Here is a 71,928-nt window from a genome sequence, read left to right as displayed (position 1 = left end):
CAGTTTTTGTTTTTTTTTACTCTGTCCGCTGCTGACAATAGTGTTGCCATCTGCAATCTTTGCAGTCAACGCATAAGTCGCGGGAAACCCAACACTCACCTAGGGACGACTGCCTTAAGAAGGCACATGAGCAGCCATCACCGAGCCCAGTGGGAGCAACGGAACACACAAAGCCACACTCCAGGCTCTCACCGTCCAGCCTCATCTTCTACTTCTCCTTCTCCTCTCTCCTCACAATTGTCCTCCACTCCACCTTCCATCACGCCAAGCTCACGTTTTTCTGCAAAAAGGCAGGCTTCCGTGGGCCAAATGTTCGAGCGTAAAAAAATGATGACGCCGGATAACCCTATTGCCCAACGGTTGACGGCTGGCTTGTCAGAACGGATAGCCCGCCAACTACTGCCATATAAACTGGTGGCCCCGGAGGCCTTTCCAAAATTTGTGGCCATTGGAACACCACAATGGAAGGTCCCAGGAAGGAAGTATTTCTCACAGAAGGGCATCCCAGAGCTATATGGCCATGTTCAGTGGCAAGTAAATATATCTCTGGCATGGACACGTCTTAAACTTGCATATAAGAAACAAAGTGTCGTGCTAAAGAAATAATACAATAAATGAAACATAAATGTGTGCGAACCCAAATAGCATGTGTGAATATACAATTAACAAGACACCATATAAATTATGTTCATACTATTTGCATGTGCATATATACATAGAGACCTATACGAAATATGTATATAAGAGTCCTTTGAAGAATAATAATATAGTCCTTCAAAAAAAGCCAATCAGAGGTCCCCTTCAGTGAATGAAAAAGTGATAGGATGAAGATATCCTCAAATCTTCAATGTATAAAATATGTACACCCTTGTGTCGACACCACCACCTGAAATGAATGGAGGCTTACCGGACGTCTTTGACCCCAACGGACATACGCCCAAAGGGTCAAGATAGGCTTTACTCGGAGGCGGCTGTGGAGCTCTCTGGCCAATAGACAATGGAACTTGAAGCTGGATGATGAGAATCTCATACAAGGACGAATCCCACGGAACTGGTATACACCAATCGGAAAACAGGTCAAGCTCACCAGAAAGGACATACGGGATAGAAAAATGTGGCCAAATAGCGTAATTCCGTAAGAAAATCAATTTATTAAAAAAGATTATCGAACTTACATTTAAGCAGTTGATAAAGCGCTTTCACATAAAAAATGGCAGCAGTGGAGTCCTCCCACGTCTTAAACTTGGTCGTGCAGCGATTCGCTGTCCAATACCCTGGGGTCCAGGACATCTTGCGGCAGGCAAGGAAAATCTCGGCCCATTTCAGAAGATCTTACACGGACATGGCTCGCCTTGCTGACATTCAGCGGCGACACAATCTGCTGGTCAGACGTCTTATTTGCAATTGCCTGACGTGATGGAACTCAACCTTCTATATGCTTGATAGGCTGCTCCAACAGAAACGTGCATTTAACGACTACCTGTACGAACTCTGCGGCAGAACAGGTTCTGGGGAGCTTGGATTTTTTCCCTGCGCCAGTGGCTGCTCATGCGCAATGCATGCAGACTTCTGCGGCCATTTGATGAGGTCACCAAACTGGTCAGTCGCAGCCATGGTGCCATCAGTGATATGGTACCTTATGCCTTCTTTATTGAGCATGCATTGCGTTGTGTCATTGATCAAGCCGCCAGGAGCAGGAAGATGGGGAAGTCGCAATGCTGGATGAATTCCCAGGGGGGGGCTACTCTATCTGAGACAAGTCAACAACAGGGGTCTGAAGAGGAGTCAGAGGAGGATGGTGCCGGGGCGTATGAGGAGGAGCAAGAAGAGCATGCTTTAAACCTTTCTGGGATCCCTGTTGTTGTGCGTGGATGAGGAGAGGAGAACAAGGAGGACGAAATTATCCTGGATGATGAGCAGGAGCCAGGCCACCACACCGCTTCAACTTTAGTGCAAATGGGGGCCTTTTAACAGGGACCCCCGTATAAAAAGCATAAAGGTCAAGGACCAGTACTGGGTGGCAACGTACTTAGACCCCCGGTACAAACACAAAATGGTGGAAATGTTACCACCGTCACAGAGGGCAGTCAGAATGGAGCACTTCCAGGCCTTGCTTCAAGAAATGCTGCATTCTGCTTTTGCATGCGCTGGCAGAGGAGGAATTCCCACTCCCAGAGAAAGAGTTGCGGGTACCAATCCAACAGCGCCTGCAAGAAGAGGGCGGTTTGAAGATGTGTTGGTGACTTCTGATATGAGGTCATTCTTTCAGCCAACCCATCGACAGGTCTCATCCGGATCCAGCATCAGGGAACGCCTAGACCGACAGGTGTCCGACTACATCGGGTAAACGGCCGATGTGGACGCTCTGAGGAGTGATGAACCCCTGGACTACTGGGTGGGCAGGCTTGACCTCTGGCCACAGCTTGCCCATATTTTAATGGAACTGTTGGCTTGCCCCTTGTCCAGTGTCCTGTCCGAAAGGACGTTCAGCGCAGCAGGGGGGATCTTGACCGATAAGCGCACTCGCCTAGCTCACGACAGTGTTGACTACCTCACATTTATAAAAATGAATGAGGCATGGATTTCGGAGTAATTAAACACATGTGACCAGTAGACCATGTATATGCATAACTCTATAAACAATTTATTTAATCAAACACAGACCTTTTTTCTACCTTTGACTCACTTCCTTGTACAAAAAAAGCACACCGTACTATATGCCCATACCCTCCTGTTTGAAGAGTTTGAGCGGTGTCATATTTTTTGGTCCCGCAGCGAGTTGCTGGTATCAGTGCTGCTGTCAGTGCTCTCTATCTCTGTGCTGGTGTCAGTGCTCTCTCTCTATCTTGGTGCTGGTGTGGTCTCAGTGCTCTCTATCTCGGTGCTGATGTGGTCTCAGTGCTCTCTAACTGGGTGCTGGTGTGGTCTCAGTGCTCTCTATCACGGTGCTGGTGTCAGTGCTCTCTATCACGGTGCTGGTGTCAGTGCTTTCTCTCTATCTTGGTGCTGGTGTGGTGTCAGTGCTCTCTATCTCGGTGCTGGTGTCAGTGCTCTCTATCTCGGTGCTGGTGTCAGTGCTCTCTATCTCGGTGCTGGTGTCAGTGCTTTCTCTCTATCTTGGTGCTGGTGTGGTCTCAGTGCTCTCTATCTCGGTGCTGATGTGGTCTCAGTGCTCTCTATTTCAGTGCTGGTGTAGTCTCAGTGCTCTCTAACTCGGTGCTGGTGTGGTCTCAGTGCTCTCTATCATGGTGCTGGTGTCAGTGCTCTCTATCACGGGGCTGGTGTCAGTGCTTTCTCTCTATCTTGGTGCTGGTGTGGTGTCAGTGCTCTCTATCTCGGTGCTGGTGTCAGTGCTCTCTATCTCGGTGCTGGTGTCAGTGCTCTCTATCACGGTGCTGATGTCAGTGCTCTCTATCTCAGTGCTGGTGTCAGTGCTCTCTCTCTATCTTGGTGCTGGTGTGGTCTCAGTGCTCTCTATCTCGGTGCTGGTGTGGTCTCAGTGCTCTCTAGTTCAGTGCTGGTGTAGTCTCAGTGCTCTCTATCTCGCTGCTGGTGTCAGTGCTCTCTCTCTCTATCTTGGTGCTGGTGTGGTGTCAGTGCTCTATATCTTGGTGCTGGTGTCAGTGCTCTCTATCTTGGTGCTGGTGTCAGTTCTCTCTCTCTCTATCTCGGTGCTGGTGTCAGTGCTCTCTATCACGGTGCTGGTGTCAGTGCTCTCTATCTCGGTGCTGGCGTCAGTGCTCTCTATCTTGGTGCTAGTGTCAGTGCTCTCTATCACGGTGCTGGTGTCAGTGCTCTCTATCACGGTGCTGGTGTCAGTGCACTCTATCACGGTGATGGTGTCAGTGCTCTATATCACGGTGCTGGTGTCAGTGCACTCTATCACGGTGATGGTGTCAGTGCTCTGTATCACGGTGCTGGTGTCAGTGCACTCTATCTCGGTGCTGGTGTCAGTGCTCAGTCTCTATCACGGTGCTGGTGTCAGTGCTCAGTCTCTATCATGGTGGTGGTTTCAGACAGTGAGGGAGATAGCAGCAGAGAAGCCAATCAGCAGGCAGTGCCAGCACCATGGCTGAGGATCAGCACTGGTCTTGCACCTCCGGACCACCGCAGTGGAGCCCTGCATAGGTGGGGGTAAGGGCCGGGCAGAGGCAGGGGCTCAAGCACAGGTTGGCACACTGGGACACTGGCACAGGACTGCCCTGCCCTGACTGTGGCACTGATCATCTCCTGCACCCCCTTCATAGCCTGGCCTGACCTTGCCTCTCCTCCATGGCCTTCATGCGCTCCTGAATTGTCAAAATTTCACAGATAAAAAAAGAATGCTTGTCGTTGTCGATCCCAGATTCACTTAATACTTTTGTTATGTCAGTGTCCACGTTGTGGGGCTATGTGTGCACAGCTAGTAAGTATTTTGTGGCTGAAAATATGACCTGGAGGTTTTTAAGATTCGCCTGCCATTAAAGTCAATGGGGTCTGCCGCAAACTTTGCGGTTCGCAAACTTTTGGTCGCGTTTGCGAAACGTCCCATCGGAAGTTCGTCCATCACTAGATGGGACTGAAGGAGGATGTGGGATGGAGGAGATGGGACTGGAGGAGGAGGATGTGAGATAGAGGAGATGGGACTGGAGGAGGAGGATGTGAGATGGAGGAGATGGGACTGGAGAAGGATGACATGATGGAGGAGATGGGACTGGAGGAGGAGGAGAAGCACATGTGATCAGGGAGATGAGACTGAAAGAGGAGAACATGTGATGGGACTGCCAGTGGGCGGGCCCTGGGGAATATTGATGGTCAGGTCTGGGGATGGGGGGTGGAGGCCCAGGGGGCCCCCAAAATTTCTGATGGTGACCCTGATTGTGTGTTCTTGCCACCACACCATGCTGCACCCCACCTACACACTGCTTTACAATATTCCTGTTCTCCTGGTGATCCCAGCAGCCTGGTGATGGAAGTGTATTCCTGCATGCCCGTAAGCCCAGTAATGCACAAAACCCCTGGCATTCCTGTGAGTCCTGTATTCCATGCTTTGTCTCTATTGCTTTCCTCTACTTAGTCACCTGTATCCTGCATGGGTGTACACCTCTATCAAGCATCCAGACTGCGGAGAGGGTTCATGATTCCAAACATTTAGAATATCCCTATGCATGACAAACAGGTCAGCAGGAAAGTTGTATATCTGTAAAATCTTGGACAGTGTGATAAGCAGACTTCTCCACTCCCTCTTGTTCTACACAGAGCTATATCCCTCCGACTCCCTCCCTCCGACTCCCTCCCTCTGACTCCCTCCCTTTGACTCCCTCCCTCCGTCTCCCTCCCTCTGACACTGATCTACTTAGTTTCGTTTCTCTCTTCTGCAGTCAGCGATGGCGTTCTCCGATGCGAGGAAGGAGCTGGACTGTTCCATCTGTCTGAACATTTATACTAATCCCGTGACTCTGAAATGTGGGCACAACTTCTGCCAGGACTGTATAGAAGGTGTTCTGGATACACAGGAGGAGTCTGAAGTTTATAGCTGTCCTGAATGCAGAGATGAGTTTGAGGAGCGACCTGAACTTAGCAGGAACACAACACTGCGCAATATAGTGGAGAGCGTCCGATCTACCGAGCCAGAGAAGACGGAGGAGAAGAAACAAAAACAGATCTGTACGTACTGCATTCACTCTCCTGTACCTGCTGTTAAATCTTGTCTGCACTGTGAAGCTTCTCTGTGTGATGACCATCTGAGAGTCCACAACAAGTCACCCCAACATGTCCTATCTGACCTCACCACTCCCCAGAAGAACAGGAAATGCTCCGTCCATGAGAAGATCCTGGAGTATTACTGCACCGAGGACTCGGCCTGTCTCTGCGGGTCCTGTAGGCTGCATGGAGACCATCAGGAACATCAGGTGGAGGCACTGGAGGAGGCTTCTGAGAAGAGGAAGGAGAACCTGACAGATGCTCTGCAGAAGTTGGTGAAAAAGAGAGAGGAGATGGAGGAAAGCATCAAGAGTCTGCAGAAATACAAGAGAAAAGTACAAGACGGTGCAGACGGTGTAACCAAGAGAATCACCGCCATGTTCAGAGACATCAGAAGACAACTGGACATCCTGGAAAGAGGAGTTCATCTTGAGATAGCCAGGAAGGCAGATATTGTTTCATTACCCATCTCGGGTTTAATCGAGGATCTGGAGATGAAGAAGAACGAGCTGTCTAGGAAGATACGTCACATCGAGGAGATATGTAAGATGACGGATCCACTAAGTGTTTTACAGGAATCAGACACAGGTGACTTGTGTGATACTGAGGATGGAGATGAGGAGGACAAAGAGAGACGTGATAAACTCCTTCATGGTGGGGGGGATCTGATTGCGACTGAGATCTTGCCCCTATTACATAAAGGATTATTTGATATAATAACAGGGGTAAATAAAGGGATAAATATACCTGAACCTGCACATATAACACTGGATAAGGACACGGCTCATAATTATCTATATATTTCAGATGATAGGAAGACCGCACACAATGTGTTTGAAAACCTAAATCGTTCTCAATCATCAGAGCGATTCGTGGGATCGTCCGCATGTCAGGTGTTGAGCATTCAGAGTTTCGACTCAGGGAGACATTACTGGGATGTGGATGTTGGGGGATCATCAGACTGTAGAGTTGGGATATGTTACTCCAGTATAGACAGGACATCAAGGAATGCGGGGATTGGAGATAATTCCATGTCCTGGTGTCTGGAGATTGAGTCTAACGAATTATCAGTAAGACATAACTACAGATCCAGAAATTTAGCTTGTAATTCTTTAATAACCAAAGTCAGAATAAATCTGGATTACGAGGCTGGGAAAATCTCATTTTATGAGTTGGGTATCCCAATCCGACACCTCCACACCTTCACCTGTGTCTTCACTGACTCCCTCCATGCTGCAATATATATAAAGAAAGGCTGTATAAAGATATGTAAAGAAAATCAGAAGGTGTGACACATTTAACCCCAAGACTTGCGGCATCGCTGGCATTCTGATTGGTGGACCTAGGACCATATATAATGCATATATAATCCATACATTTGTAAAGCGTCTCCTCTCAGCAGGTGCTGTGCTCACCGATAGGGTTGCATCAATGAATTTTAATTTTTTTTTACCAATGCAATTTGAGCCCCTACAAAAAAAATCACATGCAATTTAAACAGAAATGTCCAAATCGCATGTGGTTCGACCACACCACTCCTATGTGAACCCACTAAAGCAGGGTTATGCAATTAGCGGACCTCCAGCTGTTGCAAAACTACAAGTCCCATCATGCCTCTGGGTGTCATGCTTGTGGCTGTCAGTGTCTTGCTATGCCTCATAGGATTTGAAGTTTGGCAACAGCTGGAGATCCGCTAATTGCCTATCCCTGCACTAAAGAAAGACAGGGAAGCACCATCTATGTGCAGCAATTTGCAAACAGTTTATTAAACATTTTTTATAACAACTCGCATGTTAAAAGTACATATCTGTAATATGTCAAATCCAAATCTGCATGGTGATACCCTGTTTCCCCGAAAATAAGACCTAGCGCGATTGTTGGTGATGGCTGCAATATAAGCCCTACCCCCAAATAAGCCCTAGTTAAAGTCTTATTTTCAGGGTAGGGATTTTTTGGGGGGTAGGGCTTATATTGCAGGCATCACCGACAATCACGCTAGGTCTTATTTTCCCAGGAAACAGGGTATGGCTTTTTTGGGGGAGTAGGGTTTATATTGCAGCCATCACTAACAATCACGCTAGGTCTTATTTTTGGGGAAATAGGGTAGTATCCTGTGCGCTGATGATGGGAAAACCATGGATGCTTGTTGTGCTCACAGGGCTGGAAGAGATGCATAGGCGGTCCTCCCCCCCCCCCCCCCCCCACGCTGATGCCACTACTGCCCTATATTCACGTGTGCACTCCAAGCTGGTTTCCAGGGGTCCCGTGAACTTCCTACATCTCCTCCAGCACTGTGAGCACCGTAATCGGCCGTGGTTTTCCATTATTGGTGAACGCTATAACCATACATCATTGTTATAACTAGATGTTTCCACTATCGAAAAACGTGGTGTTGGTTGCCAACGTCCCGGTGTAAGTAGAGAAAGAAAGGAATCCCCCTAAGGAAATTGGACTTTTAAGAGGCAACTCAACCACCAATAATCTATATAAAAAAAATTATTTATTGATACCATTTATTGATACTATATCAATAAATGTTTTTTTTTTTTTATATACTAATTATTGGTGGTTGAGTTGCCTCTTAAAGTCCCATTTCCTTAGGGGGATTCCTTTCTTTCTCATGTATTGTTGTTATGTAAACTATTCTGTTACAATATATCATTATTATGAACAATTACTGCTCTGATAATCTATCACTATTAATAAGGAAATGTATTCAAATGCATCACTTTTATTCATCGCTAATCGAATGTATCTCTATTAATATGTAAATTGTCTTCCAATGTATCACTATTATTATCAATAATCTAATATATATGAACGAGTAGAGAAATTTCAGTGAAATTTAGGATTTTGAGTTTACAAAATGCTTTGATAAATTAGCCCGTAATTTCTCTATATTTTCATTTAAGCTACTGTTAGCTTCAGGAAATATATACTGTATGTGCATGTTGTAATGTAAAGTGGTATTAAAAAAAAATGAGTGTAAAGTAATAGTGAACTGTAGTAGACTTAAAATCTGTTTACTGCATCAGATCAGGCAGAAAATGCAATTGGTTGCCAGAGGTTACAGCATTTCATTACTCCTTACTGACCGGTTGCTAGAGGTTACAGTAGACATTACGGCTCACTGATTAGTTGCTAGAGGTTACAGTACACATTACGGCTCACTGATTAGTTACTAGAGGTTACAGCACATGATTTCTGCTTGTTAATTGGTTGCTAGAGATTACTGTACAGTATTACTGCTCACTGATTGGTTGCTAGAGGTTACAGCACATCATCTCCTCACTGCAGGGGGGCATGATCTATATGAATGCAGCCTTCATTTACATATTAATACCGCCATCCGTAGCTATTTACTTGTGAATGCCGATTATTTACATGTAATCACAGGGTCTACAGGTGAGTTGTCTGTACACAACAATAAGGCAGAGTTGGGCAGTATTAGTAGCAGCACTTCTCACTGAGATATTGGGACACAACACTGAAGTAAAACTTCAAAGGACAAGGGGATTTAAACCAGGATAGTTGGCAAGTATGAGGCAGCTGCTTTGGGCCCCACAACAATGACAGGGCCCAGGGCAGCTGCCCCTTTTGCCCTGACTTAAAGGTGGCCCTAGCTGTATCAGGCAGTGTAGGGTGGGGGTGTGTAGTATTGGATTGTAGTACAGTGCTGTATCAATCAGTTTAGGGTGGGGGGGATGTAGTATTGGATTGTAGTACGGTACTGTTTTAGGTAGTGTAGGGTGGCAGTGTGTCATGTTGGATTGTAGTACAGTGCTGTATCGAGCAGTTAAGGGTGGGGGTGTGTAGTATTGGATTGTAGTAGAGTGCTGTGTAAGGGGGAGGGGAGGTAGTAGTATTGGATTGTAGTACAGTACTGTATAAGGTAGTGTAGCGTGGGGGGTGTGTTGTATTGGAATTGTAGTACAGTGCTGTATCATGCAGTTTAGGGTGGGGTATTAGTATTGGATTGTAATACAGTGCTGTATCAGGCAGTGTAGGGTGGGGTGTGTAGTACTGGATTGGTAGTACAGTACAGTGCTGTGTCAGGCAGTGTAGGGTGGGGGTGTGTAGGATTGGGTGGGTGGGGGGGTGTGTAGGATTGGATTGGTAGTACAGTACAGTGCTGTGTCAGGCAGTGTAGGGGGTGTGTAGTATTGGATTGTAGTACAGTGCTGTATCAGGCTGTTTAGGGTGGGGGTGTGTAGGATTGGGTGGGTGGGGGGGGGGTGTAGGATTGGATTGTAGTACAGTACAATGCTGTGTCAGGCAGTGTAGGGTGAGGTGTGTAGTATTAGGTTTAGGGATGAGTGAACGGTTGAGCCCTAGCATGAGTTCAGGCCAAAAGCTTTTGGCCAATCAGGGAGCAGTGTAAGCTGGTTGTTAAGGATGCGGTGCCCGGCTTCCTGGTCCCCTCCCTAACAACCGACGAGTCATCAGCTTTCAATTGCTTTCCCTGCTGACAGCTGAGTAAAAAAAATAAAGAAAAAAACGGCATCCCCCCCCCCCCAAATCCATACCAGACCCTTATCCGAGCATGCAGCGAGGCAGATAAGGGGACAAAACCCCCCAACAACCATACCAGGCTACATGCCCTCAATATGGGGGGGGGTGGTTGCTTTGGGGCAGAGAGGGCTCTGCCCCCCCTGCCCCAAAGCACTTTGTCCCCATATTGATGGGGACAAATGCCTCTTCCCGACAAGCCTGGGCTGTGGTTGTGGGGGGCTTATCGGAATCTGGAAGCCAGGGGCCTCCCAGAACCCAGCCCTTCCCTATGTGATCATCATCATACCCGTACCCATTCACCAAAAAAAAAAAAAAAGTATCAAAAGGTAAGAACCACAGGAAAGAGTTATTGGCAAATCCTTTATTAAAGAATAAAAAAATAAAAAAGCGTCCCTCGATGGAAGCCCCCATCAATCATTCCGCCCGACGGACCTGAAGTTGCCAAGAGAGGTGAGGTGTTGAGCGATTAAACACAGTGTTGTTGGTCATCTGAAGCTAATTTTTAAAAGACCCCCACCTCCAATCCAACATGCACATAGGGTGTGTACACATACAAAAACAATTATTCCACCACACATACTAGGTACCGTGACTGTTAGTGCCAAACTTGTTGGCTATAATGGCTTTAAAAGCGCCACCTATGGACAATATTGAGTACTGTAGTTTTTCACCATTTGGTTGGATGCCTTATGGTTTGGCCCCAGCAACAAAAGGATTAAAGTTAGACAAAAGGTAAAGTTGCACCTAGGTGTGGTGTGGCAATACACAAAACAGTGCAAAACGGGTCCCCAGCACATGTTTAACCTAGCTAGCAAAACAAAAAAAAGGGGTGCTGGGAACCCCCCATTTTTTACTGTTCTGTATATTGCCCTTCCCATGTGCACCTTTCCCTTTTTGGTACATTTTGAGCAGATCAGAGCAGATGCCATATTTGCTTTTTGTGGTGCAGACACACATACTGAAAGTCTTAAGCTGATCGCTGTACCTTTTTAAAGAGGATGGGGCTGCCTCCAGGTTTGCATTCTGTTTGTGTATTAGGTACACCTGTACAATTGCTTGGTAACAAAATTGCTAATCAGCCAATCACATGGCAGCAACTCAATGCATTTAAGCATCTAGACGTGGTGAAGATGTCTTGCTGAAGTTCAAACCGAGCATCAGAATGTGGAAAGAAAGATGATTTTAGTGACTTTCAACGTGGCATGGTTGTTGGTGCCAGACGGGCTGGTCTGAGTATTTCAAAAACTGCTGACCTACTGGGATTTTCACACACAACCATCTCTTGGGTTTATAGAGAATGGTCTGAAAAAGAGAAAATATCCAGTGAGCGGCAGTTGCTTGGAGGGAAATACCCTGTTGATGTCAAAGGAGAATAGGCAGACTGGTTTGAGATGATATAAAGGCAACAGTAACTCAAATAACCACTACACCCAAGGTATGCAGAGTACCATTTCTGAACACACAACACATCGAACCTTGAAGCAGTTGGGTTACGGCAGCAGAAGACACACCGGGGCGACTCCTGTCAGCTAAGAACAAGAAGCTGAGGCTACGATTTGCACAGGCTCACCAAAATTGGACAATAGAAGATTGGAAAAAGTGTTGCCTGGTCTGGTGAGTCTCAATTTCAGCTGTGACATTCAGATGGTGGGGTCAGAATTTGGCATAAACTAAATAAAAGCATGGATCCATCCTGCCTTGTATCAATGGTTTAGGCTGGTGGTGTAATAGTGTGGGGGGATATTTTCTTGGCACCTTTTGGGCCCCTTAGTACCAATTGATCATCATTTGAACACCACGGCCTACCTGAGTGTTGTTGCTGACCATGTCCATCCCTTTATGACTACAGTGTCCCCATCTTTTGATGGCTCCTTCCAGCAGGATAATGCACCATGTCACAAAGCTCCAATCATCTCACCACTGGTTTCTTGAACAGGACAATGAGGTCATATTTGCTTTTTTGTCATGTAATACTCACTTGCATTATCAGTATAATGGCATCTCCACGCTTTGGCTGTAAGCCCAGTATATATATATATATATATATATATATATATATATATATACATATAAACCCCTAAGACCGGGGCGAGGCAACCTCAGCTCTCCATCCATTGTGGAACCATAAACCCCACCACGAGGCATTGCAAGGCTGACAACTACAGGCGTGACTCCCAGAGGTAGAGGCGTGAAGGGATTTGCATCTTCAATAAACATGGAATGCTGAGATGCCTCGCCCTGCCTTAGAGGTTTGTATAAACTGGGCTTCCAGCCAAAACACGCAGTTGCAATTAGACTGAGAACAGAAGTGAGTATTACATTACAAAAAAAAAAACACACAATACAGCAGCCACTCTGATATGGTTAAAACCAGAAAAAAGAAAAGGATGCTAAGACACCCACTATGGTTCAGGAAGGGGAGGGGTGGGCACTTATTGCCCTTCCTTTCCTGGCCAATCAGACTGCCTGTGTGTACCTGAGTATTGTGTGTACCTGAGTATTGTGTGTACCTAAGTATTGTGAGTACCTGAGTAGTGTGTGTACCTGTGTATTGTGAGTACCTGAGTAGTGTGTGCATCTGAGTATTGTGAGTACCTGAGTAGTGTGTGTACCTGAGTATTGTGAGTACCTGAGTATTGTGTGTACCTTAGTAGTGTGTGTACCTGAGTATTGTGTGCACCTGAGTATTGTGAGTACCTGAGTAGTGTGTGTACCTTAGTAGTGTGTGTACCTGAGTATTGTGTGCACCTGAGTATTGTGTGCACCTGAGTATTGTGTGCACCTGAGTATTGTGTGCACCTGAGTATTGTGAGCACCTGAGTATTGTGAGTACCTGAGTAGTGTGTAGACCTGAGTATTGTGAGTACCTGAGTAGTGTGTGCACCTGAGTATTGTGAGCACCTGAGTATTGTGAGCACCTGAGTATTGTGAGTTCCTGAGTAGTGTGTGCACCTGAGTATTGTGAGTTCCTGAGTAGTGTGAGTACCTGAGTAGTGTGTGCACCTGAGTATTGTGAGTTCCTGAGTATTGTGTGCACCTGAGTATTGTGAGTACCTGAGTAGTGTGTGTACCTGAGTATTGTGAGTACCTGAGTATTGTGTGTACCTTAGTAGTGTGTGTACCTGAGTATTGTGTGCACCTGAGTATTGTGTGCACCTGAGTATTGTGTGTGCACCTGAGTATTGTGTGTGCACCTGAGTAGTGTGTTTACCTGAGTAGTGTGAGTACCTGAGTAGTGTGTTTACCTGACTATTGTGTGTACCTGAGTAGTGTGTTTACCTGACTATTGTGTGTACCTAAATATTGTGTATACATGAGTAGTGTGAGTACCTGAATATTGTGAGTACCTAAATATTGTGTATACATGAGTAGTGTGTGTACCTGAGTATTGTGTGTACCTAAATATTGTGAGTACATGAGCATTGTGTGTACCTGAGTAGTGTGAATACCTGAGTAGTGAGTGTACCTGAATAGTGTGAGTACCTGAGTAGTGTGAGTACCTGAGTAGTGTGTGTACCTGAGTAGTGTGTTTACCTGACTATTGTGAGTACCTAAATATTGTGTGTACCTGAGTATTGTGAGTACCTAAATATTGTGTGTACCTGAGTATTGTGTGTACCTGAGTATTGTGTGTACCTGAGTATTGTGAGTACCTGAGTAGTGTGTGTACCTGAGTAGTGTGTGTACCTGAGTAGTGTGTGCACCTGAGTAGTGTGTTTACCTGCGTATTGTGTGTACCTGTGGAAAAAGAGGGAAGCTGATTACTAGATTTTTTTTAAAGGGACATTGGTCCCAACATTGCTGACCAGTGCTGCTAAACGGTGCCCATCAGTACGGCTATTCAGTACCCACCAGTGCCACCTATCAGTGCCCATCAGTGTTGCCAATCAGTGCCTCATCATCAGTGTCACTTATCTGCGCCACTTATTAGTGCTGACTCTTAATGCCACCTATCAGTGCCCATCAGTGCTGCCTATCAGTATCACTTATCAATGCAGCCTCATCAGTGCCTCTTAATAAGTGCCCACCAGTGCCACCTCATTAGTGCCACCTATCAGTACCACTTATCAGTGCAGCCTCATCAGTGCCTCTCGATAAGTGTCCAACAGTGCCACCTCATCAGTGCCCATCAGTGAAGGAGTAAAATTACCTGTGTGCAAAATGTTATAACAAAGTATGAAAAAAATTTTTTTCTAAATTTTCAGACTTTTTTTGTTTGTTTATAAAAAAAAAAAAAGATTAACCGCTGCCGACCAGCCGCCGCAGTTGTACTGCGGCAACATGGCTCGGCTGCTCGAATCGGTGTCATGTTACGTCGCTTCCAATTTTGGCCACTAGGGGCACGTGCGTCCCCTGCTTACTCACGAACCCGATGCGAGTGCCCGGCGGTCGTGATCACCTCCAGGCTCCCACGATCAGGCTCAGGGCACACCTAGAACCAGGATCTGTGTGTGTAAACACACAGTTTCCAGGTTCTCTGAGGGGAGAAGAGACTGATTGTCTATTCATACAGAGTATAAACAGTGATCTGTCATCTCCCCTCTCCTCTCCCCTTCAGTTAGAACACACACTAGGGAACACAATTAACCCCTTCCCTACCAGTGACATTTTTACAGTAATCAATGCATTTTTATAGCACTGATCGCTGTATAAATGCCAATGGTCCCAAAAAGGTGTCAAAATTGTCTGATGTGTCCGCCATAATGTCGCAGTCCCAATAAAAAATGCAGATCGCCGCCATTACTAGTAAAAAAAAAAATTGATATTAAAAATGCCATAAAACTATCCCCTATTTTGTAGACACTATAACTTTTGCGCAAATATACGCTTATTGCGATTTTTTTTACCAAAAATATGTAGACTAATACATATCGGCCTAAACTGAGGAAAAATGACAGTTCCCAGTCGCTTCTGTTTGTAAAGGAGGCCTCTAACAAAAAATGGTGTGGTGTATCCCCCCTAATTTATATCAGGCCCTTCAGGTCTAGTATGAATTTAGAGGAGACCCCACAAAAAAAAAAATGGATGAGGTCTCTTCAAATTCTGTACCTTGGATTTTAAGAGGGAACTCCATCCAAAAATCAAGAAAAAAAAAAGCGTATGGTCACACGCCCCTCAAAGAATCCACTCCAAACCCTTAATCTGAGCATGTAGCCTGGTTGGCAAGGAAAGAGGGGCATGTATTCTCTCCACCTCCTGAACCATACTAGGCCACATATCACCATGGGGGGGGGGCACCTTGCCAGGGTGGACACCTCTGGCAATGCACCTTGCTCCCTTGTTGATGAGGATATGGGAATTTTTTTAATCAACCCTGGCTCAGGGGTTCTGGGGGTCTATGGGCGTAGGGCTAGGGTTTATCTGAATTGGAAAAGTATTTTAATAAAAGCCAACTCCCCCAAAAATGGCCCACATTGTACATCCACTGTCCATCACATCACCCAGATCCATGCCAATCATGATGCCTGATGCCCACTAACCCGCTGAAAGTAAAAAATAAAAATAAAACGGCACCTGCTGAGATACGTCTTACCCTGTTGCTCCCCTCTAGCCGAATGAAAGGCTGGCAGAGGGGTGGGGTCTCCTAGTGAAATAATCGGCCATGTACATTATGACCATATGTGACTAAACCGCATCTTAAGCTCATCCCTACACCAAGGGTATTTACTCTTTTTCCAAACATATTCTCACCTATTGGTCCATTAATGCAGCACAAATATATATTGCTTACTAGCCTGCCTATCAGAAGTCAGAGTCTCTTCCCTTCCCTACTGGGATTTAAAGGCAAGTAAGGCACCTCCAGTCTGGAAAAGAAAGTAACAGGGCAAACCCTCAAACCAATTACCAACCTTTATTTTGGCAAACACCTTGGTTATCATGAAATTAAATGAGACCAGTGCTGCTCAGTCTGGTACAACTGGTGGCATCCATTTGGGTGGGTTCCTGGTATAAACCAACATTCAACTTTGGGTGGGCTCCAGGTGTAAGCCAACATCCAGCTTTGGGTGGGCTCCAGGTGTAAACCAACATCCAGCTTTGGTGGGCTCCAGCTGTGAACCCACATCCTGCTTTAGGTGGGCTCCAGGTGTAAGCCAACATCCAACTTTGGGTGGGCTCCAGGTGTAAACCAACATCCAGCTTTGGTGGGCTCCAGGTGTAAACCAACGTCCAGCTTTGGGTGGGCTCCAGGTGCAAACCAACATCCAGCTTTGGTGGGCTCCAGCTGTAAACCCACATCCTACTTTAGGTGGGCTCCAGGTGTAAACCAACGTCCAGCTTTGGGTAGGCTCCAGATGTAACCCAACATCCAGCTTTGGTGGGCTCCAGCTGTAAACCCACATCCTGCTTTAGGTGGGCTCCAGGTGTAAACCAACATCCAGCTTTGGGTGGGCTCCAGGTGTAACCCAACATCCAGCTTTGGTGGGCTCCAGCTGTAAACCCACATCCTGCTTTGGGTGGGCTCCAGGTGTAAACCAACGTCCAGCTTTGGTGGGCTCCAGCTGTAAACCCACATCCTGCTTTAGGTGGACTCCAGGTGTAAACCAACGTCCAGCTTTGGGTGGGCTCCAGATGTAACCCAACATCCAGCTGAAGATTTCAAGCTTATCACTAACTTTATATTGAGTTCTGATTGGGCTCAGGTGTACATATTTCCTAGGGGTCCCTCAAGCATGAGGGCCCAAAAATGAAGGGATTACCCTCCTTGGAGATTTCTTTACCTGCCATGTTGTCTCCAAAAAGCTTGTTGTGGTGAAGCCCGGAAGTTACCTACTTCACAGACTGGATGCTACTTTCCATACATCATCCAAGACCTCACCTGCCCTCTTCAGCATCTTCACTTTGTGGCTTTTGTCAGCTCCCTTTATAGGAAGAGCAAAAATTCAACGTTTTCATATCAGTTCTGCATATCTTCTTGCAAATAGCTGTAAGCAGTGGTGGAACCAGGGGGTGTGCTACAATATCCTAAATAATTCTGGTAGCACCCCTATAGCACTACCAGGTATGCAGAACACAGGCCCCACGTATTATTCATCAGATAGAACAAATACATCCCTCAACCCATGAGTGGGTCAGTCTCCTGGACCGGGCAAATTACCAATGAATCTGGGACTTATGTAAACTTTATTTTACTGTCCCCATACAGTTGGTGTTGTAATTGTAGCACCCTCTAGTGTATAGTTTAGTTAGGAAAATTTAGCTGACTCACAATAGTTTTAGTGAGTCTGGATAATTTCTGTGTGTTCAGATTCAGGTCAGGGGGCAGACTCTGCAGGCCAGGCTTCTAGTATCTCCTCCTAGCTTCTGGAAGCTTCTGGAAAGTTCTAGAATGTAGTGAGAGGGGGTATGGAAAGAAAATCCTGAATATTCAAGGGATCTCTTCCAATCCCTGGGCAAGGATGGCCCAGAAGGTGGTGAGATGGCCCTTGAATATTGGAGAGCCTCGCGAGTTGGAGTGGTTGTCGGGTACCCTCTAATGTACAGTTTAGTTAGGCAAAGTTAGCTGACTCAAAGTAGTTAAGTGAGTCCGGGTAATTGCTGTAGGTTCACATTCAGGTCAGTGGGCAGGCTCTGCAGGCTAAGCTTCTAGTACCTCCCCCTGCCTTCAGGAAGCATCTGGAAAGTTCCAGAACATAGTGAGTTGGGGTATGGAAAGAGAAGCCTGAATATTTAAGGGATCTCTGCCAATCCCTGGGTAAGGATGACCCAGAAGGTGTGGAGATGGCCCTTGAATATTGTAGAGCCTTTTGAGTTGGGGTTATGTCGGGTGAAAGATGGAGTGTTGAGGGTGATGACGGGTGGGAGATGGAGTGTTGAGGCTGAAATCGTGAGGCCTGGGAGAGGGACCCCATTGCTATGGGGCTCTGCCTCCAGGCTGGAGCTGAGAAAGGAGGAAGAGAAGCTGAACAGAGGGATCTCCACTACCCCAGCGTCTCATCCAGGAGACACCCTGCCTAGTGAGCAATGATTTGTCCAGCAGGAGACCTGAACAGCAGCCAATGCAAGCAGCAGGATTCAAGGGATAATGTGAGTACCTCTACCTATCACTCCCAGGTATGGCAAGGGAGAAGGTTGCAACATTTAGCAAGCTTTCATTAGGACAGTGTCACAGCTAATCTAAATCCCTTGCTCTGGGACACTTTAAGGCAGCCAGGTGGGCTAGTATTTTCTGCAGAGGGAGCTTCTGCAAGCAGTTGGGACTTTGTGAGTTTCCCCAAGGGGACATAGAGCTCCTGAAAGAGGACATTTGTGGTACTGACCCATTAAAGACTGACATTATTCCAGAGGAAGTACAGTCCAGTACAGTACAGAGGTTTGTCCTCAAGATGTTCTACCAAGTTCAAGTTGAGCGTCCCATAATCCCTCATCCCTATCCAAGTTGATTTCCCTCAATAAAAAACCCCCCAAAAAAAATCCAGTGCTCCTCAACCCCCCACCCCATACACATACACTTCTCCTCAGACCACCGCTCACCCACCTCTCCTCTAGTGATGTCCAGTTCATGAACGAATCGTTCTTTTGAATCGATTCTTTTCAGTGAACTGGATGAATCAATTCATCTGAGTGAACTGATTTGTTTGAAACATTTCACTATGACCTCAGCACATAGCAGAGCAGGCCTGGTAATATGATCCTAGAGTGAGAGCTCAGCCCCTCCCTGCAACCAATCAGCTGACTCAAAGCACAGTGACACTCAGGAAGGAACTGGATACAAACTTAAAACAAGAGTCAGTAGTACATAGTACACCGAGTTAAAGAATCATACAAGTTACCGAGTTGAAGAATCATACAAGTTACCGAGTTAAAGAATCGTACAAGTTACTGAGTTAAAGAATCGTACAAGTTACCGAGTTAAAGAATCGTACAAGTTACCGAGTTAAAGAATCATACAAGTTACAGAGTTAAAGAATCATACAAGTTACAGAGTTAAAGAATCGTACAAGTTACCGAGTTAAAGAATCGTACAAGTTACCAAGTTAAAGAATCGTACAAGTTACCGAGTTAAAGAATCGTACAAGTTACCGAGTTAAAGAATCGTACAAGTTACCAAGTTAAAGAATCGTACAAGTTACCGAGTTAAAGAATCGTACAAGTTACCAAGTTAAAGAATCGTACAAGTTACCGAGTTAAAGAATCGTACAAGTTACAGAGTTAAAGAATCATACAAGTTACTGAGTTAAAGAATCATATCAGTTTTTAGAACACAGTACACTGAAAGAACCACAAGTCACCACCAGTAAAACAATACACTAAACCAATGAGGTAGCAGCAGTGATCAGGTGGTACGGACAGCCTAAGGCCCTTTCACACTCGTGCGACTTGTCCTGCGACTTGAGACTGCAAAGTCACATGACAAGTCATACCCCATGATTTCCAACGAGTTCAGTTCATATCTGTGTGACTTCAAAGTAGTTTTTGTACTACTTTTGTCCGACTTTCATGCGACTTGTGGCAGAGACCTCAAGATTACACAGATATTGCTTCAAGTCGTGGCAAAAATCATGGCAAAAGCACTTGACTTTCAAGTCGCATAAGTGTGAAAATAGCCTTAACGATTGAATTTTACTACCAGGGGTACTTCGCCCATGGTAGTGGTAGTAAAATCTGATCATTATTCCTGCACATGCGCTGTAAAGGCTATGGGCAAATCTGATGGCTAGCAATGTTAACTGTGAAGTTGGCCCATCAGAGTGCAGTTCACATGCACAAAAACCCACTTTTCATTTAGGCTCCATTTCCACTTGTGCAACTTGTCCTGCGACTTTGTACTCTATGATTTCCAATGAGTATTATTCATATCTGTGCGACTTCAAAGTAGTCTCTGCACTACTTTGGTCCTACTTTGATGCAACTTGAGATCCATAGACCTCCGGAATACACAGGCATTGCTTTAAAGTCGCATCATAATTGCGGAAGAATTGTGCAACTTTCAGGCTGCGTTAGCCTGAAAGTTGCACGATTCTGCCGTGACTTAAAGCAATGCCTGTGTATTCTGGAGGTTTATGGACCTCAAGTCACATTAAAATGGGACCAAAGTAGTGCAGGGACTACTTTGAAGTCGCTGTGACTTGAAGTCGCACAGATATGAATGGTACTCATTGGAAATGGGGTACTTCTTGTCATGGAACTTTGCAGTCCCAAGTCGCAGGACAAGTTGCACAAGTGGAAACAGAGCCTAAATGAAAAGCGGGGTTTGTGTGCATGTGAACTGCATTCTGGGGCAACTTCACAGTTAACATTGCTATCCATCAAATTTGCGGAAACCTAGGCTCAGTGCCAGTTCACACTGCTGCATAGTGCAAAATCGCATGCGATTTGCACTGCAGTGCAAATCACAGGCGATATCCGTGCAATGCGATTTCAGCCATACAGATAGTATGGCTGAAATCGTATCGCACTCGGACTAAACTCACACGGGACCCTTTTTTGGTCCGCACCAGAATCGGATCGCATGGCACCCATGCGATCCGATTCATGTCCAAACTGACACTTTGCAGTGCGACATGCGAGCTGAAATGGGGGTGTCATTAACATTGTATGACGCTCCCCAGCAGTTCGCATATGTCGTTGTGAACTGTTGTGCGAGTCTGGTGCGATGCAAGAACCTGTAGTGGAATCGCAGGGTTCCCGCATCGCACAAGTGTGAACCCAGCCTAACACAGCTGTTTGTGTATCACCAAAATTCATGACACCGAGCTAATCTGACAACAATAGGCTTGTGCTCTGCGCCGATGAATTAAATCAAAGTAAACGTCCCCAGGAGGACCTGCCAACCTTCTGTGTGAATCAGTCTTCTGATTCTACTCATTTAATATGGTTGAATCAGAGCTTCGGTTCACTTGCTTGTCAGTAGACTAAGTCAGCAATAGGGATGAGCCGAACACCCCCCGGTTCGGTTCGCACCAGAACTTTCGAACGGACCCCAAATTCGTACGAACTTTAGAACCCCATTGAAGTCTATGGGACTCGAACGTTCGAAATGAAAAGTGCTAATTTTAAAAGCTAATATGCAAGATACTGTCCTAAAAAGGGTTTGGGGACCTGGCTCCTGCCCCAGGGGACATGGGTCAATGCCTAAAATGTTTTTAAAAATGGCCGTTTTGGCGGGAGCACTGATTTTAATGACGATTAAAGTGAAAAAAAAAAGTGAAATATTCCTTTAAATATCGTGCCTGGGGGGTGTCTGTAGTATGCCTGTGAGGTGTCACGTGTTTCCCGTGTTTAGAACAGTCCCTGCACAAAATGACATTAAACGGAAATAACATCATTTAAAACTGTTTGCGGTTTTAATGTTATATCTGGTTCCTGCAATATGGTTGAAAATCATTGAGAAAAATGGCATGGGTAGCCCTCCCTGCCCATTACCAGCCCCTTTGGATCTTGTACGCATATTAAGGGGAACCCAGTACTCATATTAAAAAAAGGAAATGCGTGTGGCCCCCAGGCCCTATATACTCAGAACAGCAGTATACAGGCGGTGCAAACAAGACAGGGACTGTGTAGGTTTCTTGTGTTAAGTTGAATCTGTTTGTAATTTTCAACTGGTACATTTTTAAAGTGTAGCTCCAGTCAAAAAAACTATTTTTAAGCTTTTTGGAAAACATAGGGAAGGGTTATCACCCCTGTATAATTTGTTTTGTCGTACATCTTTTTTCATCTCACTTGCTGTTGTCTCCTTCCGTTTGCAAGTAGGAGATATTTGTAAGTTGGATGTTTGAAAGTAGGGGCCTGCCCTATATGCTCTGCAGAAATGGCGGAACAAGGTGTTGGTTTTGCCACAACATTGTAAGCCCTCAAAGTGACTCTTGGTGGGCGCTGGAGCGCCCTGCTGTGAACGATTATATCAAGAATTGTAATTACATGCCATTGTTGAACAGTGGTAGAAAAATTGACCTTTGGTGGTTGTGGTGCTGGTGCCACAACACTATAAGTCCTCACAGTTACTCTGGGTGGGCACAGGAACGGGCCCTCCTGTGAAATATTATATCAAGAATTGTAATTATATGTCCCTGTTAAACAGGGGCAGAAACATTGGGCCTTAGGCACTGGTGCTGGTGCCACGACACTGCAACCTCTCCCATATACTCTAGTTTTATTGCAGGAATTAGCCCTGCTGCAAAGCATTGCATCAAAAATTGTAATTAAACGCCTCTGTTAAACAGGGGCAGAAAAATTGGGCCTTAGGCACTGGTGCTGGTGCCACCACACTGCAACCTCTCCTATATACTCTAGTTTTATTGCAGGAATTAGCCCTGCTGCAAAGCATTGCATCAAAAATTGTAATGAAATGCCCCTGTTAAACAGGGGCAGAAAAATTGGGCCTTAGGCACTGGTGCTGGTGCCACCACACTGCAACCTCTCCCATATACTCTAGTTTTATTGCAGGAATTAGCCCTGCTGCAAAGTATTGCATCAAAAATTGTAATTAAATGCCCCTGTTAAACAGGGGCAGAAAAATTGGGCCTTAGGCACTGGTGCCACCACACTGCAACCTCTCCCATATACTCTAGTTTTATTGCAGGAATTAGCCCTGCTGCAAAGCATTGCATCAAAAATTGTAATGAAATGCCCATGTTAAACAGGGGCAGAAAAATTGGGCCTTAGGCACTGGTGCTGGTGCCACGACACTGCAACCTCTCCCATATACTCTAGTTTTATTGCAGGAATTAGCCCTGCTGCAAAGCATTGCATCAAAAATTGTAATTAAACGCCCCTGTTAAACAGGGGCAGAAAAATTGGGCTGATGGCATCACCTAGAACCAGAAATTTTCTTCCAACATATCAGCGGAGGAGGAAGAGGATAGACAATCAACATAACAGGACAGTCACTCAGCATCAGCATAGGTAGTCTTGAAGGGATGTGATATTTAAAAAAAAATTATTCGGTTACATCAGCTTCAGGTGCTTGGTAGCTGTGGGTTATCCAAGACTGATTCATCTTGATGAAGGTCAGTCGATCAACTGATTCGGTGGACAGGCTGCAGCACTGAAGGTACGTTCCGAAAGAACGCTGGATGCAGGACAGGCCAGTAGCTCAATTGCATACTGTGCAAGCTCTGGCCAGTGATCCATCCTCAAGAACCAGTAAGCCAGAGGATTTTCGGTGGGAAAGGTGTCCAAGTCTGACCTTGCCCCTAGGTATTCCTGCACCATGTAAATCAGACGCTGGCGATGGTTGCTGGAACCAATCATACCTTGGGGCTGCGGACTAAAAAATTGTCTGAAAGCATCAGTCAGACGGCCACCTTCTCCACCGCTCCTTCTGACCGATGCCTCAGCAACACGTTGTCCAGGACCAGGAGTTTGTAACCTCCCAGTCTCTGGGAATGCGTTGCACAGACTTTTCTGCAAGGCCTCCAGATGTCTCATCCTCTGCGATGGCAAGATAAGGTCGGCAACCTTACCCTTGTACCGTGGATCAAGGAGAGTGGCCAGCCAGTAATGGTCCCTCTCCTTGATCCGAAGAATATGAGGATCCTTCCGCAGGCTTTGCAGGATCAGGGAGGCCATGCAGCGTAGGTTAGCTGAGGCATTCGGTCCGGAGTCCTCTGGGTCACTAAGGACAACATGATCCGCAGCTACCTCCTCCCAGCCACGTACAAGTCCACGGGTTTCTTGGGACTGTAAATCATCCCTACAAGACTGCTGCTGCTGATGCTGAGTGCCAGCCTCCACCTCCATGCTGACACAATCATCCTCCTCCTCCTCTTCCTCCTCCTTCTCCTCTTCCTGTGTGATGGGTGGCACAGCAGGAACACTGTCTGGATAAAGGGGGCCTTGAGAGGCAAGAAAGTCCTCCTTTTCCTGCCTCTGTTCTGCCTCAAGTGCCCTGTCCATTATTCCACGCAGCGTATGCTCCAAGAGGTGGACAAGAGGTACAGTGTCACTGATACATGCACTGTCACTGCTCACCAACCTTGTGGCCTCCTCAAACGGTGACAGGACAGTGCATGCATCCCTGATCATGCCCCACTAGCGTGGTGAGAAAAAACCAAGCTTCCCTGACCCTGTCCTGGTGCCGTAGTCACACAGGTACTCGTTGATGGCCCTCTGTTGCGTGTGCAGCCACTGCAGCATGGCCAACGTTGAGTTCCACCTGGTGGGCATGTCACATATAAGGCGGTTCTTGGGCAGGTTCAACTCCTTTTGGAGCTCAGCCAGCCGAGCACAGGCATTAAATGATCGGCGGAAATGCACACAGACTGTCCTGGCCTGCTTCAGGACATCCTGTAAGCCGGGGTACCTGCCCAAGAACCACTGCACCACCAGGTTAAGGACGTGAGCTACACAGGGCACATGGGTCAGTTGTCCCTGTCGGAGGGCGGAGAGGAGGTTGGTACCATTGTCGCAAACCACCATTCCTGGCTTAAGCTGGCGTGGCGTCAACCACCTCTCGGCCTGCCCCTGCAGAGCTGACAAAACATCCGCCCCAGTGTGGCTCCTGTCCCCCAAACAAACCAGCGCAAGCACGGCATGGCATAGTTTTGCCTGCATACTTGCGTAGCCCCTGGAACGCCTACGGAGCACCGCTGGTTCTGAGGACAGAGCACTGGAAGAGGCCATGGAGGAAGAAGAAGAGGAGGGGGTGGAGGAGAGAGGTGTGTCACAACCAATAGTAGCATTTTGGAGGCGTGGTGGCGGAACAAACTCCAACACTACTGCACCTTGTCCTGCATCCTTCCCAGCTGCCAGAAGAGTGACCCAATGGGCCGTGAAAGACAGGTAACGTCCCTGTCCATGCCTGCTGGACCATGAGTCAGCGGTAATATGCACCTTACCGCTGACCGCCCTGTCCAGCGAGGCAAGGACATTGCCTTCCACGTGCCGGTAGAGAGCCGGAATCGCCTTCCGTGAGAAAAAGTGGCGTTTGGGGACCTGCCACTGAGGAACCGCACATTGTACAAACTCACGGAAGGGGGCCGAGTCTACCAACTGAAAAGGCAGCAGTTGAAGTGCTAGCAATTTAGCCAAGCTAGCATTCAACCGCTGGGCATGTGGATGGCTGGGAGTGAACTTCTTTCGCCGGTCCAGCAGCTGGGGCAGGGACATTTGCCTGCTATAATCGGTCGTGGGTGTACTGCTAGCAGAGTGCCCAGAAGCACTTGGCTGTGACACACCTAATTCTACACCTTCATTCCTCTCAGAGCAGGTTTCAGAGAGGACTGAAGGTCTAGTGGGGTTGGAGATCCCAGCTGATGAGGAGCAAGGAGAGGTCCGCTTTGTTCTTTGGTGTGGGTCTTTGAGGTATGCTTGCCAACGAGCTGCATGGCAGGTCAACATATGTCTGGTCAAGCATGTGGTGCCCAAGCGGCTGATGTTCTGGGCCACGCGAGATACGCTTGAGACATATGTTGCAAATAGCAGCGGTGCGAACTGATGCACTCGTCTCAAAAAAGGCCCACACCAAAGAACTTTTAGAATAACGCGCAGAGGCAGCGCCCTGCACAGGCGGAGCTCTGCGGTGTGATTCAGTCGGTGTGCTGCCCCTAAGCTGGCCCCCGGAGAGCATCCTGCCTCGTTGGACATGTGCCTCCTCCTCCTCCTCCTCTCTCCTACCGGGCACCCACGTGGAGTCATTGCCCTCATCATCCCCTCCCTCTTCATCGCTGTAGCAAACCTGGCAGTATGCTGCAGCTTGTGGAACATGACTGCCAGATTGCTGTCCTTCTTGAGCATCCCCTTTCTCTGCATTCACGCTACTGCCTTCCTCTAGCGGAGTATCATCATCAGAGGCTACAAAACACTGGGCATCCTCCTGGAGCATGTACCCAACACTGTGCTCAAAGAGTTCAGGAGACTCCTCAGGAGGACGTGGTGGGTCTAGGGAAGGAGTCACTGATGATGACATTGAGACGAGGGAAGACGATGCGTTGGCAGCTGCTTTGCTAGTTCCCTGAGACTGGGTGAGAGAGGATGAGGAGGATGAAGAGGGCTTGGTCATCCACTCTACCAAGTCATTGGCATGTTGCGGCTCAACATGTCCAGCTGCCGAAAAGAAGGACAAGCGTGTCCCATGGCCACGTGCTGATGATGACGATGCACCGCGTCCATGACCAGCACTGTTGTCTCTAGACACAGAGCCTGCTTGCCCTCTTTTATCGGCTCGCGCCTGTCTGCCTCTCCTTGCTGGCCTTCCAGACATGGTAATAGCCTGAAGGGAGTTGGGTAAAACAGCAATTGGGTAGTGTATATTGTGCTGGAGACACACAACACCCACTAACTCCTGCAGATGCCTTTATTATAGAACACCAGCAATAAAGGGTAGATAAAGGGGTATACTGTACTGGAGGCACACAACACCCACTAAGCCCTGCAGATGGCTCTATTAGAGAACAGCAATAAAGGGTAGATACAGGTGTATATTGTGCTGGAGGCACACAACACCCACTAACTCCTGCAGATGCCTTTATTATAGAACACCAGCAATAAAGGGTAGATAAAGGGGTATACTGTACTGGAGGCACACAACACCCACTAAGCCCTGCAGATGGCTCTATTAGAGAACAGCAATAAAGGGTAGATACAGGTGTATATTGTGCTGGAGGCACACAACACCCACTAACTCCTGCAGATGCCTTTATTATAGAACACCAGCAATAAAGGGTAAATACAGATGTATATTGTGCTGTGCTGGAGGCACACACAACTTCCAATAACTCCTGCAGATGGCAGATGGCTCAAATAGAGAAGAGCTATGTAGGTGGATATAGCGGTGTGTACTGGGTACAGAGCATGCAGACAGCACACACAAGCTCCTAACACTGACTGCAAGCTCTATTATAAAAGATAGATATATCGCTAGCTATATAGGTGAGGTGAATATAGCGGTGTATACTGCGGTCAGGGCACGCAGACAACAACCACTACAGAAGAGCAAGATCGAAAAATCGGCCGATAACAATCGGTGTATACTGTGTTGAAGGTACACAGAACATCCACTAACTGCTTCAGACGCCAACACACTACACTACAGGAGCTGGCGGCCTTATATAGTGGGGGGCGTGTACTACACAGCCTGAGCTATGATTGGCCACAGGGATCCTGCCTGTGGCCAATCATGGCTCTCCTCGCTGCCGGCGCTGTGATTGGCCAAGCATGCGGGGTCACAGTGCATGCTTGGCCAATCATGAGCCAGCAATGCACTGCGCCATAGCAGTGCATTGTGGGCCGTGAGCGCCACACGAATTTGGCGCAAACGGCCCATAACGTTCGGAATTCGCCGAACGGGCGAACAGCCGATGTTCGAGTCGAACGTATGTTCGACTCGAACACGAAGCTCATCCCTACAAGTGAACTGAAGAACCGAAGAATCGATTCATTGAATCGGTTCATTTCAGTGAGCAGTTCGAAATGAACTGATTCACTTTAAAGATTCGGACTTCCCATCACTACTCTCCTCCTCAGACCACCCCACACCCCCCTCTCCTCCTCAGACCACCCGCACCCCCCTCTCCTCCTCAGACCACCCCGCACCCCTTCTCCCCCTCAGACCACCCCGTTCCCTCTCTCCTCCTCACACCACCCGCACCCTCTCTCCTCCTCACACCACCCCGCACCCCCTCTCCTCCTCAGACCACCCCACACCCCCCTCTCCTCCTCACACCACCCCGCACCCTCTCTCCTCCTCACACCACCCCGCACCCCCCTCTCCTCCTCAGACCACCCCGCACCCCCCTCTCCTCCTAAGACCACCCCACACTCCCCTCTCCTTCTCAGACCACCCGCACCCCCTCTCCTCCTCAGACCACCCCACACCCTCTCTCCTCCTCGCACCACCTGCACCCCCCTCACCTTCTTACACCACCCCGCACCCTCTCTCCTCCTCACACCACCCCGCACCCCCCTCTCCTCCTCACACCACCCCGCACCCTCTCTCCTCCTCACACCACCCCGCACCCCCCTCTCCTCCTCAGACCACCCCGCACCCCCCTCTCCTCCTAAGACCACCCCACACTCCCTCTCCTCCTCAGACCACCTTGCACCCCCTCTCCTCCTCACACCACCCCGCACCCTCTCTCCTCCTCACACCACCCCGCACCCCCCTCTCCTCCTCAGACCACCCCGCACCCCCTCTCCTCCTCAGACCACCCCGCTCCCCCCTCTCTTCCTCACACCACAACGCACCCCCCTCAGACCACCCCACACCCCCTCTCCTCCTCAGACCACCCAACACTCCCCTCTCATTCTCTGACCACCCCGCACCCCCTCTCCTCCTCACACCACCCCGCATCCCCTCTCCTCCTCAGACCACCCCGCTCCCTCTCTCCTCCTCACACCACCCCGCACCCTCTCTCCTCCTCACACCACCCCGCACCCCCTCTCCTCCTCAGACCACCTTGCACCCCCTCTCCTCCTCACACCACCCCGCACCCTCTCTCCTCCTCACACCACCCCGCACCCCCTCTCCTCCTCAGACCACCCAACACTCCCCTCTCATTCTCTGACCACCCCGCACCCCCTCTCCTCCTCACACCACCCCGCACCCCCTCTCCCCCTCAGACCACCCCGTTCCCTCTCTCCTCCTCACACCACCCCGCACCCTCTCTCCTCCTCACACCACCCCGCACCCCCTCTCCTCCTCAGACCACCTTGCACCCCCTCTCCTCCTCACACCACCCCGCACCCTCTCTCCTCCTCACACCACCCCGCACCCCCCTCTCCTCCTCAGACCACCCCGCACCCCCTCTCCTCCTCAGACCACCCCGCTCCCCCCTCTCTTCCTCACACCACAACGCACCCCCCTCAGACCACCCCACACCCCCTCTCCTCCTCAGACCACCCAACACTCCCCTCTCATTCTCTGACCACCCCGCACCCCCTCTCCTCCTCACACCACCCCGCACCCCCTCTCCTCCTCAGACCACCCCGCTCCCTCCTCTCCTCCTCAGACCACCCCACACCTCCCTTCTCCTCCTCGTATCACCCCACACCTCCTTTCTCCTCCTCAGACCACCCCACACCTCCATTCTCCTCCTCATACCACCCCACACCTCCCTTCTCCTCCTCAGACCACCCCACACCTCCCTTCTCCTCCTCATATCACCCCACACCTCCATTCTCCTCCTCATACCACCCCACACCTCCCTTCTCCTCCTTAGACAACCCCACACCTCCCTTCTCCTCCTCAGACCACCCCACACCTCCCTTCTCCTCCTCAGACCACCCCACACCTCCCTTCTCCTCCTCATACCACCCCACACCTCCCTTCTCCTTCTCAGACAACCCCACACCTCCCTTCTCCTCCTCATACCACCATACACCTGCTTTCTCCTCCTCAGACCACCCCACACCTCCCTTCTCCTCCTCATACCACCCCACACCTCCCTTCTCCTCCTCAGACCACCCCACACCTCCCTTCTCCTCCTCATACCACCCCACACCTTATCTCTCCTCCATAGACCGAATCCCACGCCTCATCTCTTCTCCTCAAACCACCCCACACCTCCCTTCTCCTCATCAGACCACCCACACATTGTCTCTCCTCAGGCCACCCCACACCTTCTCTATCCTCCTCAGACCCCCCCTCCCCCCGGTACCAGAGGTCAGGGGGGCCCTTCATGGTTTCCTGCACTGGGGCCATGAAAGTTCTAATTACTCCTCTGTTCTGAATCCTTCTCTCTGACCCCCTGCCTCTAACACACATCTACTTAGCTTTGTTTCTCACTTCGCTTGTATTCCAGTAAATCCTCCTCTGACCCCCTCACTCTGGCTCCCTCCCTCTGGCTGCCTCCCTCCGACTCCCTCCCTCCGACTCCCTCCCTTTGACACACATCTACTTAGTTTCGTTTCTCTCTTCTGCAGTCAGCGATGGCGTTCTCCGATGCGAGGAAGGAGCTGGACTGTTCCATCTGTCTGAACATTTATACCAATCCCGTGACACTGAGATGTGGACACAACTTCTGCCAGGACTGTATAGAAAGTGTTTTGGATAGACAAGAGGGGTCTGGAGTTTATTTCTGTCCTGAATGCAGAGAAGAATTCCAGGTGCGGCCTCAGCTTAGCAGGAACATAACACTGCGCAACATAGTGGAGAGTTTCCGATCTACCGAGCCAGAGAAGACGGGGGAGAAAAAGGAGAGCCAGGTCTACTGTATGTATTGTATTCACTCTCCTATACCTGCTGTTAAATATTGTCAGCATTGTGAAGCTACTCTGTGTGATGACCATGTGAGAGTCCACAACAAGTCACCCCAACATGTCCTATCTGACCTCACCAATCCCCAGAAGAACAGGAAATGCTCCGTCCATAAGAAGATTCTGGAGTATTACTGCACCGAGGACTCGGCCTGTCTCTGTGGGTCCTGCAGGCTGCATGGAGACCATCAGGAACACCAGGTGGAGGCACTGGAGGAGGCCTTTGTAAAGAGGAAGGAGAACCTGACCAATGCTCTGCAGAAGCTGGTGAAAAAGAGAGAGGAGGTGGAGGAAAGCATCAAGAGTCTGCAGAAATACAAAAGAAAAGTACAAGACAATGCAGACAGTGTAACTAAGAGAATCACCGCCATATTCAGAGACATCAAAAGACAACTGGACATCCTGGAGAGAGGAATTCTTAATAAGATATCCAGGCAAGCGGAGAAAGCCTCATTCCCAGCCACTGATTTAATTCAGGAGTTGGAGATGAAGAAGGAGGATCTGTCCAGGAAGATGCGTCACATCGAGGAGATATGTAACATGACGGATCCACTGACTTTCCTACAGGAATCAGACACTGACTTGTGTGATACTGAGGATCGAGATGAGAAGGACAAAAAGAAATGTGATAAACTCCTTCATGGTGGGGGGGATCTGATTGAGACTGAGATCTTGCCCCTATTACATACAGGATTATATGATATAGTAACAGGGGTAAATAAAGGGACAAATATACCAGAACCTGAAGAAATAACACTGGATGAAGACACGGCTCATAATAATGTATATTTTTTAGATGACAGAAAGACCGCACGCAGGGTAACCAGAAACCTAAATCGCCCTCAATTACCAAGCAGATTTACAATATATCCTCAGGTCCTAAGCAGTCAGAGTTTCTCCTCAGGGAGACATTACTGGGATGTGGATGTTGGGGGATCATCACACTGGAGAGTCGGGATGTGTTACCCCAGTATAGACAGGGTACAATACTATGCAGACCTTGGAAATAATCCTGTGTCCTGGTGTCTGGAGAGGAACGCTAATCAGTTGTTACTGAAGCATGGCTACAATTCTGCAACTGCTTTAGCTGGTAATGTCTCAGTAACCAAACTCAGAATAAATCTGGATTATGAGGCCGGGCAGATCTCTTTTTTTGAATTAGGTATCCCGATCCGGCACCTCCACACCTTCACCGCCACCGACACCTTCACTGAACCGATCCATGCTGCATTATATCTAGGTGAAGGTTGTATAAAGATATGTCGAGAGAATCAGGAGGTGTGACACATTTACCCCAAGACTGGCGCCATCACTGGCATTCTGATTGGTGCACCTAGGATCATATATAATCCATAGAGATGGATTATATATGATCCCAGGTCCACCTAGTGTCCATACAGATGGATTATATATGATCCCAGGCCCACCTAGTGTCCATACAGATGGGTTATATATTATCCCAGGTCCACCTAGTTGGATTATATATGACCCCAGGTCCGCCTAGTATCCATACAGATGAATTATATATGATTCCAAGCCCGCCTAGTATCCATACAGATGGATTATATATGATCCCAGGTCCGCCTAGTGTCCATGCAGATAGATTATATGTGATCCCAGGTCCACCTAGTGTCCACCTTCTCCTACTGGCAGATGCTGTGGTCACTGAATACTCAGATTTCGGACAATAGCTCCAAGAATGCCTCAAAACATGGCTGCACAAGTCTTGCCAAGCAGTGCAACATGGTTTTATAATAGAAAACTAAATTTTTTTATTAAACACATAGATAAGGTAACTGATATATAATCCATATACTAGTTTATTGGTATTAAAATTAAATGGAGCACCTAGGGCTGCCTCTATCCAAAATCCCAACTGTCTCTTCCTTGTGGTTATGGCAACAGTATTGTGCTAATAGACAGAATTATACAGAGCTCTCATACAAATTATTTTTAACTTGCTCACTGCTTTTCCTAGAAGCTGGCACAGAGCTGGAGGTTCAATGGCAGACAACCCCTGCAGTGTTTTACCATTAGTGCTCCTTCTCTGATGGGATAACTGCAATGAATCCTTTGTGCTGAAATGGGGTTGGGTATAGTGGGGATGAATATGGTTGGCAGGCCCTTTCAATTACCACTCAACTTTATAAAAGCACAGCAGTCCCTTATCTATATCTACAGAACAGAAGCAGATAAGAATCTCAGATAACACTTCATAAAATGATTTTAATGTATAGAGATGACCTAGATGAGGTCGTTCCCTACTCTAATGTATATTATTATATAAAGTGAACCTGTCGTTTCCCCATTCAGGACAAAGTAATAGGTTTTCTTATAACTAGGGGTGAGCGAGCCCGAACTATAAAGTTTGGGTTCGTACCAAACTTTTGGCTTTTTGGGTCCCGAACCAGAACAATTGACTGTATGTTCGGGTTTCGGGTCCGGTGTTCAGCAACGTAATGGCAGCAGCCAATCAGCATTCGTTTAACTGGTGTGCCCTTAGAAGCCATCACAGCCATGCCTACTAATGGCACGGCTGTGATTGGCCAGTGCAGCATGTGACCAGCCTCTATTTAAGCTAGAGGCACACAGCACAGCACGTCACTCTGCTTTAGACAGTGTAGGGAAAGGTTCCTGGCTGCTGCTGCTGCGAAGGGAAAGAATTACATGATAGTAGTCCTGATTCTGAAATCTATTCTCATTAGTCAGCGATCTACATTGATTTAGTTGTGTGAGTGCAGTGCACAAGCTTTTTACACTGCACTGAGAGAAAAGATAGACAGTGTAGGGAAAGGTTCCTGTTGCTGCTTTGAGGGAGAGAGAATTATCGAGGAGTCCAGATTCAGAAATCTATTCTAATAACTCAGCGATCTACACAGATTTACCTGGTTGGGTTGCAGTGCACGGCCTTTTTACACTGCCACGAGCCCATTGCCCGAGAAAATATAACTTATCTGCAAGCTCAGTGCACCAGCACTGCATATGTTACTGTGACATACACCCTGTACATACTGTGGGTGTATTCTGCTCTTCCAGAAAAAAAAAAATTTAGGGCAAAAAAAAATATTTTGCAGTGTTTTCTGCATATGTGGAGGTGTGAGCTACACAATTTATATAATTTTCTTCTGTTGTGCTATTCAAAAAAAAAATATTATTTAGGGCAAAAACATTATTTTTGAATAGCATTTTCGCCATTTCTGTAGCTCAGAGATACACCGTTTACATACTCTGGGTGTATTCTGCTATTGCAAAAACACCCATTTAGGGCAAGATCCTAAATTTGGAAAATATGAGGACGCCAACGCAGCCGGGGGAACCGCCAGCACCTCAGAAGGCAGGGTTAGCATGGCCGAAATATGGAAACGCTTTGTCAGCACGCCACAAGAACCAGCACCACCAGCTGAGATGGAACGTCTTAGCAGGACGCAGCATTTTACCAACATGGTGGAGCAGTATGTGTGCACACGCTTACACGTACTGAATGATGGGTCTGCCCCCTTTAACTTCTGGGTCTCCAAATTTTGCAAATGGCCTGAGCTTGCCCTTAACGCCTTGGAGGTGCTGGCCTGCCCTGCAGCCAGTGTATTATCTGAACGTGTATTTAGCACGGCAGGGGGCGTTATCACAGACAAGCTCACGTTCATTAAAATGAACCAGGCATGGATCCCACAGGACTTGTCCGTACCATGTGCAGAATAGACATGTATACCGGTGTTCTGACAAAAACTGTCTGGCCATCGGATAGTGTCTGGCCCGAGGACAAGGAGATTCCGAAAATCTCGGAAGATGAACGGCACCTGCTCCGTGAGTGCAGGTTCAAGCCCCACCATCCAAGTGGACATACGGTAGCACATAGTAACAGGGCCCCTCCCGGGCTCGCTTCACTCGCCATGCTTCGGGCACGGCCTCGCTTCACTCGGCTTGAACCTTGGATGGTGTGGCTTGAACCTGGACTCACCACGCAGCGCCGTTCGTCTTCGGAGATTTTCAAAATGCCCTTGTCCTACATACTGCGCAAGCGCAGTACAGGGCGAACACTATCCGACGGGGGACAGAATTCGACACATCACCGGCCTTACCCAGCCATTGTTGTATTTTTGAACCTCGTCCTCCTCCACCGCCGCTTCCACCTACACCGCCACATCCACCGCCACCTCAACCTCCTACTCCATATGGACCTCATCCTCCTAGGTCAAGATTATAATTAAAAAAAATTTTCATTTCAAAGTATTTTATTTTCCCACTAGCTTATCCATTAAATTGAATATTTGCCGTGCCGTTGACTTTCTGAGGTTCTTAATCACTTCCTGTACCCTTTCTTCTGAGAAGGGGGCCTCCAGCATATATTTTTTTATTTTTATTTATTTTATGTTATTTTAAGTTATTTCTCTATCCACATTTGTTTGCAGAGCACTTGTCGTGCTCTTAAAAACATGTTGTCGCCATTTGCAGCCCTCTAGCCCTTTCCATTACTTTTTTAGAGACATTTTTGTCCTCAAAAGTTTGGGTCCCCATTTACTTCAATGGGGTTTGGGTCAAGTTCGGTCCCGAACCCGAACTTTTTTCCAAAGGTCTGCCAAACCCGTCGAACCCAAACATCCAGGTGTCCACTCAACTCTACTTATAACCTTTTCTGCTACTAAGGCCCCGTTTACATGTGAGCGATTTGGAACCCTATAATCTATCACTATTAATAAGAACAGGTATTCCAATGTATCACTATTATTATCACTAATCTAATCTATCGCTTTTAATAGGAACAAGTATTACAATGTATCATTATTATCACTAATCTAAAGCTTTTAATAGGAACAGGTATTCCAATGTATCGTTATTATCATCGCTTTTCCAATGTATCACTATTAATAAGAATAAGTATTCCATGGCCTGGGACAAGGGGTGGGCACTAGGACGGTGATCAAGCGGTTAAGTGTGTCCTAGGGAGTGATTCTAACTGTGGGGGGGATGGGCTACTACTCACATGACAGTGATCACGACTCCCGATGACGGGGAGCAGTAGATCTCTGTCATGTCAAAAGGCAGAACAGGGAAATGCCTTGTTTACAAAGGCATCCCCTCGTTCTTCTGCTCCGTGACACGATGGTGGGCACCCGTCAGACATCGAGTTCGCAGGACCCGCGGTCACGGACAGGACATAGAGCAGATAGTGCTGGGTGCCCACAATGCCGCTTCTTAAAGGGGATGTACCTGTACACCCTTTTGCCCACCCGTGCTAATTCTGCCAACGTATATCGGCGTGCGGCGGTCGGGAAGGGGTTAAGAGTAAAGTGTGAGGAGATAAAAGTGCAACTCAATCGCACATTGTAGCGTGGGGTATGTAGTATTGGATTGTTCTGGTGTCCGCCAGCGGATGTCTCCCAGTAGCCAGCAAATCTCCACCTGATGCTGGCTACTGGGAAGGTATATAAACCCTCCCATGGCTTCCTTTACTGGCTTAGTGTTTTGCCTCTGTGCCATGTAACTGGTTATTCATGTGCTGCTCCTGACCTTGATCCTGATTCCTGCTGTGATCCTGTTCCAGTACCGTAATCCTGTACCCTGCTACTTCATATCTGCTCTCCTTACTCCTGAACCCAGTCCCTTGCTCCCCCTTTTGTATATATGGTATTAGGGTTAGGTATTGTGTCCCTTGGTTTACTGTTCCTGTATATTGTCACTTTACCTTGTACTGTGTTTGCTGGTTTTTCTTCATTATTAATAAATCTTCCTTTAATTACACACAGTCTGGATTCATTCCCTTAAGTACAGCTCCCCTGATCTGGTCAGCCCTGCTGTTGTTTGATCCCTGCACTCAGTACAGGAGGTCCCAGAGTTACGAACCTCCAACTTACGAAAAACTCCTACTTACGAACGGCAGGTGGCGGAAAACAACATCGGAAAACGCCGCTCTGCGCATGCGCATCTGGCTTAAGAACAAACAGGCAGTCCCTAACCTGTTCATAACTCGGGGACTGCCTGTATCCTAACACTCTGTAACCAGAGCAGGTAAACTGATTATTTTTGCATTTATTTATTTTACAGGCTAGATTAAGTCTCCATTCTCATTAATGCATCTCCAAAGTCACGCAATTTTCAGCACAACTTTGATCCGACTTTACACTCAATGGATCTAAGTTGCATCAAACGTCGCACCAAAGTAGTGCAGGCACATTTTCAAAGTCGCACTAATTGAACGGGTGCCATTGAAAAGAATGGAGTGCGACTTGTCATGCGACCTTGATGTCCAAAGTCACATGACAAATCCCACACGTGTGAATGGAGACTGAATGTGTGCTGAGGACCCCTTTTGCACATATGTGTATATCACACCTTTGCTTTTTTTTTTGCTAGTCAGAGCAGCAGCCATGTTTATTGTCATGTAATACTCAACTTCTGTTATCAGTATAATTGCAACTTCATGCTTTGGCTGTAAGCCCAGTTTATACAAAGGCAGGGCGAGGCAACCTCAGCACTTTGGCTGTTGTGGAACCACGATTCCCATGAGGCATTGCAAGACTGACAACTAGAGGCATGACTCCCAGAGGTAGAGGCTTGATGGGATTTGTAGTTTCACTACAGACATTGTGCTGAGGTTGCCTCGCCCTGCCTTAGAGGTTTATATAACCTGCACTTACACACAGTTGCAGTTAGACTGATAACAGAAGTGAGTATTGGGTTAAGGCAGCCTTTCTCAACCTTTTCAACACAGAGGAACCCTTGAAATAGTTCTCTGGTCTCGGGGAACCCCTGCTAAAAAATTTAAATCTACAACTCATAATACACTAGTGTGATGGTCAGTGGAAAGAATGGTCCTTACACTTGTGGTCATTGGGAAGAATTACCTCCTTACAGATAGTTGAAAAGATCAATGGTGTCGGTGGGAACTTATCTGAGAGGCAGAAATGGCCCAATGCTGAAGGAACCCCTAGCAACCTCTGGAGGAACCCTGGTTGAGAATCACTGGGTTAAGGTGACCAGATTTTTAAAATGAAATCCGGGGACATATTTTGTTTTTTTTATTGGCAAATGGTAAACTATTTTATACTCATATTTTCCTCAAATTATATATGCAGTCAGAAGTGTAGCGTGGGTTGTCAGCGCCCGGGGCAAGGCTAGAAATGTGCACCCCCGCCAGACTTTTAGCACTCCCTGAGTCCCTTCCACTAGTACAGTAGTACTGACCAACAGGATTCCTACACTAACCTACCTGCCCACTGAATTAACCTACCTGGTTTCCTACCCTGACCACTACACTGACCTACCTGACCACTACACTGACCTAACTTATAGACATGTGCGATTCGTTTCGTACGAATCTCAAATTCGTCCAAATTTCCCAAAATTCGTACGTTCGGAAGGATCCAAAATACGAATTGCCATGCGTCCGAATTCTGTACGCAATACATACTTTTGTTTACGAATTTCGGATTTTGGATCAGTTGTCGTTGCATTGACGACTCAGTCATTATGCTTATTATGAGGGGCTCCCACCATCCCTGTGCTATGCTGACTTCCTCCTGGGGATGTACCTCTGCTGTGCTCATTATGAGGGGCTCCCACCATCCCTGTGCTATGCTGACTTCCTCCTGGGGCTGCTTATTATGAGGGGCTCCCACCATCCCTGTGCTATGCTGACTTCCTCTTGGGGCTGCTTTTTATGAGGGGCTCCCACCATCCCTGTGCTATTCTGACTTCCTGCTGGGGCTGTACCTCTGCTGTGAATATTATGAGGGGCTCCCACCATCCCTGTGCTGTGCTGACTTCCTCCTGGGGCTTCTTATTATGAGGGGCTCCCACCATCCCTGTGCCGTGCTGACTTCCTCCTGGGGCTGTACCTCTGCTGTGCATATTATGAGGGGCTCCCACCATCCCTGTGCTGTGCTGACTTCCTCCTGGGGCTGTACCTCTGCTGTGCTCATTATGAGGGGTTTCCACCATTCCTGTGCTATGCTGACTACCTCCTGGGGCTGTACCTCTGCTGTGCATATTATGAGGGGCTCCCACCATCCCTGTGCTGTGCTGACTTCCTCCTGGGGCTGCTTATTATGAGGGGCTCCCACCATCCCTGTGCTGACTTCCTCCTGGGGCTGTACCTCTGCTGTGTATATTATGAGGGGCTCCCACCATCCCTGTGCTGTGATGACTTCCTCTTGGGGCTGTACTTCTGCTGTGCTCATTATGAGGGGTTTCCACCATTCCTGTGCTATGCTGACTTCCTCCTGGGGCTGTACCACTGCTGTGCATATTATGAGGGGCTCCCACCATCCCTGTGCTGTGCTGACTTCCTCCTGGGGCTCTGTCGATGCGGCTGTTTCTTGCGTGAATAAAAACCTGACTTGTCCCTTGGATAATGCGCAGGTATTTAAAGATCCAACTGATAAAAAGCTGGAAACCTTATTAAAAGCCTCCTTTTCCATGGCTAGTGCTGTAGTGCAACCTACAGTCGCAGCCGTGGGGTTGTGTCAATTCCTCAAGGAACAAGTTCGGTCCAACAAGCATCACGTTTGTGTCTCATGTTGGTACACATGCGAAGGGCCCTATGGCTAAAGAATTGGGCAGCTGAGCTGTCATGCAAGAAGCATTTGATTGGGTTCCCGTTTAAAGGGGAATGTTTGTTTGGAGAAGAATTAGACAAATTCGTCCAAAAAATCTCAGGAGGTAAATCTACTCTCCTTCCAGTCAAAAGGAGCAAGCGTCCTTCATTTAGGCGTGCTCTTTCTCCCGGAGCATCAAGCTCTAAGCAGTGGCGACGGCCTTCTCAGCCCTCCTCTACAGGAAAGGCTTAGGGCCAAGCCCAGGGACAGAAAAAGACTTGGGGGCGAAAGCCTGCCAAGCAGAGCCCAAAAGCTTCCTTGTGAAGGGGCGCCCCCGCTCGGCCGAGTGGGGGGAAGGCTCCTGCAGTTTGCAGGAGCCTGGCGGGAAGAGATCCGGGACAAGTGGGTGATCTCTTCGGTATCTCTGGGCTACAGGCTAGAGTTTCAGGAGATTCCACCTTCTCGTTTCCTAAGGTCAAGGATTCTCAGGGATCCAGTAAAGCAAAAAACGCTATTTCTGGCCTTAGATCACTTACTATCCCCGGGGGTGATAGTAGAAGTGGACCCAAAAGAACAGGGTTCAGGATTTTACTCGAATCTCTTCACCGTTCCGAAGCCAAATGGAAGTGTCAGACCTATCCTGGATCTGAAGGATCTGAACCGGTTTTTACGCATCCGGTCCTTCTGAATGCAGTCAATCCGCACTGTAGTCTCCTCCCTGCAAGGGGGAGAGTTTATGGCATCAATAGACATCAAAGATGCATATCTCCATGTGCCAATTTTTCCCGCACACCAAAAATTTCTAAGGTTCGCGGTAGAGCAGCGCCATTTTCAATTTGTGGCCTTGCCGTTCGGGCTTGCTACGGCCCCTCGAGTCTTCACGAAGATTCTGGACCCTCTCTTGGCAAACCTAAGAGCTCAGGGTATAGCCGTCATGGCTTATCTAGACGATTTACTTCTCATGGAGAAAACAGTCGAATTCCTGAACCACAGCGTTACCAGAACACTAGAACACCTGGAACGCCTAGGTTGGATTATAAACCTAGAAAAGTCGTCCCTACAGCCTGTCACCAGGTTGGAATACCTGGGTATGGTCATCGACACCACTCAGGGCAAGGTGTTTCTTCCAAGGTCAAAAGCCTTGGCCATTGGGGATCTGGTGCGCCTAATTCTGGGCAGGAGATCATCCCCCATTCGATTATGCATGAGACTGTTAGGGAAAATGGTCGCCTCCTTCGAGGCCATCCCATTTGCCCAGTTCCACTCAAGGCCTCTGCAAAGATGCATACTTGCGGCTTGGAACAGGAAGCCCCAATCCTTGGATCTTCCTATGCGTCTATCCCCAGGGACACGCAAGAGTCTCGTCCGGTGGTTACAAACCAAGAATTTGCTGAAGGGCAAAACTTTTCTTCCTCTTCCATGGAAGATTATCATGACAGATGCCAGCCTGACAGGCTGGGGAGCAGTGTTGGAGGAGACGTGTTTGCAGGGGAGATGGTCTGCGATCGAGAGGCTATTGCCCATAAATGTCTTGGAGATCCGGGCAGTGGTCTTACAGACTACGAGGTCTCCCTGTTCGGGTTCAGTCCGACAATGCCACAGCAGTGGCTTATATCAATCACCAAGGCGGTACCAGGAGTCTGGAGGCCCAAAAAGAGGTGATTCGCATACTTGTCTCGGCAGAAAAGCATGTTCCGTGTCTTTCTGCAGTCTCCATTCCAGGAGTGGAAAATTGGCAGGCGGATTTTCTGAGCCGCCAGCAGTTGTGCCCAGGAGAATAGGCTCTTCACCCCGACGTGTTTCGGAACATATGTCACAGGTGGGGTACTCCAGACGTAGATCTGTTTGCATCCAGGTTCAACAGGAAACTGGACAATTTTGTGTCAAGGACAAGAAATCACGAGTCAGATGCTCTGACAGTTCCCTGGGATCAGTACAATCTGATCTATGCCTTCCCCCTGTGCCTGCTTCTGTCGCGGTTCCTGGGAAGAGTCAAGAGGGAGACAAAATCGGTCCTTTTGGTGGCCCCAGCTTGGCCCAGGCGACCGTGGTACGCAGAGATCATGAAGTTGGCAGTAGGCAGGCCATGGATCCTCCCTCTCCGGTCAGATCTGCTCTCACAGGGTTTTACCATCCTGCTTTACACCGTCTGAATTTGACAGTTTGGCTGCTGAGACCCACATTCTGAGAGACCATGGCCTTTCAGGGTCAGTCCTTTCTTCTCTGGTCAATGCCAGAAAGCCGGCCTCCAGGCTTATTTATTACAAAATCTGGAATGCATATGTTTCCTGGTGTGAACTCAGGAAATGGCATCCTAGAAAGTATGTCATTAGCAGTATCTTGGCCTGTCTCCAGTCAGGCCTAGAAATTAATTTGGCCATAAGCACTATCAAGGTGCAGATTTCGGCCCTGTCAGTGTTTTTTCAGAAGCCACTTGCATCGCATTCCCTGGTGCGGGCTTTCATCCAGGGGGCCATGCGGTTAAGACCGCCAGTCAAACCTCCGGTATGCCCATGGGATCTGAATTTGGTTCTCTTGGCTTTGCAGGGGCAACCATTTGAACCTTTGCATCTGGCTTCGTTAGTTCTCCTGACTAAAAAATTGGTCTTTTTGGTAGACATATCCATGGCTAGAAGAGTATCAGAGCTAGCAGCTCTTTCCAGCAAGGAGCCGTATCTAATTATTTATAAGGACCGGGTGGTCATGCGTCCCAACAGGTCCTTTCTACCTAAGGTGGTTTCGGGATTCCATTTGAATCAAGACGTAATCCTACCATCCTTTTTTCCGGACCCACAGTCCACAGAAGAAGAATCTTTGCACACTTTGGATGTGGTTAGAGCAATCAGTATATATCTTCAAGCAACTGCTCAGATAAGGAAAACTGATTGCTTGTTTATTTTGCCAGAAGGCACTAGGAAGGGCCAGGCAGCGTCAAAATCCACTCTCTCAAGGTGGATTAGACAGGTTATTTCTCAGGCCTATAGTGTAAAGGGGAAGATTCCTCCTTTTCAAGTGAAAGCGCACTCTACTAGGGCTGTAAGTGCTTCTTGGGCAGTGCATCACCAGGCCTCCCTGGCTCAGATCTGTAAGGCTGCAACTTGGTCATCAGTCCACACATTCACCAGATTCTATCAGGTGGATGTCAGAGGGCAAGAGGATATCGCCTTCGGGTGCAGTGTACTGCAGGCTGCAGTTTAGGTCCTCCGGTCCCTGGCGGTCTATAAATATGATCTGTGTCTCCCTCCCCTCAATCTGAGCATTGCTTTGGGACATCCCACTATGTAATGAAGCTCCTGTGTCCCGTGATGTATGATCAAGAAAATTGGATTTTTATATACAGCTTACCTGTAAAATCCTTTTCTTGAGAGTACATCACGGGACACAGTACTCCTGCCCCTCTTGGGTTTTACGTGGTTTCTTATTGCTTTGCTACAAAACTGAGGTGCCTCCCATATGGGAGGGGTTATATAGGGGAGGAATTCTCCTTAATTGGGGTCAACCAGTGTCCAATCACCAGAGGTGCCTATATAACCCACTATGTAATGAAGCTCCTGTGTCCCGTGATGTACTCTCAAGAAAAGGATTTTACAGGTAAGCTGTATATAAAAATCCCATTTTATTGCTGTTCTCTATTAGAGCCATCTGCAGGAGTTAGTGGGTGTTGTGTGCTTCCAGCACAGTATATACCTGTATCTACCCTTTATTGCTGTTCTTTAATTGAGCCATCTGCAGGAGTTAGTGGGTGTTGTGTGCCTCCAGCGCAGTATACACCTGTATCTACCCTTTATTGTTGTTCTCTAATTGAGCCATCTGCAGGAGTTAGTGGGTGTTGTGTGCCTCCAGCACAGCACAGTATACACCTGTATCTACCCTTTATTGCTGTTCTCTAATTGAACCATCTGCAGGAGTTAGTTGGTGTTGTGTGCCTCCAGCACAGCATTATATACACCTGTATCTACCCTTTATTGCTGGTGTTCTCTAATACAGCCATCTGCAGGAGTTAGTGGGTGTTGTGTGCCTCCAGCACAGCACAATATACACCTGTATCTACCCTTTATTGCTGGTGTTCTCTAATACAGCCATCTGCAGGAGTTAGTGGATGTTGTGTGCCTCCAGCGCAGTATACACCTGTATCTACCCTTTATTGTTGTTCTCAAATAGAGCCATCAGCAGGAGTTAGTGGGTGTTGTGTGTCTCCAGCGCAGTATACACCTGTATCTACCCTTTAATTACTGGTGTTCTATAATAAAGGCATCTGCAGGAGTTAGTGGCTGTTGTGTGCCTCCAGCACAGCACAATATACACCTGTATCTACCCTTTAATTACTGGTGTTCTCTAATACAGGCATCTGCATGCATTAGTGGGTGTTTTTTGCCTCCAGCACAATATACACTACCCAATTGGTGGTTTTCCCATCTCCTTGCAGGTCATTGCCATGTCTGGAAGGCCAACAAGGAGAGGCAGACAGGCACGAGACAAAAAAAGAGGGCAAGCATGCTCTGTGTCTAGAGACAACAGTGCTGGTCGTGGACGCGGTGCATCATCATCAGCACATGGCCATGGGACACGCTTGTCCTTATTTTTGGTAGCTGGACGTGTTGAGCCGCATCATGCCGAAGACTTGGTAGAGTGGATGACCAAGCCCTCTTCATACTCCTCATCCTCTCTCACCCAGGCTCAGGGTACTAGAAAAGCAGCTGCCAACGCATCCTCTTCCCTCATCTCAATGTCATCATCAGTCACTCCTTCCCTAGACCCACCATGTCCTCCTGAGGAGTCCCCCAAACTGTTTGAGCACAGTGTTGGGTACATGCTCCAGGAGAATGCCCAGTGTTTAGTAGGCTCTGATGATGATACTCAGCTAGAGGAAGGCAGTAGTGTGAGCGCAGAGAGAGGGGAGGCTCAAGAAGGACAGCAATCTGGCAATCATGTTCCACAAGCTGGGATGATGAGGTCACTGACTCCACGTGGGTGCCTGGTAGGAGAGAGGAGGAGGCACATCTCCAACGAGGCAGGATGCCCTCCGGGGGCCAGCTTAGGGGCAGCACACTGACTGAATCACACCACAGAGATCCCCCTGTGCAGGGCGCTGCCTCTGCACGTTATTCTAAAAGTTCTTTGGTGTGGGCCTTTTTTGAGATGAATGCATAAGATCGCACCACTGCTATTTGCAACATATGTCTCAAGCATATCTCGCGTGGCCGCTTGGGCACCACATGCTTGACCAGACATATGTTGATCTGCCATGCAGCTCGTTGGCATGCGTACCTCAAAGACCCACACCAAAGAACAAAGCGGACCTCTCCTTGCTCCTCATCAGCTTGGATCTCCAACCCCACTAGACCTTCATTCCTCTCTGAAACCTGCACTGAGAGGAATGAAGGTATAGAATTAGGTGTGTCACAGCCAAGTGCTTGCGGGTACTCTGCTAGCAGTACACCCATGTCCAATTGTAGCAGGCAAATGTCCCTGCCCCAGCTGCTAGACCATAGAAAGAAGTTCACTCCCAGCCATCCACATGCCCAGCGGTTGAATGCTAGCTTGGCAAAATTGCTAGCACTTCAACTGTTGCCTTTTCAGTTGGTAGACTCGCCCCCTTCCGTGAATTTATGCAATGTGCGGTTCCTCAGTGGCAGGTCCCCAAGGCGATTCCGGCTCTCTACCGGCATGTGGATGTCCTTGCCTCGCTGGACAGGGCGGTCAGTGGTATGGTGCATATTACCGCTGATTTATGGTCCAGCAGGCATGGACAGGGATGTTACCTGTCTTTCACTGCCCATTGGGTCACTCTTCTGGCAGCTGGGAAGGATGCAGGACAAGGTGCAGTAGTGTTGGAGGTTGTTCTGCCACCACGCCTCCAAAATGCTACTACTGGTTGTGACACACCTCTCTCCTCCACCCCCTCCTCTTCTTCTTCCTCCATGGCCTCTTCAATTGCTCTGTCCTCAGAACCAGCGGTGCTCCGTAGGCATTCCAGGGGCTACGCAAGTACGCAGGCAAAAAGATGCCATGCCGTGCTTGCGCTGGTTTGTTTGGGGGACAGGAGCCACACTGGGGCAAATATTTTGTCAGCTCTGCAGGGGCAGGCCGAGAGGTTGTTGACGCCACACCAGCTTAAGCCAGGTATGGTTGTTTGCGACAATGGCACCAACCTACTCTCCGCCCCCCGACAGGGACAACTGACCCATGTGCGCTGTGTGGCTCACGTCCTTAACCTGGTGGTGCAGCGGTTCTTGGGCAGGTACCCTGGCTTAAAGGAAGTCCTGAAGCAGGCCAGGAAAGTCTGTGTGTATTTCTGCTGATCATTTAATGCCAATGCTTAGCTGGCTGAGCTCCAAAAGGAGTTGACCCTGCCCAAGAACCGCCTTATATGTGGCATGCCCACCAGGTGGAACTCAACATTGGCCATGCTGCAGCAGATGCAGCAGAGGGCCATCAATGAGTACCTGTGCGACTACGGTACCAGGACAGGGTCAGGGGAGCTTGGTTTTTTCTCACCACGCCAGTGGGGCATGATCAGGGATGCATGCACTGTCCTGTCACCATTTGAGGAGGCCACAAGGATGGTGAGCAGTGACAGTGCATGCATCAGTGACACTGTACCTCTTGTCCACCTGTTGGAGCATATGCTGCGTGGAATAATGGAAGGGCACTTGAGGCAGAACAGAGGCAGGAAGAGGAGGACTTCCTTGCCTCTCAAGGCCCCCTTTACCCATCACTCAGGAAGAGGAGGAGGAGGATGATTGTGTCAGCATGGAGGTGGAGCCTGGCACTCAGCATCAGTAGCAGCAGTCTTGTAGGGATGATTTACAGTCCCAAGAAACCCATGGACTTCTACGTGGCTAGGAGGAGATGGCTGCGGATCATGTTGTCCTTAGTGATCCAGAGGACTCCGGACCGAATGCCTCAGCTAACCTACGCTGCAAGGCCTCCCTGATCCTGCAAAGCCTGCGCAAGGATCCTCGTATTCTTTGGATCAAGGAGAGGGACCATTACTGGCTGGCCACTCTCCTTGATCCACGGTACAAGGGTAAGTTTGCCGACCTTATCTTGCCGCTGCAGAGGGAGCAGAGGATGAGACATCTCCGGGAGGCCTTGCAGAAAGGTTGGTGAAATGCATTCCCAGAGACTGGGAGGTTACAAACTCCTGGTCCTGGACAACGTGTTGCTGAGGCTTCGGTCAGAAGAAGCGGTGGAGAAGGTGGCTGTCTGACCAATGCGTTCAGACAATTTTTTAGTCCGCAGCCCCAATGTATGATCGGTTCCAGCAACCATCGCCAGCGTCTGATTTACATGGTGCAGGAATACCTAGGGGCAAGGTCAGACTTGGACACCTTTCCCACCGAAAATCCTCTGGCTTACTGCGTCTTGAGGATGGATTACTGGCCAGAGCTTGCACAGTATGCAATTGAGCTACTGGCCTGTCCTGCACCCAGCGTTCTTTCGGAACCCACCTTCAGTGCTGCTGGTGGCTTTGTAACCGATCACAGGGTGCGCCTGTCCACCAACTCGGTTGATCGACTGACCTTCATAAAGATGAATCAGTCTTGGATCACCACCAGCTACCAAGCACCTGAAGCTGATGTAACCGAATACATTTTTTTGAAATATCACATCCCTTCAAGACTGCCTGCTGATGCTGAGTGACTGTCCTGTTATGCTGACTGTCCTCTTCCTCCTCCGCTGATATCTTGAAAGAACATTTTTGGTTCTGGGTGATGCCACCAGCCCAATCTTTCAGTCCCTGTTTAACAGGGGCATGTAATTACAATTTTTGATGCAATGCTTTGCAGCAGGGCTCATTCCTGCACTCCAAATAGAGTATATGGGAGAGGTTGCAGTGTCGTGGCACCAGCACCAGTGCCTAAGGCCCAATTTTTCAGCCCCTCTTTAACAGGGGCGTGTAAGTACAATTTTTGATGCAATGCTTTGCAGCAGGGCTCATTTCTGCACTCCAAATAGAGTATATGGGAGAGGTTGCAGTGTTGAGGCCCCAGCAAGCAGTGCCTAAGGCCCAATTTTTCAGCCCCTGTTTAACAGGGGCATGTAATTACAATTCTTGTTTCAAAAAATCTTTTATTGAAGCATACACAAGGTACAAAGAGTGCAAATACTGACAAACAGCTGAGTAACATAAATTGGGTCAAGAACAGTGCTAACAAATAAAATTAGCAAGTTAATACAACTTGTACAACAACATGAAATTGATATCTGGCTGTAAAAACGCCATTTTGATTAGCCAATTAATATTTTAACTGTAAAATCTAGATTAAACAATGATCGTCAATCAAATTCTAAAGCAATCATTGAGGACTTGGCTTCGTCCACTGAAGGATTGGCTAGAATAACGGCTGTAGAAGGGGCCTACAGAAGGATCAGGCAGGCATGGAAGTCAGTGACCACTCTGTCACGGGACGTAAGTGTAAGAGGCCCGTACGTGTTACATGTAGCAAGCTTTAGGGAACTAAAGGGATCATGGAAAACCATGAAGGGGGATACATTGGTGATATAATTGGCTATTGAAATCTCACGGTGGTGAGACTCCGGTTAACAATTGGTGACAGTCTGCTGAGGTGCGGAAGTGGTGCCAGCAAGCCCACGTTGCCCAGTATTTAGAAGGGGCATCCCTGGCTTGACAGATAAAATTTTCCATTTCAGCTACATTTGAGACTCTGTTAATCCAATTAGTGATGGAGGGCGGTGTAGTGGATTTCCACAATGCAGGGATACACATTTTAGCGGCGTTTAGTAAATGTAACGCGAGAGAGCGTGATATGTTTTTAATGGAAGTGTCGAGTGATGAAGGAGCATTTGGACAGGGGTGAAATCGATAAGGTGTGTGGTAATTTGGCAGGTTAGGCGGTGTACCTCCCTCCAAAAAGGTTGCAACCGTGTACAGGACCACCAAATGTGTAGGCTGAAAGAACCATCGTGGTCTGCACATCTCCAGCAGACAGGGGATAAGTTGGGATTACGTTTGTGCAAATTGTTAGGTGTGAGATACCATTTGGTAAGAATTTTAAAGCTATTTTCTTGAACCGAGACATTGGATGAACCCTTATGAATGTGATTATAAATATTAGACCAATTGGATTCTGAAAGTGATAGAGACAACTCAGTTTCCCAACTGTGAACTGCCAAATTGTCCTTCGTACTGTGTGCAGAAAAGAATAGTGCATATATGACTGAAATGAGGTGACGTTGCGGTTCCGATTGGGTGCATAATATTTCAAAAGGCGTAAGCTGTCTAGCAAAATCAGGTTTATATTGGCGGTTCGTCAAGAAATGCCTAATTTGTAGGTAGGCCCACATTGGAAAGGGATGTCCCGAAGGAAGCGTAGGGAGATCAGAGATAGATAATAGTCTGGAATTAGAGAAAAAAAATTGAGCCCTAACATCAGGTGTATTCCATAAGTCGGAGAGGAAGGTATCGGATTGTCCAGCCGGGAAAGCTGGGTTGTGTTTTATAGGGGTCAATGGACCTTGAGGAGTAGAAATGTGATGAGCTCGACATGCCGAACGATACGCTTGTAATGTACCCGCAATTAGCGGGTGTAGTGTGCAGGTTTGAGGAACATGTTCAGGGTGTAACCATGGTAGAGATTTAAGCGGGGTCCGGGAAAAAGCGTTTTCTATGTGTATCCAAGCTTTAGTATCCGAATGGACATTCCAGTCTACAATTCTGGCTACATGGCTAGCTAAATAGTATTTCTTAATGTCAGGGAGGCTGATACCACCTTTGATTTTCGGTAGAGACAATCTGGAAAAGCTCAACCTGGCTCTCTGTCCCTTCCAAATAAAATCGTTGCAGAGAGATTGGAAAGATTTAAAAAAAGCCGGAGGTAGTTTTATTGGTATCGTTTGAAAAAGATATAACAAACGAGGTAAGATGTTCATTTTAATAATCGAGGCTCTGCCAAACCAGGAGAACAATCCGGTAGACCAGGCTGCCAGGTCTGTTTTGATGGTTTGGAGGAGAGGGACAAAGTTGGCCGAGTATAAGTTTCCCAGATTAGCAGGTAACTGAATGCCTAAGTAAGTGATATCTTTATTATTCCAGCGAAAAGGAAAGTTCTGGCGGCATAAATCGATCATTTCAGAGCTTAGTGATATGTTCAGGGCTTCGGATTTTGAAAAATTGATCTTTAGGTTGGATAGTACATTAAAGGCGTCAAGGTCTGAAAGAAGGTTGGGGAGGGAAATGAGGGGTTCGGAGAGGAAAAGGAGAATATCATCCGCAAATGCGGCAATTTTATGTGTCTTAGTACCAATCTGAATCCCCTTTACGTCTGGGTTCGAGTTCAACTTGCGAAGGAGGGCTTCTAAGGTAAGGAGGAATAATAGGGGTGAAAGTGGGCAACCCTGACGAGTCCCATTGGATACGGTGAAGGCGTCCGACAGGTGACCATTGACCCTGACCTGGGCTGTAGGGGACATGTAAAGAGCCATGATAAGTGAGATCAGTCGGTCGGGTAAACCTATTTTTCGCAGAACTTCTTCCATATAGTCCCAGGCCACTCTGTCGAACGCCTTCTCTGCGTCCAGTGAGAGAAAAAAACCCTGTTGTGTTGAAGAGGAGGTCAGCCAGTGGTGTATAGAAAGCGCTTTTGTCTTATTATCTCTACCCTCCCTCCCGGCACGAATCCCACCTGGTCTAGAGACACCAGCCGAGGAAGGAGGGGGAGAAGGCGATTAGCCAACATCTTTGCGTAGATCTTCAAATCCACGTTAAGTAATGAAATGGGTCTATAGTTTGACACCAGTGATTCATCCTTATGAGGTTTGGGAATTACCATTATATGAGCCCTAAGAGTATCTCTGGGAGGTGGTTTGTCCGGTGTCAGCGAATTAAACGCCGCCAGGAAGTGTTGTTTTAAAGAAACTATGAAAGTTTTATAATAGCAGGAGGTAAGGCCATCGGGACCGGGGCTCTTTCCCGGTTTCAGTTGTTTGAGGGCTGCCTCAAGTTCTGAAGCAGTGAGCGGACCTTCCAAGGATATCGCTGCATCCCGTGAAATGGGGGCAGGAGCGTACGTGTGTAAAAATTCAGCAATTAAACCCCTTCTGTGTGTCTGGTCCTCCTGTGGTAAATGTTCCCTAAGGTTATATAATTTAGAATAATATTGGACAAACTGGTCTGCAATCATTTGGTTTGAGACCACTTTGTTACCCTTAGAATCAGTGAGGGAATGAATAGTTCTAGTGGCCCTTTGCTTTCTAAGTGCTCTGGCAAGAAATTTACCTGATTTATTACTGTATTCGTAAAAGAATTTACGTGAGAGCATATAGTTCCTCTTGATTCGGGCATTCAAAATCTGAAGCAATTCTTGTCGAGCTTGAGTTAGGTCTGTTAGGGTATCTCTAAGTCTGGTAAGTTTGTGGGCCCTTTCCAATGTTTTTATGCGGTTGGTGAGCTGAGTTATATGGTTATTCCTCTGTCTTTTCAGTTTGGCCGCAGCTGCAATCAACTCCCCACGAATTGTACATTTGTGGGCTTCCCACACTAGCATGGGATCTATATGTGGTGATTGATTCTCTTTGAAATAGTTGGTTAGGTTGTCCTGAATAGAGGCCGCAATTACGGGATCATAAAGCAGGGACGGATCTAATCGCCAAATTGGTGTCGTGTGAGGGTTATCCGTGATTTGTAAGGTCATAGTAACCGGGTGATGATCAGAAATATACATTGTCTCAATAGATGCGGTTCTAAGGTGTGGTAAATCTCTTTGCGAAAGAAATAGGTAATCCAATCGAGAATACCGATTGTGAGGCGCGGAAAAAAAGGAATAATCTCTCCCTTGTGGATTCAATGTACGCCATGAGTCGTGAAGGCATAGGTCTTGTAGATGTTGATTAATGGAGCGCAATGCTTTGTACGGGAGTGCCGAAGAACCGTTGGAAGAGTCTTGGAGTGGGTTGAGAGTGACATTGAAGTTCCCCCCCCCCCAAAATAAGGATACCCTCCTGGAAGGAAGCAAGTTTGGAAATGATTGTCCCGAAAAAGGAAGGTTGTCCTGTGTTGGGGGCATAAATGTTGGCTAGCGTGATAAGTTTACCCCTCAGTTTGCCTTTAACAAATATAAATCTCGCCTCTGGGTCCAGGATGGTATCCAAAATCTGGAGTGGGCAGTGTCGTGAAAGGAGTATGGAGACCCCTTTAGATTTAGATGTTGGGTTGGTGGCATGAACGCCCGACGGGAAGCGATGGTTGGAAAGTTTCGGGGTGTGGTTAGTCCTAAAATGGGTTTCCTGTAGGAAGACTATATCCGCCCTGCAGGTATGTGCAAAAAGTAACACTTGTGACCGCTTCTCAGGTAGGTTATGTCCTCGTGCGTTCAAAGAAACTATTTTAAGGGCGTCTCGAGCGTTCAATTGGTGTGTAGGAGCCATACTAGGACCTTGGTAAAGACATATAAATGACCCTGTGTAGAAAAGTGTCCTTAGGGGAGAGATGTGAAAGTATGAGTGAGGTCAAGCAAATTGAGACTGTTAACTATCAACTGGGGGGGGGGGGGGTAGAATACTACTATGTAAGATTATGGGCAGTCAACCGGAGTCTCACCTCGCTGTGTTCAGGAAGGGCCTAAGGAGATAAGGGTGAGGCAGTTGCGTAAGGGTTAAGGTCCCTCAAAAAAAAAAAAGGGGGGTGAATCAGATATCTAAAAGGAGATACGTTCACTACAACTAGAAGTAGAAAAATGAAAAACAGTGTCACTGCGGATAAATCACGTGCAGACAGTAGGCACTAGGTGGCGCGGGGAAGGCTTCCCCAAAGGTAATCCGGAGAAGTGTAAGACCTGCTTGCACTTCCACAACCGATTTAAAAAAAGGCAGAAACCGATCTGAATCCGGAAAAAATCGGTGTACAGTCTGAGTATATAATCAGAGGAATCTACGCCAATGAGTACCACCGTAAGGCGTGGGGTTCTGGGGCAACCAAAACAATAAAGAAGAGGGGATGACATATCACGTCCCACTGACCGAGGAATGTAAACATGGGCCCCATGCAACCAGGGGCCCCGCAATCTGAGAGGTTATCTAAGGATAGGAGCATAAGAGCATAGGAATAATTGCAAGCAACTTTCCGGACAATATATATTAGTGTGTTGGACTACCAAACCGAAAGGAGTAATAGAGCAGCACAATAATGAGACAAGCAATTATTTGTTATAAGAAAAATTTAAATAAGGATAAGTTTCAACCCATTTGAATGCAAAACCATCTGAACGCCTGGGTTACCCAGACTGTAGGCAACATCCAGAGCGGGGAGGTAAAGTACTACCGTTAGATAACACTAAGTTCGGAGCATACATATTTCTAACCTGAGAACAATGCTAACTGGCTGAGCAACCTATCAAGCAATAAAGTAATAACCAAAAGTATGAGAGTGCTCTCCCATTTGATAAAAGTAAAAAAAAAAAACTTTGTAATTGCTATAAGTGGACTCAACAATGTCCCCTCCCAGGGATATCCCGGTGTTGCGCGGGAGGGCAGAGCGTCGATAAAATTTGCATGAGCAATTCGCTTAATGCCTGGATCCCATGGTATCTGCGCTCACAAAACAAGGCACGGAAAAACTGGTGCCAGGTAAAGCGAAGGAGAAGGGAAGAGAAAGAAACAAAAAAAAAAAGGGGGGGGGAGGGGGGAAGGGAAGGTAAAGGGAAGGAGGAATGGAGGGGAGTATCTGCTGAGGTCTCCCCGAGTACTACACAACCTATTCAGTATTCCCGCGTAAGGGACACAGTTAGCAAACTCTAATGACATATAAAATATTGGGCATACTTACCCCGTGGAGGGCGAGACAGAGGAAAGGAGTTTGTAAGCATTGCACATAAGCTGAGAACTGAGCGGTATGTCTATTTACATTGGTAACCGTACATAAATGATAATATCTGGGTATTCAGAATGATACCCCTTGTTCATGTTCGATTTGAGAAGGCCAAAAATATAATGCCGTTAAAAGATAAAACACTGAAATGCCTCAGCTGAGCTTCATTCCTCTATCTCCCCCCCCCCCCGGGAGTTCATAATACAATATAAAATACAAATTATGAATCCGTGCTTAAGGCAGTCCCAAAGATTCGTTTTACATGTATCAGCAAGGGAGGTCACCCGAGCTGAAAGACAAAAAAAAAAAAAATTGTTCTCCAAGTTCAAAACAGGACAGTTAGTACAGGTTAAAATAGAGGAATGCGGCATGTGATACCTCGGATTAGAACGAGGATGAGTCCGTAACTATCCCGTATGGAAGGCAGCAACCATAGCAAGGGAGGTATCAGGAGAGGCGTAGCACTTAAAGCAGACAAAACGAAAAAAGAGGGGGGAAAAGGACGGGCAAGGGAAGAGAGCAGTAATAAAGGGGGCAAGAGAGGAAAAAGGGATAAAAAAAAAAGGAAAAAGGGGGAAGGAATGAGGGCAGTAAGTGAGCAATCAAGCTGACAGGTTGTGATGCATATCTCACTCAGCGGTCTCTGCTAGCTCTCCGGGGTAGCGGTGGTCTCTGAGGAGATGATCCACTCTGAGTCAGATAGGATGAGCTCTGGATTCCGAAGGTGAACGGTGTCTCCTAAAGCAAGAGTCTTGGTACTCCATGGGCTCATGCGAGGAGTGCATGCGTTTGGCCGTCTGGGGTCGATATTCCGCATACCATTCCGGGACCTCAGTGACTGGTATAGCGAGAGTGTCACAAAAGTGACGAAGATCCTCCGGAACTCGTAGCAGTGCAGTTCTCCAACCTGAGGTAGCCGATAGAGCAAAAGGGAATCGCCATCGATACGGAATGTTTCTGGCGCAAAGAGTTTCCAGCAGGGGGCGGAGCTCTCTACGCCTTTGCAGAGTTATAGCTGAGAGATCTTGGAATAAAGAGATGGAAGCTCCATTGTGAGAAAGCGGTCCTGGTGCCCGTCTAGCTCTATGGAGGATCTCCTCTTTTATGTTATAGTCAATTAAACAGCACACAACATCGCGGGGTGGGTCAGTTTCTTTCCCCTTAGGTCGAAGGGCTCTGTGCACACGTTCTATGCCGATCGGAGTGTCAGGCGGCCTCTCAAGGATGGCATTGAAGAGATTGGTGACTTCCGTTGGCAGACTGTCCGGGTCAGACGATTCCGGTAGGCCTCTCAGGCGAATGTTATGACGTCTGCCACGGTTGTCGAGGTCCTCTGTGTGACGGTTAAGGTCTCGCAGCTGTAAGGTATGGGTGTCAATAATCTGACAGGATCTCCTCAGAATAGATGAGTGGGTGGCAGCGGTTTTTTCCACATCATTCACTCGAGATGCCATAGCTTGCAAATCGAGCTTCAGGTCAGCTATCGCTCCAGTTAGGGCCACAGTGAGAGACTCCTTAATGTCCTCCGCTATGGATCTCAAATCCTGAAGGCTCGGCTGATGATGCGGGGAGAGGACAATGTCCTCTGCTCTCGGAGCACTCCTTTGCGTGGGACTCGTGGTCTGTGCGGCCTGAGAGGATTGACTGCGCGCGGCCGCCATGTTTGAGCTATAGGAGCGGAACATCTCCGGTATATTCTGAGAGATCCTGCCTGTTTCGCCTCTCGGGGATCTGGACCGAGATGCTGAGGAGCTTCAGGATGAAGTTCCCATGATTTCCGGGTGAGAATAAGGGCGAAATACCTCTGTAGTTAGCTGAGTGTTTCCTCGTCAGCGGGAGCTGGGAAATTAAGCTGCCATTTTCAGCTGCGTCCAGGCCACGCCCCCCGTAATTACAATTCTTGATATAATATTTTACAGCAGGGCCCGTTCCCGTGCCCACCGAGAATAACTGTGAGAACTTATAGTGTTGTGGCACCAGCACCACCACCACAACCACCAAAGGCCCAATTTTTCTACCACTGTTCAACAATGGCATGTAATTACAATTCTTGATATAACTGTTCACAGCAGGGTGCTCCAGCAAGAGTCACCTTGAGGGCTTACAGTGTTGTGGCAACACCAACACCTTAGGCCCCCATTTCTGCAGAGCATATAGGGCAGGCCCCTACTTTCAAACATCCAACTTACAAACGTCTTCTACTTGCAAACGGAAGGAGACAACAGGAAGTGATGAAAAAAGACGGACGGCAAAACAAATTATACAGGGGTGATAACCCTTCCCTATGTTTTCCTAAAAGCTTAAAAATTTATTTTTCGACTGGAGCTACACTTTAAAAATGTACCAGTTTAAAATTACAAACAGATTCTACTTAACACAACAAACCTACACAGTCCTTGTCTTGTTTGCACCGCCTGTATACTCCTGTTCTGATCTGAGTATATAGGGCCTGGGGGCCCCACGCCTTTCCTTCTTTTAATATGGGTACAGGGTTCCCCTTAATATCCGTACAAGACCCAAAGGGGCTGGTAATGGACAGGGGGGCTACCTATGCCATTTTTCTCAATGATTTTCATCCGTATTGCCGGAACCAGATATTACATTAAAACCGCAAGCAGTTTTAAATGACTTTTTTTCTGTTAAATGTCATTTTGTGCAGGGACTGTTCCAAACACGGGAAACACGTGGCACTTCACAGGCATACTATAGACATCCCCAGGCACGATATTTAAAGGAATATATCACTTTTTCTTTTTTTTTCATTTTAAAAAATTTCAGTTTTTAAATACATTTTAGGCATTGACCCATGTCCCCTGGGGCAGGAGCCAGGACCCCAAACCCTTTTTAGGACAATATCTTGCATATTAGTCATTAAAATTAGTACTTTTTATTTCGAACGTTCGAGTCCCTTAGACTTCAATGGGGTTCTAAAGTTTGCACAAATTTTCGGTCCGTTCAAAAGTTCTGGTGCGAACCGAACCGGGGGGTGTTCGGCTCATCCCTAGTTCTAGTTATGCCTCTGTTCTGAATCCTTCTCTCTGACCCCCTCTCTCTAAAACACATCTACTTAGCTTTGTTTCTCACTTCTCTTCTATTCCAGTAAATCCTCACCTGACTCCCTCCTTTTGAGACACATCTACTTAGTTTTGTTTATCTTGTCCTCTTTTCTACTCCAGTAAATCCTCCTTCTGACTCCCTCCCTTTAAGACACATGTACTTAGCTTCCTTTCTCTCTTCTTCACTTCTATTCTAGTAAAAAAAACTCTGACCCCCTCCCCCTGACTCCCTCCCCCTGACCCCCTCCCTCTGACTCCCTCCCTCTGACCCCCTCCCTCTGACCTCTTCCCTTTGACACACATCTACTTAGTTTCGTTTCTCTCTTCTGCAGTCAGCGATGGCGTTCTCCGATGCGAGGAAGGAGCTGGACTGTTCCATCTGTCTGAACATTTATACCAATCCCGTGACACTGAGATGTGGACACAACTTCTGCCAGGACTGTATAGAAAGTGTTTTGGATAGACAGGGGAGGTCTGGAGTTTATTTCTGTCCTGAATGCAGAGAAGAGTTCCAGGTACGCCCTGAACTTAGCAGGAACATAACACTGCGCAACATAGTGGAGAGTTTCCGATCTACCGAGCCAGAGAAGACGGGGGAGAAAAAGGAGAGCCAGGTCTACTGTACGTACTGTATTCACTCTCCTATACCTGCTGTTAAATCTTGTCTGCATTGTGAAGCTTCTCTGTGTGATGACCATCTGAGAGTCCATAGCAAGTCATCCCAACATGTCCTATCTGACCTCACCACTCCCCAGAAGAACAGGAAATGCTCCGTCCATGAGAAGATTCTGGAGTATTACTGCACCGAGGACTCGGCCTGTCTCTGTGGGTCCTGCAGGCTGCATGGAGACCATCAGGAACACCAGGTGGAGGCACTGGAGGAGGCCTTTGTAAAGAGGAAGGAGAACCTGACCAATGCTCTGCAGAAGTTGGTGAAAAAGAGAGAGGAGGTGGAGGAAAGCATCAAGAGTCTCCAGAAGTACAAAAGAAAAGTACAAGACAGTGCAGACGGTGTAACTAAGAGAATCACCGCCATATTCAGAGACATCAAAAGAAAACTGGACATCCTGGAGAGAGGAATTCTTAATAAGATATCCAGGCAAGCGGAGAAAGCCTCATTCCCAGCCACTGATTTAATTCAGGAGTTGGAGATGAAGAAGGAGGATCTGTCCAGGAAGATGCGTCACATCGAGGAGATATGTAACATGACGGATCCACTGACTTTCCTACAGGAATCAGACACAGGTGACTTGTGTGATACTGAGGATCGAGATGAGAAGGACAAAAAGAAATGTGATAAACTCCTTCATGGTGGGGGGGATCTGATTGAGACTGAGATCTTGCCCCTACTACATACAGGATTATATGATATAGTAACAGGGGTAAATAAAGGGATAAACATACCAGAACCTGCAGAAATAACACTGGATGAAGACACGGCTAATAATAATGTATATTTTTTAGATGACAGAAAGACCGCACGCAGGGTAACCAGAAACCTAAATCGGCCTCAATTACCAAGCAGATTTACAATATATCCTCAGGTCCTAAGCAGTCAGAGTTTCTCCTCAGGGAGACATTACTGGGATGTGGATGTTGGGGGATCATCACACTGGAGAGTCGGGATGTGTTACCCCAGTATAGACAGGGTACAATACTATGCAGACCTTGGAAATAATCCTGTGTCCTGGTGTCTGGAGAGGAACGCTAATCAGTTGTTACTGAAGCATGGCTACAATTCTGCAACCGCTTTAGCTGGTAATGTCTCAGTAACCAAAGTCAGAATAAATCTGGATTACGAGGCCGGGCAGATCTCTTTTTTTGAACTAGGTATCCCGATCCGGCACCTCCACACCTTCACCGCCACCGACCCCTTCACTGAACCGCTCCATGCTGCATTATATCTAGGTGAAGGTTGTATAAAGATATGTCGACAGAATCAGGAGGTGTGACACATTTACCCCAAGACTGGCGACATCACTGGCATTCTGATTGGTGCACCTAGGATCATATATAATCCATACAGATGGATTATATATGATCCCAGGTCCGCCTAGTGTCCATACAGATGGATTATATATGATCCCAGGCCCACCTAGTGTCCATACAGATGGATTATATATGATCCCAAGTCCGCCTAGTGTCCATACAGATGGATTATATATGATCCCAGGTCCGCCTAGTGTCCATACAGATGGATTATATATGATCCCAGGTCCGCCTAGTGTCCATACAGATGTATTATATATGATCCCAGGTCCGCCTAGTGTCCATACAGATGGATTATATATGATCCCAGGTCCGCCTAGTGTCCATACAGATGAATTATATATGACCCCAGGTCCGCCTAGTGTCCATACAGATGGATTATATATGATCCCAGGTCCGCCTAGTGTCCATACAGATGAATTATATATGACCCCAGGTCCGCCTAGTGTCCATACAGATGGATTATATATGATCCCAGGTCCGCCTAGTGTCCATACAGATGAATTATATATGACACCAGGTCCACCTTCTCCTACTGGCAGATGCTGTGGTCACTGACCATTCAGATTTCGGACAATAGCTCCAAGAATGCCTCAAAACATGGCTGCACAAGTCTTGTCAAGCAGTGCAACATGGTTTTATAATATAAAACTTTTTTTTTCTTTATTAAACACATAGATAAGGCAACAGATATATAATCCATATAATAGTTTATAGGTATTAAAATTTAATGGAGCACCTAGGGTTGCCTCTATCCAAAATCCCAACTGTCTCTTTCTTTGTGGTTATGGCAACAGTATTGTGTTAATGGATAGAATTATACAGAGCTCTCATACTAATTATTTTTAACTTGCTCACTGCTTTTCCCAGAAGCTTGCACAGAGCTGGAGGTTCAATGGCAGACAACTCCTGCAGTGTTTTACCATTAGTGTTCCTTCTCTGATGGGATAACTGCAATGAATCCTTTGTGTTGAAATGGGGGTCGGGTATAGTGGGGATGAATATGGTTGGCAGGCCCTTTCAATTACCACTCACCTTTTATAAAAGCACAGCAGTCCCTTATCTATATCTACAGAACAGAAGCAGATAAGAATCTCAGATGACACTTCATAAAGGGATTTTAATGTATAGAGATGACCTAGATAAGATCGTTCCCTACTCTAATGTATATTATTATATAAAGTCAACCTGTCATTTCCCTATTCGGGACAAAGTAATAGGTTTTCTTATAACCTTTTCTGCTACTAAGGCCCCGTTCACATCTGAGCGATTTGGAACCCTATAATCTATCACTATTAATAAGAAAAGGTATTCCAATGTATCACTATTATTATCACTAATCTAATCTATCGCTATTAATAGTAACAAGTGTTACAATGTATCATTATTATAACTAATCTATTGCTTTTAATAGGAACAGGTATTCCAATGTATCGCTATTATCATCGCTTTTCCAAAGTATCACTATTAATAAGAATAAGTATTCCCAGACAAGGGGTGGGCACTAGGGGGGCAATCAAGGGGTTAAGTATGGCCTAGGGAGTGATTCTAACTGTGGGGGGATGGGCTACTACTCACATGACAGCGATCACTGCTCCCGATGATGGGGAGCAGTAGATCTCTGTCATGTCGCTAGGCAGAACAGGGAAATTCCTTGTTTACAAATGCATCTCCCCGTTCTTCTGCTCAGTGACACGATCGCGGGCACCCGGTGGACATCGAGTCCGCGGGACCCACGGTCACGGACATAGAGCAGATAGCGCTGGGTGCCCACAATGCCACTTCTTAAAAAGGATGTACCTGTACACCCTTTTGCCCACCCGTGCCATTCTGCCAACATATATCGGCGTGTCACGGTCGGGAAGGGGTTAAGAGTAAAGTGTGAGGAGATAAAAATGCAACTCAATCGCACATTGTAGCGTGGGGTATGTAGTATTGGATTGTTCTGGTGTCCACCAGCGGATGTCTCCCAGTAGCCAGCAAATCTCCACCTGATGCTGGCTACTGGGAAGGTATATAAACTCTCCCATGGCTTCCTTTACTGGCTCAGTGTTTTGCCTGTCTGCCATGTAACTGGTTATTCATGTGCTGCTCCTGACCTTGATCCTGATTCCTGCTGTGATCCTGTTCCAGTACTGAAATCCTGTTCCTGAACCCAGTCCCTTGCTCCCCCTTTTGAATATATGGTATTAGAGTTGGGTATTGTGTCCCTTGGTTTACTGTTCTTGTATATTGTGTTTGCTGGTGTTGGATTGGTTTTGCTTCATTATTAATAAATCTTCCTTTAATCATACACAGTCTGGTTTCTTTTCCTTAAGTACGGCTCCCCTGATCTGGTCAGCTCTGCTGTTGTCGGATCCCTGCACTCAGTACAGGAGGTCCCCGAGTTACGAACCTCCAACTTACAAAAAACTCCTACTTACGAGCGGCAGGTGGTGGAAAATTACGTCGGAAAAAATTGAAAAACGCTGTTCTGCGCATGCGCATCCGAATTACGGCTTAAGAACAAACAGGCAGTCCCTAACCTGTTCGTAACTCGGGGACTGCCTGTATCCTAACACTCTGTAACCAGAGCAGTTAAACTGATTATTTTTGCATTTATTTATTTTACAGGCTAAATTACGGTAAGTCTCCATTCGCATTAACGCATCTCCAAAGTCACGCAATTTTCAGCACAACTTTGATCCGACTTTACACTCAATGGATCTAAGTTGCATCAAACGTCGCACCAAAGTAGTGCAGGCACATTTTCAAAGTCGCATCAATTGAACGGGTGCCATTGAAAAGAATGGAGTGCGACTTGTCATGCGACCTTGATGTCCAAAGTTGCACGACAAATCGCACACGTGTGAATGGAGCCTGTGTGCTGAGGACCCCTTTTGCACATTTGTGTATATCTCACCTTTGCTTTTTTTTTTTTGCTAGTCAGAGCGGCAGCCATGTTTATTGTCATGTAATACTCAACTTCTGTTATCAGTATAATTGCAACTTCATGCTTTGGCTGTAAGCCCAGTTTATACAAAGGCAGGGCGAGGCAACCTCAGCACTTTGGCTGTTGTGGAACCACGATTCCCATGAGGCATTGCAAGACTGACAACTAGAGGCATGACTCCCAGAGGTAGAGGCTTGATGGGATTTGTAGTTTCACTACAGACGTTGTGCTGAGGTTGCCTCGCCCTGCCTTAGAGGTTTATATAACCTGCACTTACACACAATTGCAGTTAGACCGATAACAGAAGTGAGTATTACATGACAAAAAGCACGTGAGCCGTTCGGACTGGTTAGAACTAGCAAAAAGGCAAAGGTGCCATAATGCCTGGCAGTGGCGTCGCTATGGGGGTGGCTTCTGGGGCTATAGCCCCAAATCTGGGGCCCAGAGTCTCTTACACTAGGCATAGGCACGGGGTGTGCCAGGCACACCCTAATCAACCGTCAATCGTCACCTATGGAGTATTTAACCCTTTCCTTCTTTTTTGATCAGTGTGAACAATATCATCAATCGGATGAACAATATTATCAATTGGAACATAGGGTTCTGTGTTATAACTATTACAAACTGTCCCATAATGGTTTCCTTACTGTTTAATAATAATAAAAAAAAAAAAAAAAAACACTTTTTAACTACTTCAATACCGGGCACTTACACCCCCTTCCTGCCCAGGCCATTTTTCAGCTTTCAACGCTGTCACAATTTGAATGACAATTGTGCGGTCATACAACACTGTACCCAAACTACATTTTTATCATTTTCTTCCCACAAATAGAGTTTTCTTTTGGTGGTAATTGACCACCACTGTTTTTTTTTAAATCTTTTACTAAAAAAACAAAAAAATACCGAAATTTTTGAAAAAATATAGTTTTTCTTGGTTTCTGTTATAAAATGTTGTTTTCTCCTTCACTAACTGGCACTTACGAGGCTGCCCTAATTGACACTGACGAGGCTGCACTGATAAGATGTCACTGATGGGCACTGATGAGGAGGCACTAATATGTAGAATTGATGGGCACTGATAGGCAGTACTGATGGGCACCGATTGGTGGCACTGATATGCAGCAATGATGGGCACTGATAAATGGCACTGATGGGCACTGATAGGCGGCACTGATGGGCACTAATAGGTGGCATTGATGGGCACCAATTAGGCAGCACTGATGAGGAGGTACTGACAGGCATCACTGATGGGCACTGATTGGCATCTGTGAAGGGCACTGACAGGCATTACTGATTGGCACTTTGATGGGCACTGATTGGCTATTTGGGTGGGCACTCATTTGGATTTGGGTTTGCACTGATTTGCATTGTGGTGGGAACCTCTGATGGGGGCTTTGCTGATAATCAATGTGCTGATTATCAGTGCACACCCCGCCCGATAGGAGAGCCGCCGATCTGCTCTCCCTGTCAGCGCGAACTGAGGAAAGCCAATTACTGGCACTTGCTGGTTCACGCTGTGATCAGCTGTGATTGGTCATAGCTGTTCACGTGGTAAAGAGCTTCTGTCAGAGACTCTTTACCACGATCGGAGATGCAGTGTGTCAGAGTGACACACCACACCACGATCGCCCACGCTACGAGTCATCAGCTGTCAGCGGGGTTCCCCGCTGAAAGCACAATGTAGAAAAAAGAATTACTGGCAAAAAAAATGTGAAAAAAAATGGCATGTGGTCCCCCCCCCCAGGCCAATACCAGTCCCTTTGGGTCTAATATGGATTCGGAGGGGACCCCCCACGCCCAATTTTTTTAAAAAATGGCGTGTGATCCCCAAAAATCCATACCTGCAGCCCGGCAGGTTAGGAAAGGGAGGGGATGAGCGAGCGCCCCCCTCCTCGTGAACCATACCAGGCCACATGCCCCCAACATGGGGGGGGTGGGTGCTTTGGGGAAGCACCTTGCCCCCATGTTGATGGGGACAAGAGCCTCTTCCCGACATCCCTGTCCGGTGGTTGTTGGGGTCTGTGGGCAGGGGGCTTTTCGGAATCCAGGAGCCCCTTTTTACAAGGGGGGCCCCAGATACTCACCCCCCAAATGTGAGTGAGTATGGGGTACATTGTACCCCTACCCATTAACCAAAAAAAGTAGTGTAGTGTGACAAAAGGTGGTTTTTGACAAGTCCTTTATTAAAAATGTCATCTTCTTCTTCCCAACTTCTTCCTCCTCCGGTCTCCTTCTCCTGCTTCTTCCTCCAGTCTTCTCCTTCTCAAGCTTCCTCCTCCTCCCGCTTTTCCTCCGGTCTTCTCCTTCTTTTTCCTCCGGTCTTCTCCTTCTCAAGCTTCCTCCTCCTCCCGCTTTTCCTCCAGTATTCTCCTTCTCAAGCTTCCTCCTCCTCCCGCTTTTCCTCCGGTCTTCTCCTTCTTCCTCCGGTCTTCTCCTTCTCACGCTTCTTCCCCCCGTCTTTTTCTTTCTTCTGTCTTCTTTGTCCGGTGTTCTTCTTCCTCTGTCGCCACTCCCGCCGACAACGCTCCTCCGATGCTGCTTCCCACTGAACTGTCCGTGCTAATGTCAAGCATTTCTTAGATAACTAAGGGGTGGGCCATCGAATGACGTCATCTGGAGCCCTGCCCCCTTGTGACATCACCGCCCGGGGCATGATGGGTCCGTGACCGATCATCGATCAAGAAATGCTTGACATCGGTGCGGACAGATCAGCGGGATGCAGCATTGGAGGAGGGTCATCGGTGGGAGTGGCGGCAGAGGAAGAAGAACACTGGACAAAGAAGACAGGAGGAAGTAGACCGCAGGAAGAAGCATGAGAAGACTGGAGGAAGAAGCAGGAGAAGGAGACCAGAGGGGGAAGAAGCGGGGAAGAAGAAGACATTTCTAATAAAGGACTTGTCAAAAACTGTCTATTGTGTATTGTCTTTTGTCACACTACACTACTTTTGAATGGGTAGGGGTACAATGTACCCTGTACTTATTCACATGGGGGAGGAGGACAGGATCTGGGGGCGCTCTTGTTAAAGGGGGATTCTGGATACTGATAAGAACTCAGTGACTGTTCTGGAGACTCATATGATTCTTTAGGGCCGGTTCACACAGCGGGCGATGCGAGGCGACACGACTCGCCTCGCCTCGCTCCCGCAAGTCGCCCCCGTTCTGTACAATGGAACCGTTCTGAGAGGAGCGACTCGAGTCGCTCCGACTCAGAAAAAAGGTTCCTGTACTACTTTCGGGCGACCTCGGGGCGACTTGCATTGACTTCTATACAGAAGTCATTTGCAAGTCGCCGCCGAGGCCGCTGCAGGTCGCGGCGAGGCAAGTCGGAGTCGCCTCGCCTCGCCTGCAGTGTGAACCGGCCCTAAAGGAAATGTTTTGTATTGAGGCCATAGTGGACTTTATTGGTACCATACAGATGCTTGGAAAGCAAGTAATAAGTACAAATTGGATTTTATTCAATTTAACAATATATAAAAAAAAAACATACCAAGTTTTTTTATAAATAAAAGGCTCTATAGAATGTTTTGGGTGCAACTGTAGGTAAAGTTAATACTTTCAGCCGGGAATTTTAGAGCACTCCCTTTAACTATTCATATAATTCTTTGACTCAGTAACTGTTCTGGAGACTCATATGATTCTTTGATTCTTTCAATGTGCAGTGTTCTAGCTGAAACTCATACAGGGCTGGACTGGGACAAACATTTGGCCCTGGACTTCATCCAGACCGGCCCACTTTAATTCAATAAAAATCTGCCTGCCCACCCCCCCTTTAAAAATAACGCCCACCAAAAGGCCCCCACATCCATTATTGTATATCATGAGAGGGTGAGAGAGAGGTGGGAGTGAGAGAGAGGGGGCATTGAGGCAAAAGGGGTGAGGGGGGGCTGAGGGAAAAGGGGTGAGAGGGTGGGGGGTTGAGGGAAAAGGGGTGATGGGGTGAGTGTAACAGAGAGGGGGTGAGTGCAAGAGAGAGGGAGTGAGTGGAAGAGAGAGGGGGTGAGTGCAAGAGAATGGAGGTGGATGAGTGCAAGAGAGGGGGGTGGATGAGTGCAAGAGAGGGGGGTGGGTGAGTGCAAGAGAGGGGGGTGGATGAGTGCAAGGGAGGGGGGTGAATGAGTGCAAGAGGGGGGGTGGATGAGTGCAAGAGAGGGGGTGGATGAGTGCAAGAGAGGGGGGGGCAGGTGAGTGCAAGAGAGAGGGGGCGGGTGAGTGCAAGAGAAGGGGGGTGGGTGAGTGCAAGAGAGGGGGGGCGGGTGAGTGCAAGAGAAGGGGGGTTTATGAGTGCAAGAGAGGGGGGATGGGTGAGTGCAAGAGAAGGGGGTGGGTGAGTGCAAGAGAGAGGGGGGTGAGTGCAAGAAAGAGGGGGTGGGTGAGTGTAAGAGATAGAGGAGGGGAGGAGGGCTGAGAGACAGAGGAGGGGGGCTGAGAGACAGCAGGGGGGGCGCTCAGAGACGGGGGAGCTGAGAGACAGGAGGGGGGTCAGAGAAGGGTGGTCTGAAAGACAGAGGGGAGCTGAGGCAGGGGTCAGAGAGACAGAGGGGGGTCATAGAGACAGAGGGGGGCTGAGAGACAGAGGGGGATCAGAGAGACAGAGGGGGGCTGAGAGAGGGGGGCTGAGACAGACCACATAGCAGTGTCCCTATCTGCAGTCCCTCCTCTGCTCCCCCCTCCCCCCGCAGTCTCAGTATGCGAGCATGTATGTGTAGAATGCCGGGTACCCGATGGCCGAGTCTGCTTCTTGATCCAGGGATGCTCTTGCTGTTCTTCTCCTTCCAGCGGCTCCTTGGCAGCCTCCACCTCCCGCATGCTCTCTTCCTCCAGTCCCCCAGTCAGCTTGTCATGCGGACCACAAGGGTTCTTGGAGCAGAAAGGAGGGGGAGGAATCGAGGTTCTGGGAGTGCCGGGGGTGGCCGTGGCCACACCTGTTCACCTCTTCGGTGCTCAGGGAGGGGGTGGAGCTCTTCTCCCTCCTCGGCTCTCACATCTAACTGCCTCTCTGGCCACCTTCCCTGAATCCCCGCCGATGTTTGCTGCCACGCTCCCGCTGCCACTAAACTCTGCACAAAAAATGGCCCACTGAGCCATCGGGAAACTCCCGGTGGTCCCAATGACCAGTACATGCCTGAACTCTATGATTCTATGACTCAGTGTACTCTGGACTCTGTTGTCATTTTTTATCCAGTTGTGGATTGTCAGTGTGCTGTGAGAAAGCTGATTGGTTGCAGGGAGGGGGCGGAGTTCAGTCAGATGTATCGATTCATCCAGTTCACTGAAAAGAATCGATAATGTTAGGTGTGACCTCAACAAGTCACCTATTTGTCAGGTTATGTTACCGTTTCCCAATTGTTAGTTAGAGTTCTTATCTAAGCAAAGAGACACGGAGGTACTCAGTATTTCTGCTCAGAAGTCCGTACTTAACTCTGACTCTGAGGCTCTTTATTACATCTCTTTTATAGACAGAAAAAGGCAAGCATCAGCAATGTAAAAAAACAACAATTTGCAAAGAAAAGGCAATTCTCCAGGTGTTATCAGCTGATAAGACAATCTTCTGGGCGTAGACTGCTTTTTAGGGCTGATGTGGCCTCTTCTTATGCGTACGTGACTAAAGATGATGAGTCCTTATTTTACTGAGAAGGATAAAGACAGACAAGTATTTAGTAAAACATACTGTCAACCATTTTGTTTCCACATACCTTGATCCTTACATTTCCCCCTTTGACATCACCCCTCCCTCTTGCCCTGGGTCCACCTGAACAAGTTCTAGTCGGCCTATATCCAGAGTACTCTCCCTGACCGCGAGTTGTCAGAGGGGTATACACCCATCCCCCTGGACAGTACCAACATCTAAAATTCAGGAAGAGGGGCTTTTCTGCAAGATGGGTGATGTCAAGGATCTAAATCCACCTATCTTCACAAAAGTTCCATCTTTTCCGCAGCATTTACCTTGGCTTTCTTGCAAAAGCACATGAGCAGTTTAAAGCATGCATAAAAGAGAAATACGAATAAGAGCACCACTATAATTGTCATTGCTGCCTTCTTAACCCAAGAGAATAACCCTGAGAAACTAAAAGTTCCACCAAACGGATCCCAGTCGCGACCAATATTTCGGGCCTTCTCTTGTAAATTCTTTACTTCCGTACGGTGTTGTGCAATGATGTCATAATAGTCAGGTACCTCAATGCTGGTGTTATGTATCCAAGTACAGCACTCATAGTCCTCAGTAGTTTCACAGAGTCCTGTCAGTGCTGCACTCATACTTTCAATTGCTAATTCATGTAATTCTAATTGTTGTCTGATGGCTCTGGTCTCCAGATTTAACTTAGTAATGTCATCAGAGTTTTTCTCCAAAACATCATTAATAATTCCTGTATAGTTATTTAGTCGTTTCATTAAGTCTATACCCCATCCTGTCCAGGACGGGAACCAAGCCCATGCCATGTCCTTCTTCAGGAATATTTCTCTTTTACTACGATACCTGAGGGGATACCTAGGGTGCATGCTAGCTTGTAATAGGTGATCACCTTGTTCATCACCTACTACTCCCATTACTGGTACTAAACTTACGAGGTAGCACCATCCCTGAGCTCTTCTAGGTATCCAAGTATAACATTTATCCTCACAACAGATATATATATTATTTCCCAGTGCTACTGATCTACTACCGATATTATTTCTATAAAGGGAGGTGTATCCATAAAGAGATAGGTTACTCACTAACCACCTGGTGTTGTTGTCTGAAATATTACCGAGGAACTCAGCTAACGATTGGTGTGTGTGGGTTATACTAGGGTAGAAGACCGTGTTTTTCCCAGGAGTAGCTTCTGGTATGAAAATGGACAAGTTAAATTTGCTGTCTTGGCATTCTCCATTTCCTCCCGTTGTGCTCCCTAGGTTGAAACACCAATCAGGGGAAAAGGCGAGGCCATTTGACTTAAACATTACTGTCTCGCTGGTATTTGTTCTAATTATGTTAATGCTACTGTTAGCAAGATCAGTATAGTTTATAGGAACTGCCATCAGTGGTATACTTGCTGTGCTGGGGTGTAATTTGCTACAAATCCAACATTTCTCATATCCTGACTTCTGGGCATAAGCATATTTAAACTTCAGTAATAACATTTTTTTAGAAAATCCTTCATCCTTGTGTATTTTATTCTGTGAGGTAACCAAACTATTAGCCAGGATTACTGAAACAATAAAAAGATACATGTTGTCATTTGCCAACTGGCTCCTTTTTACAGTGAGAAGCGTGGATCCAGGTAGGTTTCCCTTCCAATTTCACTGAGGTTGCTGTAATCAATAGCACCTGGAAAGGACCTTCAAACCTTGGTTCCAGTGTCTTCCTGGTATGCTTCTTTACATACACATAGTCTCCCGGTTGTAAGTCGTGAGTACCTGTGACAGAATTAGGGTCTGGAAGAGAAGAATACACACTCTTGTGGATTTTAGTCAGACGCTGTTGTAACTGTATTACATACGTAGTTAAACTATCACATTGCAATTGCATACTTTGAGGAAAATATAAACCTAATCTAGGTGCACTTCCAAACAGTATTTCATATGGGGATAACCCGGTTTTTCCTGTTGGGGTGTACCTAATAGAGAACAAAGCTAAGGGTAGGCACTCAGGCCATGGTTTGTTCAACTCCTGCATGGCCTTTTGTATTTTCAGCTTGATTGTACCATTTACTCTTTCTACTGATCCTGAACTCTGTGGGTGGTAAGGAGTATGAAAACTTTGTTGAACCCCTAACATTGCCATCACATTTTGCATTATTTCTCCAGTGAAATGTGTCCCCCTATCTGATTCTATTGTTTCTGGGAGACCAAACCTAGGTATCAGCTCAGTAATCAGTTTCTTGGCGGTGGCTTTTGCCGTAGCTGATTTTACAGGATAACTTTCGGGCCAGCCTGAAAATAGGCAGATGCACACGAGAACAAATTCAAAGGGGCCGCTCTTAGGCATTTGTATGTAGTCAATCTGCAGTCTCTGAAAGGGATATTGGGCCCGGACCTGATGTTTACGTGGGGTTTTCACTCTCTGTCCTGGGTTATTAATCAGACAGATTTGGCATGCAGCACAGTAGTTCCTTGCAGTACTACTGAATCCAGGGGCTAGCCATCCTTGGCTTACAATCCTATACATAGAATTGGAGCTGACATGAGTGGGTAAGTGGACAGCCGCTGCCATTGCGGGGTATAGAGAAGCGGGTAGACATATTTTGTCTCCTTCTCTCCATACATTGTCAAGGCCTGGTGCAGCTCCCTCCTTAACCCAACGGTCCTTCTCAATAGCCCCTGCTTGTTCCTGTAGTTCGATTAGCTGCTGCCATGTGGTTTCGGGCATACTCACCTGTACCGTGGCTAAGGTCTCAGGGCTTACTTCCCCTAGAGCTGCCTTCTTTGCAGTTAAATCTGCAAATGCGTTTCCTTTTGCCTCAGTTGTTTTTGCGCTCGTGTGTGCCGCTATCTTCATGATGGCTACTCTTTTAACCTTTTGAAGATTGTTCAGGACTCTTTTGATTCCTTCACCATGTTTAACAGGTGTGCCTGCTGCTGTAAGGTAAAAAGCGTGACAAAAACATGTGATTTCCTATCTTTACTTTTAAAGGTTTAGTCAGCGGGGCATCAGTCAGGAGTCCGTCGTAACCACTTATGGGTATGGTGTCACGGGACGTCATGTGTGGAGGGACTACTGAATCAGACAACAGACTGCGTGACGCTCCCGTGTCAACCAAACAAGGAATATGTTTACCTTCCACCTTCATCAACATGTGGAGCATTTTGTTCTCTGATTCAGCTAGGACCGGGGCAAGTCATGCCGTATCGTCCCTATCGTTGCCACTCCTCTGTCTGTTGTCCCTCTCGTCTCTGTCCGTGCTTCCTTCCTGTTCGTCTTTTATCCTTTTTCTACAATTTCTTTTTATATGTCCTACCTTGTCGCAGTAATAGCAGGTAAGAGGTCTACGGGAGGAGTTCCCTCCTTCCCTAACCCGGGCAACAGTGTTAACTCCCGGTGTCCTCCTAGGTTTAGTTTCTGTTAGATCAGCTTCGATACCTTGTGCTTTCTGCAACAGCGCTCCTCTGTCCTGTAAGGCTCTCCATTCAGGAGTACACGTCTTTAGTTTGTCACCTATTTGTGGTACTAATCCTTCCATAAACTGTCGATTGAAAGCCCTAATGGTGATGGGTAGAGCTAAATCTAGCCCTTCGTCAGCCATCATGCTTTCCATATTAAGGTAAAATTCGGTAACAGTCTGACCTGGGGCTTGTTTTATGGGCGCCGTTGAGCCCCTTTCCCGCTGTTTCTCTTGGCAAAATTCTCGTAACTGAGCAATAAACAGGGGTCTAGAATCTATATGACGAGGATGTACTCCTGGCGGGTCCGTGGTAGGATCCCCATTCGGTCTAAGTGGGGTAAGTTTAGTCATGAATTGATTAAACATTGTCAGTGTCATTTTATGTCTACATATATCTTCCCCATCTTGCCAAGCTGCTTCATGTGTGTCCAGCAACTGTGTCACAAATCTGCAGAAGGCGGCGGGTTTTGCTACGGGATCAGGAGCATTCTGTACCAGTGCCATAAGAGTGTTAGCTGTCCAAGGTGCCCATGCCCTCAAGACAACTTGTCGAGTCACCGTAGGCGGTTCTCCTTCCTGCCCGAAATTTGGATTATTCACTTGTATTACCCTAGTCCGACTATGGACTGGAGCTACGGGCTCTGGTCTTTGAGCGCCGCAATGCACACATTCCTGTGCCCAGTCTGGGTTCTGGGTACCGCATACTCGGCATACCCACCCTCTTCCTCTTAAGGAAGGATAAAGTTTTGGTCTTTCATTACCTGGTGTGGTGGTGTTATAAGGAGGTGGAGTATCTCCCGTATTTACCCTATCGCCGGGAGCAGAAGGAAGACTTTTGTGTCGGACCTTCATATCCCATCCACCCTTTTCCTGACAATACTCCCATCCCTCCTCTTTAGCCCTGTTGGATACCTTAATTAGACATTGTATTTGTGATACCCATCCGTTTTTCAATATCTCTCCCTGTCTGTCTTTCTTTATTTCTTCCCAACCTTCTACACTTAATCCATTTTCTCCATCCATCCCCAATTTCTTGAGAATCCTATTTGTGCCTTGTGCCTTATCCTTCCCATACAACATTGTAATTATGTCTTTAACACTATAACATTTCTGAGATTCCTCCTGGGGTTTACCCTGTGTCTGGCCCATTTTGACAGTCTTGCCTAGGTGGCGTTTGGATCACTAATTAAGTGTCTCGTTGCCTTCTCCTCCTAGGGTGCCAAAAAATTAAAACTTTGTCCGGGGTATTTACTTTGAAACCGAACTACTTTATACCCCAACCAGACAATGTATGCGACTACTAATACAGCAGACACGACAATCACAATCATCACTTATAGGTGGCCAAACACATATGACTAGATCTCCGGGACTTTGTGGAGACCTTATTCCCTTCCCATTACCATGGAATCTCTCAGCATTCGTTTCTTATTCCTGCTTTATCGAGGCAGTCAGGACTTATACTTTCAACCCGTTTTTAGGCTCATGAATCAAAAAGCGTATATCAAACTTAAGTGTCGGACCCCCAAAGTACTCTTACGAGTTAAGGGCGCATTCCGTTACCCATTGGGATGATATATGTTTCAATTCACACCATACAAACAGGGCTTATTTCATTCACAACAGACAGATGACAAGTAGACAGACAAGAAACAACGGTAACATAAGTCAAAATATTAAGTTCAAGACCCGCTTACTACAGAGGTTGGTTTTTACCTGAAGAACAATTCAGACAGATCAGGTGGGCACAAATCTAAGAAGCACAGAGTTTATAAGAAAATAAAGCTTTTCTTACCTGCGCAGGTTTTTGTCTGTGGTTCCTGATGTGCCCGACCACTTCGTTCCGTCCTTATGTTCGTTCGCCTCTTTGTAGTTTCTTTCTGCGGGTCCCTATTCGGGCGCCAGAATGTTAGGTGTGACCTCAACAAGTCACCTATTTGTCAGGTTATGTTACCGTTTCCCAATTGTTAGTTAGAGTTCTTATCTAAGCAAAGAGACACGGAGGTACTCAGTATTTCTGCTCAGAAGTCCGTACTTAACTCTGACTCTGAGGCTCTTTATTACATCTCTTTTATAGACAGAAAAAGGCAAGCATCAGCAATGTAAAAAAACAACAATTTGCAAAGAAAAGGCAATTCTCCAGGTGTTATCAGCTGATAAGACAATCTTCTGGGCGTAGACT

At 47.3% G+C, this 71,928-nt stretch overlaps 3 protein-coding genes across 3 annotated transcripts; all 3 read left to right on the top strand.

Annotated features, from left to right (window-relative positions):
• The first annotated feature begins 5,309 nt into the window (after positions 1–5,309).
• Positions 5,310–8,181, top strand: LOC143989229 (E3 ubiquitin/ISG15 ligase TRIM25-like). Its single transcript, XM_077489289.1, has one exon. It carries the CDS (start codon positions 5,367–5,369, stop codon positions 6,972–6,974), a length of 1,608 nt encoding a protein of 535 aa, XP_077345415.1. The 5' UTR covers positions 5,310–5,366; the 3' UTR covers positions 6,975–8,181.
• Positions 8,182–29,937: 21,756 nt separating this feature from the next.
• Positions 29,938–36,066, top strand: LOC143989228 (tripartite motif-containing protein 75-like). The gene has a single exon (XM_077489288.1). The coding sequence runs from the start codon at positions 30,001–30,003 to the stop codon at positions 31,609–31,611; it is 1,611 nt and encodes a 536-aa protein (XP_077345414.1). The 5' UTR covers positions 29,938–30,000; the 3' UTR covers positions 31,612–36,066.
• A 19,955-nt stretch (positions 36,067–56,021) lies between these two features.
• Positions 56,022–60,027, top strand: LOC143989227 (tripartite motif-containing protein 75-like). Its single transcript, XM_077489287.1, has 2 exons — positions 56,022–58,181; positions 58,255–60,027. Exon 1 carries the CDS (start codon positions 56,084–56,086, stop codon positions 57,695–57,697), a length of 1,614 nt encoding a protein of 537 aa, XP_077345413.1. The 5' UTR covers positions 56,022–56,083; the 3' UTR covers positions 57,698–58,181; positions 58,255–60,027.
• Positions 60,028–71,928: the final 11,901 nt, after the last annotated feature.

Source organism: Lithobates pipiens, unplaced genomic scaffold (assembly GCF_037356315.1).
Source record: "Lithobates pipiens isolate NorthernLeopardFrog02 unplaced genomic scaffold, aLitPip1_a1.2 Scaffold_18, whole genome shotgun sequence".
NCBI lineage: Eukaryota > Metazoa > Chordata > Amphibia > Anura > Ranidae > Lithobates > Lithobates pipiens.
The sequence above is the reverse complement of the archived record's forward strand: the minus strand, read 5'-3'. Positions and strand labels throughout refer to the sequence as shown.

What these genes read in the sequence shown, in the direction of transcription:
- LOC143989227 (XM_077489287.1), top strand. Translation starts at nt 56,084, where the DNA reads ATGGCGTTCTCCGATGCGAGGAAGGAGCTGGACTGTTCCATCTGTCTG.
- LOC143989229 (XM_077489289.1), top strand. Translation starts at nt 5,367, where the DNA reads ATGGCGTTCTCCGATGCGAGGAAGGAGCTGGACTGTTCCATCTGTCTG.
- LOC143989228 (XM_077489288.1), top strand. Translation starts at nt 30,001, where the DNA reads ATGGCGTTCTCCGATGCGAGGAAGGAGCTGGACTGTTCCATCTGTCTG.